This window comes from Triticum aestivum, chromosome 2D, assembly GCF_018294505.1.
Source record: "Triticum aestivum cultivar Chinese Spring chromosome 2D, IWGSC CS RefSeq v2.1, whole genome shotgun sequence".
Taxonomy (NCBI): domain Eukaryota; kingdom Viridiplantae; phylum Streptophyta; class Magnoliopsida; order Poales; family Poaceae; genus Triticum; species Triticum aestivum.
In genome coordinates this window covers 2,808,919-2,873,021 of record NC_057799.1, presented here as the reverse complement: position 1 = coordinate 2,873,021, position 64,103 = coordinate 2,808,919, and the positions used below count along the sequence as shown (strand labels likewise).

Sequence of the window (64,103 nt, the reverse complement as noted above, 5' to 3'; positions counted from 1 at the left end):
CTAAGAAATTAATTTCCTTATTTCTTTTGTAATTTTTTGTTGTTTCTTGAATTTTCAATTTTCTTACCTGCAACTATTCTTTCCGTTTAAACAACATATTCTTTCTTGCAATCTTCAACCCAATTATAATATTTTTCAAATAATTTCCTTTAATATAGCTATTTTCTTATGGCAGGTACCAAGACAGAAGCTTCACACCGTAACTGAAAGATATACAACTTTTTTATTTTCCATTGCTGAAAAACCAAAATCATAGCTCATTTTTTCCATTTTATTTCTCCTTGTTCATTATGTTTAGTTCTTACTTTTAAAACTCTCTCGGCCAAAAGACACCATTTTTCTAAATTTTGCGAATTCTGTTCAGCAACTATAGACACAGAGAAACCTATTCATATGTGTGTTGTGCTACTTCCACGCTGATATATCTTTTGTTCACCAACTATTGTTTTCTGCTTTTGTGTTAAAACCTTAATTTATTGATAAAGTGATAGGTTTACAGGGATAACAAACGGGTCCAGCGGCGGAGCCACCTCCTGGCGACCCTAGGCAGCTGCCCGGGCTCTGCCCAGGAACTCCCATTGGATTATAAAAGGAGATGGAGAATTAATCATGAGTTTTAGTGGGCAAATGCCCATGAACCACACCCCTTTGTATTTTGCCCCGGCTCCATGGACAGTCTAGCTCCAACACTGGGTCTTGTGGAACCCCCAGCCACAAGTTGGCACCCTATCTCTTACGAACTAGAGTATTTAGCTAAATTATGGGCTTCTTGATTCATTGCCCGGCCTTCAAAGATAGACTCACAACTAGCAAACTCACTTTCTTGGGCGACTATTTTTTTCCTTTAAATGAATGAACATAGAAAGAAACAAAGAAGCGGAACGGAAGAAACAGAGAGACGGAAGAAGGAAATAGACGAAATGATCGAACGAAACAAAGAAGCGAAGGAAGAAAACAGTGAAACGTAAATGGGCTTTCAGAAAATAACCTAGATTAATCGCCAGTACGTGCTATAGCGACTTGTGCGCTAAAGAGGAGCTCTCCAAATTCAAACCCGCATCTTCATGTGCCAAAAAAAAACAATGTCCGAAATCACTAACTAAGGGTACCCCTTGCAAAGGTCACTCCCACCTTCCTAGGTTGCGACAAGTGGCGCCACTTGTCGCAACCTAGGAGTTTTCCCCATTTTCTGTAGATTCATTTATTCAAAATGTTTTAATTGTTAACCGTGCATCCAAATCATGGACCATTTTCACCGTTGGATTTTTGCATTGAGATATTCAAAACTAGATTTCATGTTAATAGTTTTTGAGTAGGTTTTTACACGAAAAATCCAGAAGAAAAAAAGGGAAGGAAAAAACAAAGCCGGAAGCATGATTTTTTTCTCACCTTTTCCCTTTCCTGTGTCTCTCGCGGAGTCAAATCTGTGCCTCACGTGAAACAAATCGGTGCCTCTCACGAGAGAAAAAAATGTTCCTTTCCTTTTCGTGAGTCACAGTTGTGCCTCTCGTGAAAGAAAACCTGTGTCTTCACGTGAAGCAAATATGTGCCTCGTGCGGAAGAAAAAACGCCTTTTTTCCTTTCCAAGAGGCACATCCGTGTCTTGCGGAAGCAAACCTATGCCTCGACGAGAAGCAAATGTGTGTCTCTCGCGGTAGGAAAAAAACAGATTTTTTTGCGGTACTTTTTAGATTTTTTTTTCTTTCTACTTGGGAAAATTGGGCAAAAACATAAAAGCCAAAACCCCCCAAAAAAACCCAGAAACGCATACAGAAAAAATAAAATCCTGAGGGTACGCCCAGCATGCGACACGTGGTGGCGGCTGAACGCCAAGTGGCACACTCTCAGCCCACCAAAAGTTACTCTTGAGGGGCTCCTGCAAGGGTTACCTCTCAGTTAGTTGCTCCCAACAATGTCACATCCCACTTGCCCCGCAGGAAAAAAGGAGACATCCACCTCATGCATAGCGGGCAGACCCAATCAGTGATCCTGCAATTTTTTCTGAAGGAATTTGGCTGGGTTTTTATTTATTTCGGAGAAGTGTTATGTTTTATTACAAGTACTTAAATTATATGTCCGAAATTATAAAATGTTTACGAACTTAGGTAAAAAATCTACAAGGTAAAAACATGTAACTGAAATTTTAAAAATGTTCAAAAATAAAATAAAATCATGGATTAAAAAGATGTTTTGTTTTAAAAAAATCACAATTTTTCTTAAAAAAGTTAGAATTTAAAAACTTATCACTAATTTAATTTTTCTATGAACTCTGAAATGATTTTGTTTCAAAAAATATTCACGAATTAAAAATGTTTGCAAGCATCGCCTGAGCTCTACCAAGCCTCAGTTTCTTGCAACTCTCTAACTATGGTATACTTGAAACAAGTAAACTTGACCCCCTAGATCTACATGGTGCGAGGGTGCGGCTGATAAATCCTATATATCTCAATTTTCATTATACTCTACTCTATTCTTAATTATTTCTAAATGGCACTCTAAAAATAGGTCACTAGCTGCTGTAAAAAAGAATAGCTCACTTCTTTATATTTAGAGGCCGGGGAGGAGCTTTGAGGGTGCACTTTATAACTTTCTATGTTGGTGGCAAGAAATTTTTGCCGCCGCCGCCGGAATCTACCGATGTATACGTGTTGTGCTGTGTGCACATGCCGAGTTTGTGCTCGTGTGCATGTGTTTCGTCTTTTGTGCCATGTGCATGTGTGCTATGGGCATGCACGAGCGTGTGTGTGCTCTCTCTGGTGCGTGTTCTCTGTGATCTAGCGCATGGTGCCATCGATGTCGAGGAGAAGGAATTGAGAAGAAGGATTGGACAGCGACAAACGGGCTCCACTTGTCAGTGTGTATCCTCAAAATCATAAACAATCCGTCACATGGAGTCTTGGGTTGATACAAGTGCTCTTAGGCCTCCTGATTGTTTTATTACTCTGCATTGTAAAACAATTATAAAGGCTTGTCTTTTGGTGATTCTGCTAGAGTTGCTCTGACCCATGTATGTCACGCGGTCTTGGTTCTTCCACCTAGCAAAACTCTCTCAACCCGCAGCCGTCCTATATGAATGTCATCCAAACCGGTTGTACTTATGCCATGCTACCACATCTCCCATTGGTTGTATCAAGAGGATATAAGTTGACTCACTTTCGCATGTTTGCAGTAATGACCACATATGGATCTATCATGTAGCATGGAAGATAATCTGCAAAAAAATATGAACTTTCACTCTGTTAAAAAATACAATTGTTACAACAGTTCCAAATAGCCCAAAGCAAAGCACAAACATCCACATGGTTACGTGCTTTAGTTTTTGCTTCAGTCCCCCCCTCAACCAGTTGTCAAACATATTGGTTATACTGGTGGGTGGATGCAAATTGAATGTCATATGAAGCATACGAGTAGCAAATGGGCAAGAAATAGACAAATGATGCACTGTTTCTGCCTCATCACAGAAGCACATTGTAAAATTGAATGTCTTGTATACATTCTATGGCAGACGTTTCCACACAACATTTTCCGCAGAATGTAAGATAAAATGTCAGATGTACAGATCCACTTGCTTGGAGTACGCGGTGTGTACAGATCCACTTGCTTGGAGTACGCGGTGTGTACAGATCCACTTGCTCTCTCTCCTCTCCCTTTCTACGTTGTATGAGAGCAGATATTTTACATAATTAATTCCTTCTAGGACAGAGAACTCGATTGTAAAAAATGCATGTATTCCTATATACGCTGCACATGTTGCCGACACACAGGGCATGAACCGTGGGTAAAGAGCCATTTGTCCACGCAGGGCTGGTGAAAAGCATGGGAGCAATTCGGCAACCTCCTTGCTGTCTCGCCAGCTACCATATCCTACAAGATCAAGAAGCATACTATTAGGATTTCCGAGGTTGAGATAAACAAAAAAAATAGTTTTCTTTTTTTTTTCTTGAAAAGTAAAACATGAAAAACTCACAAAATAAACACCAACCACATTGCATTCAGTAGCAGGCAAAATTTGACACGAACATGGTGGTTGTTGCACATCTCTGCATTCATTACCCAACCATGGTGTTGCAGTTTAGTGTTCAGGTGTACGCTGGCTAGCTATCACTTCTAACGAAAATGTAGAAGTACACGGTTGCTTATTCATGGGAAAACATCAATTTCGAAATGTTTTTTTAACAAAATGCGAAAGCAAATCTGGAGGTTAGCTGCTTCACAATATTCTGTGAAGAAAAGGTTTGGTCTTAGCTGAGTTTTAGTACATAAAGCTCCATGGACCTTAGTCGTTAGCACAATGTTTCGCCCAAGATTCAGTATCAGATCAAGCATCTCTGGCAACCAGCTGGAAAATAGCAGCAATCACCTAGTGGTAAGTACTTTGCTCAGTGACAGGCTCAAGTTTTAGAAATGGGTACTAAAAAATATCATGACCAAAATATAATGTTTAAAGTGGCAAAATCAACAAAGAATGGGTTTTGACACCATGACATGTGAGCCTTGTCCAAAACAAATGAACAAATACGTGTTTAAATTCAATAAATAAACCATACAGATAATTGTTGTAGCTAGCACAATGAAAATTTGCAAATTTGGGCCTTGCTGAAACTAAATTTTGGTCACAAAGACACAATTTTAGCATATATTTGCAATTTCTAATGTCAAAATATCTCATGCTCCTTGGAACACATGATTTTTTTTTTATCTAGACATGTAATAATGATTGAAATATAATGCAAGTGAAAGAAAAGAAATGAGGAACCCAAGTAATAATGTCTCAACCAACTACTCTACAACTTCAGTCCTTTTAATATTAGATGGGAAATTATACTATATGTTAGGCAGAACAATACATATTATTAATTTGCCAAAACTAACGTGTATTCAGCAGAATACCCATAAATTATGGTGGGCCTGCCCCTAACTCTGCTACGGATCTTCGGGGCATTGATCGATGTGCAACCACCTGCTGAAATTACTCAGCTATGGACCTTTAGGACACTGATCAACTTAACACACATTTATGACCCAGGTAGTTTATAACATGTTAGCTAATCTTGACTCCTTGTATGCAATTATGGTAGCGACAGAACTTCAACATAATGTATTTTTTCGGCTCTGTTATTTTTGGTTCTTTTTGTAAATATTCTATGCAGGTTTGTCGGTTTTCACTTCTTAATGAAATAGCCAGAGGACATGCCTTTCTCGTAAATAATACTATATTTGTTCCATAGTAGTTGTCGCTCAAACGGATGTATCCAACACTGAAATACGTCTAGATACATCCATTTCAGCGACAACTAATATTGGATGGAGGGAATACATTTTTGTTGAACCAAAACCAACACTCCTCCAAGCTAGTTGATTGCTACCTTAATGCTCTAAAATAATTAATTATCTAAGTTGACTACAGTTGGTTCTTCTATAATACTCCCTCCGTCCCAAAATCTTGTCATAGATTTGTCTAGATATGGATGTATCTAATACTAAAACATGACTTGATACATCCGTATTTAAACAAATCTAAGACAAGAATTTTGGGACGGAGGGAGTATGTGATAATGTATTTTTGATGTATATACACATTTGAATGTAGTGTAATCAACTTTGTGCATGTTTTCAAGTACTGGAGAGTCCTATAGAGCAGTGACTGCAACTTCAATCAGAATCATGAATGTTCGCTTAAGAATTCCAGGATATTTACATCTGCTCCCGTGGTGCATAGGCAGACTGTTAAATCCACAACTATGTCTATTCACGTAATGTGTTTTCTTGTACTTGATAGTTTCCTGTGTTCTCTTTTGGTTTCTTGTACTTGATAGTTTCCTGTGTTCTGTTTTGGTTTCTTGCTTGAAAGTGTTTTAACATTTGTTGTGAAGCTTTCCGCAAAAAAAAACATTTTTTGTGAAGCACTGGCAAAAGATCTTCTAAATGATGTGTGCTTTAATCATTTTGATTATACACACCTTACCAATATACATTCTGTAACCTGGTGTTTTCCCATCATTTTCTCAATTCACCTCAAGAAACACACCTTTATTCTATACATACACGGTTTTGTCACCTCTATTTTGTGATGCTATTTAATATCCACCTCTTCTTTGGCATCAGGTAACTTATTATTATTTGTTTAGAATAGTTCCTTCAACCCTTTATGATTTTTGAGGATTTAAACGTTGTTTGCTAACCAACTCAAAATTATTGTATTTTGCCTCTTGGTCAAATTCTGGTCATCATAAGTGACTTTGTGTTTGTTAGGTAGCTTTTAATTCAAGTTATTAGAATTAAGTTCCACTTGATAAAGGAATTGCGTACCCATGGATAATAATGTCGCCCCCTGTATATGCTCTACTTGTCAGTTTGGGAGAGCAGTGAATTCATCAACTCTCTTCGCACGTTCTTCTCTAAAGATGGCATTAGCTTGCGGCTCTCCTACCCTTACACTTCCCCTCAAAACGGCAAAGACGAATGACTCATTCGCTCAACCAAAGACATTGTCCGTACGCTCCTCATTCAGGCAAACTTTCCACCGCCATTTTGGGTTGAAGCCCTCCATACCGCCACCTATCTTCTCAATCGCCACTCATCCAGTCCCATTAATTTTCTTAGGCCCTACTATCTTCTCTTTGGTGTCCATCCAACATACGACCATCTCCGCACCTTTGGCTGCTTATGCTCCCCAAACACATATGTCACGTCCCTCATAAATCAGATCACTCACCGACCTACCACCAAATTCACCAGTTATCATACCCCCCTCTCACCTACCTTGTCCGGCCCGAACAAATCAGCTCCCGGTCCAGTCCCCATCTCCCAGCCCGCCATCTCGCCCCGTCCACCACTTCCGCACGCACAAAAACACCAGTGACTCCCAGCCTGCCATGTCACCCCACTTACCTCCTCCCGCGTCACCCACCAGTCCTACAGGTCCCACACTCTCTCCATCGAGTTTTGCATCCCCCGTCTGTGCCGACAACCCCTCTCGATTCGTGCCAGATCCAATGCCTCTCACCCTGATCCCGGTGGCATCCTCCTCCCCTTCCGACCCACCTACCGCCGCTGACTAGCCCAGATCTTCCTCGCATTCCACTCCTCCCTCTCATGCTCCGTCATGTGTTCCTGCACTACCGCGGAAAGCCGCTCCCATAAAACCACCCCACAATGAACACACAATGTGCACTTGAGCCAAAGTTGGTTGTTTTATGCCGAATCAACGAAGTAAAAATTATCCCCTCACCGTTTCTTCCTCCCTTTCACGCCTACCAGCTTCTTACAAATTGGCACTTAAGGACACTAATTAGCACAATGCAATGTTAGATGAACTTAAGGCCCTGATGTCGAATGACACTTAGTCTTTGGTTCCTTGTCCTGCAGGTGTGAATGCGGAGACCGCCAAGTGGATTTTTGCCACAAACTCAATCCGGATGGCTCTTATCTCGTTGTAAAGCGTGTTGGGTTCTTCATGAGTTTATTGAACGTGGATGTGTTGACTACGGCGAGACATTCAGGCATGTGGTCAAGCCGACCACTATCCGCTTCATACGCAGTCACCTCGCAGTCTTGGCAAATGCAGCAGATGGACGTCAAAAATGCATTCTTGCACATTCATCTCCAAGAAATGATATATTGCCAACAACCCTCTGTCTTCGTTGATTCTACTAAATGGTCTTAAGCAAACTCCTTGTACGTGGTTTCAAAATTTCACCGCTTTCCTCCACAAACTTGGTTTTGTTGCCTCCAAGTGTGATTCCTCATTGTTTATCCTACACCATGATACACATGTAGCTTACTTACTTATGTTGACGACGTTATACTCACTACCAACACCGCCACTTTTCTTAACTTCATTATCAACTCTCTTAAGCATGAGTTTTCCATGGGTGGTCGTGGCGATATCCACCACTTTCTTGGCATCAATGTGCACTGCAACAAACATTTGCATTTTCCTGTCTCAACAACAATACGTCCTTGAAATTTAGATCATGCTCACATGCTTAATTGCAATCCCATCTCTACTCCCATTGACACCCGCTCCAAGTTGCCATCCACTGATGGGCCTCCTTATGAGGATCCCTCTCTTTTCCAAATCCTTGCTGGGGCGTTGCAATATCTCACCTTGGCACGCCTAGATTTATCTTATGCGGTACAACAAGTTTGCCTCTTCATGCATGATCCCTGTGACTCACATTTTCAGCTCATACAACACAGTTTGCATTATATCCAGGGCACCACACACCTTGGTTGGCAACTATATCAATCCTCCACTCATGATTTGGATGCATACTCAGATGCCGATTGGGCGGGTTGTCCAGATACTCGCAAATCCACCTCCGGATTTTGTGTATTCTTGGGCAACAATGTCGTGTCTTGGTCTTCGAAACGGCAACATACTGTTTCTCGCTCTAGTGCTGAGGTGGAGTATCATGCATTTGCCAATTGTGTTGCTGAGTCATGTTGGCTTCCCCAACTTCTGACTGAGCTCCATCATCCACTGGATCATGCCACTTTCATCTATTGTGACAACCAGAGCGTGATGTATTTGTCTTCGAACCCGGTACAACATCAGTGGGCGAAGCATGTGGAGATTAATCTTCATTTTTGTTCGGAATCGCATCAAATTGGGTGAGGATCGTGTTATAGATATACCCATAACGCCACAGTCAGTGGCGTACCTAGGGGGTGCACCATGGCGCACCCTGAACTTTGGAAAATGTTTTTTTTACCATGTAATAATTAGCTAATTTTTAAGGCCCATCCAAGTCAACGAAATAAACCTTGACTTTTTTTGAAGTGTGCACACCCTCAATTTTATTTCTGGGTCCGCCACTGGTCACAGTTTGCCGGCATATTCACAAAAGGGCTCCCAACTACTATCTTCACCGAGTTTCACAACTGTCTCAACGCCACGTCCAGCGATGTTGCCACGACGGGGGCGTTGAACAATATGTGTTGCACGTGTTATCCCCTATGTATGTACATGTGTTATGACAGCCGATCCTATTCTCTAGGAATAGCACAAGATACCGGCGTGCATGTAAACAGCCTATGAGGGAATACAGCATATGTGTGAGTGATATTCATCCGGGTGGCCATTGAAAGGGCTTTTGACCTGCCGGTGATAGTCTGTTCTGTAGCCGTGCATGTGCAAATTACGCAAGAAAGATGTTTCCTGACAAAAATGAAGTCTATTCTCATAGTGATAATTGTACCTGTAGACAAATAGTGCAAGGCAGGTTTTCCTGAAATGTGCTATGGACCTGATCAGTTACCACATAGTGTGGCAATTTCCTCAGGGACTCGCCCGAAAGCCCTCTCAACGAAATGTCTCCGAAGATTTCATACACATCATCGTGACCAAAGTCGGATATGCTGACCTGTTGATGAAAATAGTAGTCTAAAATTCAGTATAGATGCATCCACGACACATGACAGGACCTCTATTAATAATTGTGAATCCAACATCTTCCTCTTCGCAGTATGGGCCATTCAGTCTAATTTGATTCTTGCACCAAATGATTTTTTTTAAAGGTTGCACCAAATGAATACACTTGACATGCGACATTCATATACATCACCATTACTATGGTACCAAACATTGTCATGAACAAATGAGATTTTTGTTTTTGCTCTATGTGAGCCTTTTCCCTTGTTTGAGACCTGAAGACTTTGTTTGAACCTTTTGCTTATTAATAATATGGTCGTATGCATCGTTCAGATGCAGAGGCTGGGGGTAACCCCCTTTCGAAAAAAAAGGGAACAAATCGACAGTGGATAATAGTTTTTTTTTTTGAAATGGACGGTGGATAATAGTTAACTAACCTGCGACTGGTGTGATGTATGTGCTGAAAATCCAAGCCGCTGTTGCTCAAACCGGGCATGAAGGAGCTGCTCTATGAAATCTGTCTGAACAACATACCAAGAATTTTGTTAGAGGTGTATATATAGAACATACTGTACCAACTAACAGAAACTACAGCTTCCCCACGAAAAAGGTAAAAGGACGTAGCAATAGGCAATGGTGATAGTGACATCGGGCATTCAGGCTGACAAGCTGATGAACTTATACAGGATCATATATAGTACTCTGTGTCCTCTTGGGAGGGGAAGTTCATTTTGGCTCCCAGGCTCATGTGATGCCGGTCATGTTTGTTGAGATTCGGGACATCATTTGTATTTCTTTCGGTATACTCCCTCCGTATTAAAACTATAAAATATAAGGCGTTTTTTGAAGTGTCAAAAAATGTCTTATATTTTAATACGGAGAGAGTATCATTTTTGCAGAGGCTGCATGTCCCACTTCTGAACACACGAAATTAATGCGGTTGTGAGTTACACGATCTTGATTGAAATAAACAACACCAATTGCCAATCAGGTCATGTCGTCCCGCTGATGACACGTCCTCGCGTCTCCATTGTGATAGGGAAAGCCCCCTGACTTGCCACAGGATCAGGAATCGAAGACTGAGATCGATGTACGTACAGCTCCCAATACTGTTCATAGAAAATCACAGGTTAACCATATTGTAGCGACGGATCGTCATGGCTGCTTGGGCAGCGCCATAGCCGGGGGTGACGGCGGCTGGCAGCCGGCTGGTCTTCGGCAGCGTCAGGGACGCCTGGTGCTGGCTTGGCAGCTTGGATGTTGCTGCTGTTTTGCGCGGGGTGCCGGTTCTGGCTCCCACGACGGTGATGCAATGGCTTCGCCCACAATGATGCAGTGGTGCGGGTGGCGCCGGTGTGATTGTTCTGGCCGGTAGCTCCTGTCTTTGGTGGAGCCACGGGCGGTGGTCGTTGTGAGCCGGTTCGATGGGAGGATCTCCTGTGGCTACTCGCCGGGGGCTGCTTTTGTTTCGCGGTCCTTCCTGAAGGCGTTGTCTTGGAGTGATTTTGGTTTGCCGGACCTGTCGAAGCTTGTTGTGAGGACACTAGGGCGGCGGCCCTGGGTTAGTGTGCCATGCTGTCTTGCTTGGCGACGGTGGTTGCTTCAAGCGGAGTTGGGTTGCGGCTGGGTTTTGGTAGTCGGTTGATCCAACATGTTCGAGGTGCCACCGTGCCTTATGTGGTCTTTCTAAAGTCAGATCTGCTGAGGAGGGGCGTTTGATGATGACACAAGATGGGCGGTCGCTTCTGATGCTTGCTCGGCGTAGCTAGGCTCGGTGCTTTTGTCCTGCAATGCTTTTCGATAGAGTGGGAGCTCACTAGTTGCTGACGCGGGTGGTTAGATTGTTTGGCATAGGATGGCATGTGTTTTGGCGTCTGTTTGTGGCAAGGCTACGCTGGTGGTCATTAATGTTGGAGTCGGAGTCGCTGGCTCGTGGATGAGTGATGACGATGGCACCAGATGCCAACCTGGGTGGGTTTTTCTCCTTGACGGCGTGTGTATATTTGTGTGGATAGCCAGGTCCGTCGGTGTGCCATATCATTCCGAGCATGTTGTGACGGTTTACACCCATTTTGCGCATATTAACCAGACAACTCTATTCTTCTTTCTTAGTGAATCGAGATTGTTTGGGGTCGGCGAAAAAAGGATAAAAGTATTTTTGGATCCAAAAACATGCAAGCGTGTTAGTTGATTGACTGGATGGTGAATATTTGGGTGACTTTTTGGGTATAAATGTTGAATGCGTCTGTTGCTTGTTCGATTTATCTTTCTAAATCGCCTTTGTAGAGACAAATTATCCAATTATTTTATTAATGGTGTCTATTTTTTCTCATGCAAACATTGTTAGTACTAATCTAGCCAGGCATCCAGATCAGCATGTCGGCAAGGTAGTACAAGATCAGGGCATGCCTCCGTGCCTTACTAGGTGAGTAGACGTGTGAAGATCGCATGAGCTGCAAAAGTAAGAGATGCGTTGCAAAGGTGATTGTGCTTTGAGGAAGCTAGGTAGATGTTTTTTCTTTAGGTCGGTTTAGTAAGTCGGTCGTAAAGTCCTATATAATAGACTGGAAATTCATAGAGGCGTGCAGATGCGGAAGCATACACCTGCCTAGCCCTGTCCGGCCATCCAATTGCCTCATGATCCGCAAAGTAGTTGGATCTACATAAGGTCATAAAACGTTTAAGTTTTAATCTTTAAAACTTTGATTTTGCATCAGAAACTTACGACTTTCTCGGTCGCTTGTAACAAGTAACAGAGTAGAAACTTTCAGCTTATGTTTTTGTTAGTTGCAGATACTAAAGTTGTGATATTGTCGGTTGCTCATACTAAGTTTCAAAAGTTGAAACTTAACAAAAAAATTAAAAAAAACTCATCAAAACATATTTAAAATAGATCTTATTTAAAAGCCCTTGTCACGAGAAACACGAATATAAAAACCAAACTTAATTTGCACTTTTCAAAACATATTCAAAAGGGAGAGAGGCACACGGCCTGCGAGTGAGCATGCCCTCGCTGCCCGGCGCATGGCGGGGATCATCTCAGTCCCTCTTCCTCCTCCTCCTCGAATAGCGGCATGACGGACGACGACACCCCGCCCAACGCCAACGCCTACGCCGAGGGCAAGCCCGCTCCCGAGACCCCATGGGGAACCGGCCATGCGAGGAAGTGGTGGACTCCGGTCCACTCACTATGTTTAATTACCTTCTAATCTGAATTTTAGTTAAGTTATGAATTCCGGTGGCTCTTTTGGATTGAGTAGTATAAACTTATCTATGTGGGATTGCCCCATCTATGCCCGATTGTTGTCTTCATAAGTTGTACGTATGTTCTATGTAGCATGGTTTGTATGAATTTGTGTTCAGACATATGGAGGTTGTGGTTGTGGACATGGACAAAAAAGGTGTGTCCGATCATTCATCGCAGACGCACCCGCCGGCATATAGGGCCCCAAATCGGGCAACGAGGTTATACATGATCTAAGTCAAGGACGATTGAGAAGGCCTCTATCAGTTTCGGGCCCACAGTACACAATCTTAGGCCCGAATACATATTTTGTGTCACATAAGGAAAAAGCCTCTAGGCACACATCCAAACACAGTACAAATACTCTGAAGTCTGAACTTTGAGAGCAACAAGGGCACAAAAGAAGCTGTTACTAACCATGGACATGGATGATGCGCCGAGGCCGAGCCGGTCCGAGCACCGGTACGCGCGAGATGCCTGGAGAACCACGATGGAGAGGACGGCCCCGGCGACTGCTCCAGATCTAGCTCCCCGGAGAACGCCGCTATTGGAGGCTCTGCCCGCCAGCGCGCCGGTGACAGCTCCGGTTAGCGCTCCAGCTTCAAACACCGATTCAAAACATATTTATGCATGAGTGTGCCCAGCAAGAAGGACCGACGATAGATTAATTAGTTAATTACCTAGAGCGAAGATGCCAGTGAGCGCGCCCGAGATGAAGCCGGCGATCAGCCTGCGGGAGGGCACGGCATGCACGCCCGCCGGTGCCGGCTCTCCCGCTGCGGCACCCTCCATCGATTGGCAGGTCTCCACGAGGATCGGAGGAGATGCACTAGTTTATCTTTGGCGCCCGCGCCTCGGCCTCGTCGGAGAAGCGTGGCTCACCTTTTTTTTTTTGCGCACAAAGATGTCGAAAGTAGCGCAAAGTAAACCAGATCGATGTTGAAAGAAAACAAAGGAGTGGATACGATAGCAAACAGTCACTTGCAAGGCAGGAACTCATCCAATCGAATCGACAGTGGGTTACGTGTCGGTTGTTGTGTGTTTAAAGGATCCGTGATCAGGGGTGAATTGGCGGTAATGTAACGGCGAGGTGATCGGAGCCGTCCATCTTCACTTAAGTCGCGATCCAAGATCTGAACCGTTCCTCGTGTGAGGCTGTTCTTTTCTTCCTCAGTGTCTCTTCTCTTTCTTCAGTACGGTCAGTTGAGGCTAGGGCTGGGTACTATAGACAGTGACGGACGAGCCAATTAACCATCATGTCACGCTCGCTTTGCTTCAGTTCAGTGGCTCAGAACAGGACTAGATTGTGAATCCAGTCGGTTTGGACTCCCGCCGGCAGCAGAGAGCAGCTAGCCAGTAACAATCCAAGCGGAGGCTTCAAAGTCCTCCTCCTAGCTTGCTACGGATGCCAACCTATATATATATATATCCTGCCTGCTCAGTCCTGTCCAGCGATGCCGACACCTCTAGCTTTGCTTCTAGGCTTCCAAATTAAGTGTCTCAGTCCTGTGAATACGTACGTTGCGTTGGGACCGAGCTCTGGTGAGATGCCGACACCTCTACCTTTGCCTCTAGGCTTCTAGCCCACTCCAACGATCACAATCAACCAATGCGTCTTTCTGTTCCGATTCCAATTCCAATCGGTGAGAGTAATCAACTTTGTTTGTTCGTTTTCTTCCTCCCAAGTTTATTGCACACTCACTCTGGAGCGCGCGGCAGCAGGTCCTCACAGATAGGCTGACCTCCCAAACCCCAGTAGACACCCATCTCCAACTTTCTAAAGGAGCATGGTTTTCTTTTCTCTTTTGTCAAACAAAGCATGTCTATTTGATCAAATTTTGAAACACCGCGCACTGAATTAGTATCTCCAGTTTAGTACTCCCCCCGTCCCGAATTAGTTGTCCGCTTCTAGACAAATCTAAGACAACTAATTTGGAGGGGAGGCAATATTCACTAGTAGAAAACAGGGCTTTGGTCATAGCTTAATATACACGTTAGTCCCGGTTGCTTTACGAACCGGGACTAATGTGAGCATTAGTCCCGGCTCGAGCGGCTAAAGGCATTAGCCTCGGTTCAAATGAGACCTTTAGTCCCGGTTCGAGCGGCTAAAGACTGGAGCTCATCTTCATGTATTTAGGATAAACCCCAACTGCCGTGTCCTGACTGGCCTAAAGGTGTATCCTTAATTGGCCACTTGGTGTAATCTGCACGTGATTTAGTTTTCTCAACTAGTTGAGTCTTGTCACTCATTTGCTGCTGCGTGTTGGTGAAATAAATGGCCAGCTTGTGTTCTTCTAAGCAGAAGAAAGAATGCTGAGCCTTGACCAGAAATCCTATTCCTTGTGCGCCTGCTTACTGGAGCACACGGCGTCCATCATCACCAAGTTAAGGCAGTGAAGTTCCAAGATGCCATCATCACCAGAGACAGAAGGAGAGGAGCAACATTTCTTCCCACTGCAAAAGCCCAGAGAAATTTATAGCTTACTATACGAGTTTGGAATTTACCTCATGATGAATACGAGTTGCAGTACACTGGGCGTGACTGCCTTCCAATTCCTCCATTGCTGCTAAGCCAAAATCTCAAATGTCCTCAACATGGAACCTTGATATGAAAGGAAAGAAACCTGCATTTGAGCAGCCAGGCTGGCTCAAGCTCAAGGTCACTGTTGATGCTGGTTTTAGAGCTGGCGAGTGCGGGTGCCGTGACGCGCGACCGCCATGGACAGACAGAAGAAGCTCTATCATGTGGTTACATCAGCTTTGACATGTTGTGGTTAACTTGTACCATCGGCGTAGCTTGAAGTAACATGCATGAAACTCCATGGGACCGGCGTTACAATGCATAGAAACATCATGCCCCAGTGTTGCACCTTAAGAGAGAAGATGCAACTAGTCCTTGGTGTCCGGGACATCCAGCGGCTAGGGCCATGTCGTGTTGTGGCCGCAGAAGTGCAATGCCAAGACCTCCTGCATTGCATCTTACTTCCTCTGTAAAGAAATATAATTAAGTGTATTTAGATCACTAAAGTAGTAATGATCTAAACGCTCTTATATATATTAACAGAGAAGATGCCACGTGGACCTAATGTTTGTGGCATGCAACACCATATGCTATGGTGTTTGGTCACATAAGTGCAACATCGGGAGATTTGGCATTGCATACATGGGGTCTTGGCAGCACTTGTTTGGGCATTCAAATAATCCACAGAAAAATAATTCAAATAATTCACGGAATAATCCATACATCACTATTTCATCTAGCGCACACCAAGTGCACGATGACTTCATCAAATTAGTTCACAAACAAAATGGTAATAGGCCTCGAAAATACAACTTTGAATGCTAGAAACTATTCCCATCAGGTTACTGAAAAATGTTGTTCTAGTTTATTTTTAACTGGAACCGTTTTAGGCATTGACATGGTGTTCATAAATATTACTGTGGCCACTAGTTCTATCGAATATGTGGCACCACTATAGACATATTCAAAATTTCAAATCAGCATGGAAAGATTTTTTCAATATTCTGTATTACATTAGTATTACAAACATTTGAATTTTTTAAAATAAGTATGTTTAATACAGTGAAATTAACAAAAATAATCATGTTTTGAAAACTTGGGTACTCAAAAAGATTGCGTTGTTATTTTAAGGTTTACAATATGATTGATATCTCAGAATTTTCCAAGTTAGGCAGTACGATCACTTGCAACACTGCATGATCAAGTGTAAGTGGAAGATTCTTAATCAAACTAGTACAGTTATTTTTGCATGAAAATAAATTACCATGTGTTTAAATTAGTTGTTTTTAGCAGAGTGTGTTTTAAATTAGTTTTGTTTGAGCGAAATACGTAGTAACACGGGTTGTGTGCAAATAGAGAAAAAGAGTAGGGGTTTTTTTTTTTGAGACATCGAGAGAAAAGAAGAAGCAGATGGGCCAAAGCGGTCAGGCCCATGTACCTGGTGGCCGTGCAACAATTCATCATCGACCAAGCCTTCCTTCCTTCTCTGCTCTGTTCCCGGCGAGTTCAACGGCAGACGATGGCGGCGCCGGCGAGGGGACGGACGGTGGGCAAGGACGAAGACGCGTGCGTCGTCTTCCAGGCCGGCCTCGCCTCCGCCCCGCTGGAACAGGAACTGGAAGCAAGCCGCCGGGTCGTGTCAGGTCAGCCCTCATCCACCTGCCCGCCCGCCATGTGCTTGTGCTTATGCCACTGCCACCCAGTAGGAGTAGATGTGTGCCCAAGACCACGAGGTAGCCTCCCTCCCTCCCTCCATGGCTTGGGTTGGCATGGCTGGAGTATTTGTTTGTTGCCTTGGCTCTTCCCAAACAAATACTCAGGTCATTCATTGCTCACCAACAAACGCACAAGAGTGCGCAGTCAGTCATAAATAATGCTGGGCGAGAGAGAGGGTAGAAATTAACACGGCGGGCCAACTACTCTACTCGAGAGCAGAGCAGAGCAGGGCAGGGCAGGGCATCCAATGCGTTTCTTCCCTCCATCCCCATCCCTGGTTCATGCATCTTTCATCCAACGTACTCCTACAATTCAATTGTACTGTACGTCAGTATCCCGCAATAACTTGTTTGCTTGCTTCTCACAAAGTGTACTGTGTGTTCTGCCCAAGTTTTCCAACCCCCCCTTCTCCAACAGATTCAAATTTCAAAACAGACAGCCACACCACAATATTTGGGCGACGACCAATTCAAACCAAACTTAGTAGTCGCCGGGGGGTTGTGGATTCATCCATGCTAATCACAAAACAGTATCTGAAATGAGTTTGGTTTATGTTATTATTATCAAGGAAAAAAAATAAAACTAAATATGTCTTCGTCCAATGGGTATATTCTTACACAAATCCTTCATTATTTCTGTGTCATTTTCAGAAGCATTCCATACAACTATCAATTTTTTTAATTGGTTCGAAACAATGTACAAATATAATTCGTAGATTTAACACATTTCAATTATTTTTATATTCAATCAGTTCTAGAAACATTCCACATACATTTCATACATTCCACATACAGTTGGTCGATCTGATAATTGAAGTTACATTTTTATGAAGAAAAATATGAAGGTTTTTCTAAATTTGAAACCATCTTGAATTTTGTAATTGTGGGAAATAAGCATATTTGAAACTATTGTGAGTCGCCGTGTTTAGATAAGAGGTTGCCTGGTAGGCTAGTCGCACAGGTGCGCGACGGTGATGTCAATCTTGGTCGGTAATGCAAGGCACACCATCGTTCGTGGCTGCATGCACTCTTTATCCACGGCAAAATTCCCCCCTCTCCGTTCCATCCTCGATAAAATGTGACCAAGACAAATATTATCATAGAACTGCCTTAGTTTTTCTATTTCAGTTATTTCGTCAATTCAACCACTAATGCTTCATGCTTTTTCTATTTCAGTTATTTAGTCAATTCAACCACTAATTCCTCCTTCATTTCCTTCTTCTTCTTTGAATCGCCTTGCCCGATGCCGCTCGAACCGCCTGCTACTGCAAGGCTAGTCACTTACTCCGTGTTGCCGCCGCTCCCAACCATCTTCATATCCATCGGTACAACCTCCCGGCATCCCTCTTCCGTCCTGAACCTGTCAATTTCCAACTGACCTCTATCGGGCGACGTCGTTGCCGCGTCGTACCTGGCTCCATACCGTGCCTGGATCGACCTCGCTAGTGGCCCCACGCCTCGTTGTCGCTCATCGTGACACTCCGTATCGGCCTCATGGCTTCACACAAAATCAACCGACACAAATGCAATATAAATTATTATCATGCTAGGAGGAGTATATACCGAAAAAGGGTTTCCCCCCGCTTTATATTCCAAAGCACCAACACCGATCACAGAGCAAACGCTGGGGCGAGCAGCACAACAAGCCAAAGAAAAAGAAAAAGAAACAATGCCAACACCGGCAGCTCGACAAAGCGCGGATGACCCACTACCGCTGCGCCCTCCGAAACCTACCCACCACGATCCTAGGCTCCGATCCTCCGCGTACCAAGCAGCACCTCCAGGAAGGAATGCGACGCCGACGACGCTGCTGCCCGGACGTGTCCTAGGGTTTCTCCCGGCACGCGGAGGGTAGAGGGGAATGAAGACCACTGACACCCTCCAGGGAGGACTGGTGGCACCCGCAGGTGTCACCGCATCGGAGTCGGAAGACCCGACAAGGATTTCTCCCAACTCCAAACCCCACCGCCCAACCGGATCGGAGCCAACTAGCCCGCTCGCCGCCCACCAGCATGCGCCACTGCGGGCGCAGCGCCACCCACGCCGTCTCACTGAGATCACCACCACGAGGCCAAGAGAACAAGGAGAGGAGGCGTTGGTCGACGGGAGCAGCAGCGCCGTAGTCGCGCGGGAGGGAACCACCTCCTCCGCCGTCGTGCAGGAGGCTCGTGCCTCCGGCACCGTCGCGGTCGCTGTCCGGACGCAGCAGCAGGGCATACCAGGCCACCCCTGGCCCGACCAGGCCCAAATCAGGCCCGCTAAGCCCCTCCGGCCACGCTGCAGCAGGGCGGCGCCCACCGCCCATCGCCGCTCCCCCGCCTCCTAGAATCCACGCCGCCGACCCGCCCGCCGTCGGCCCGCACAGACCTAGATGGGGCCCGAAGGGCCTAGATCTGGGCGAGCGGGCGCCGCCTAGCCGCGCCGCCGCGCCACCCCGCCGCCAACGGCGACGCCACCGTCCAGCCGATCTCCCGCGCCGCGCCAGGAAGCCCCGCCGCCACGTTGGACTGCCGTCGCCTAGGGAGCACCCACCGGCGCCCTCCGCCCTGCGTCGGAGAGCAACCGTGAGGGGAATGGCAGGGGGCCCCGCCAGCAGCGTCGCCCGGGCCAGGCCCGGCAGCAAACGCCGGCGACGGCGGCGAGGAGGGGGAGAGAGAGGGAGAGCTGGCGAAGGAGGAACCGGGGCGCGGTCGGTCGCCCGCGGGGCGACGCGGTCGCGAGAGGGTAAGGATGAAAAAGAAAACAGTAAGCAAAGACTTTGGCAGGTCAAGTCAAGCAAAATATTGGTAGTCCTACTACTAGACAAATAGTGTGCGTCCAGATCCATTCCAGCACTTATTACACCAATCACTCACTCTCTATTTTCTCACTCTCACTCCACTGCTCCCCTGCTCTGCTCTACTCTCCACTCCCCGGCAACTGCAAGCCCTGCTGCTCCTCATCTCCGCCTCGCCGGCCGGCAGCGCAGCGCAGCCCCCGCCGCCTCCTCCCCTGCCAGAACCGCCGTCGCCTCCCCCCCACTCTCCCATCACCACGGCTCCCGGATCAGGACCAGCCGCACCGTGCTGCCGCCGCGCACAGCAGCAGGTACCCAACACAACCCTCGCCGTCTCTTCTCTCTCTCTCTCTCTCTCTCTCTCTGTGTGTGTGTGTGTGTGTGTGTGTGTGTGTGTGACTCAACCCAACACAACCCTCATTCGCAGGTCGCAGCTAGCTAGGCGTCAGCGGCACCGGTCACCGACGGCAGAGGCAGGCAGCGCACATCACCGGCGGACGACCTGGTGCGCGCGCGTCAACGTACGCAGTACGCACTCATCTCCTTTTTTTTTTCGAGCTAGCTTATACAAGCACCATCTCCTCTAGGATTCACTGTACGTACTATTTACTTCTTTTTATTCGTTCGATCCAACATTAGGGCCTACAAACGAAAAGCAGAGTTCCAACAGCTCTTCTGAATTACAAGTAGTATTTACTCTTGAGTTGTGTTCCTGCAGCCACTCAACCCAAGACCAATCCACAAGGGAAAGTTTTTGCAGCTAGCCAGGACATTAATTTGTGGCTACCAGCAACCAAGATTTATGTACGATCACATTTGACTCATTCCAGACAGCCCGTTTGCAGCTAAGAAGCTAAGCCTGGACCTCATCTGCACGCATCAAGGTACACATTACCTAGTCCTGTCCTTCAGTTTGCAGCTACCAGCACCCAGGATTAATCACAATTGATTGCTGACGGATAATCAATCCCTGATCGATGCAGGTGCAGGCACGCACGCCCATCCGACGATGTACGCCGCCCTCAGCACGGCGCAATGGGTGGTGGGCAAGGCGCTGGCCCCCGTAGCGGATGGTGTGCTCGGGGCTTGGGCAGCCGCCAGGAACTTTGGTCCCACTGTCGAGGCCCTCAGCACGGAATTGTTGCTCGTGAAGGCCACGCTCGAGCAGGCTGCCCTCAAGGAGCTCAGTGGCCCCGCCATGGAGATGCTGCTGCAGAAGCTGCGGAATTTGGCGCACAGTGCCGAAGATTTGCTGGACGAGCTGGACTACTTCCGCATCCACGATGAGCTGCACAGCACATATGATGCAGCAGATCACCATGGCGAGGGTGGCGTCCACGACCTTGCCCTCAATGCTCGCCACACGGCCAAAGCTGTTGGCAAAATGGTCAACTGTTGCCCTTGGCAGCGTGCTAAGCACACACAGAGGACACACGACGATTCCTCTTTGGCCCCAAACACCAATCGGAAGCTCAGCAGATGCATGTCCAACCTCGGTAAACTTCTCCCTTGCTCATCTTCCCCACATACACATGTTAGTCATGAAGATCATGGCAATGCACAAGATACCCCAGACCTTGAGTTTAATAGGGTTGATTTCTCTGAAAAGATGAAGACCATCATAGAAAAACTGCAGCTTATGCGCAATGAGGTTAACAAGATTCTACAGGGTTGTGGCCCTAGAATTGTCCTAGACATTGCCCAGAGTCGTCCCATCACCAGTGCTAAGAGTACAGAGCCAAAACTATATGGAAGGGACATTGTCATGAATAGCATCATACATGATATCACCAAGGGTCAATACTGTAACAAGGGTCTAACAGTGCTTCCAGTTGTTGGTCCAGGGGGAATGGGGAAGACAACTCTGATACAACACATATATCACAACCAACAAGTGCAGAATCATTTTCCAGTCAAGATTTGGATATGTGTGTCATTCAATTTCAATCTGGAGAAGGTGCTAGAACAAGTCAAAAGGTATACCCCTGCAGTTGAAAGTGAAAAACACTGTAGTACAACAGAAGAGCACCATTTACTGCACTTCACGCAATCGAGCAGCCCAAGACGCTCTTCAAATGATGGGAAGATGACCAAAGTGGTAGCGGTGTATGGAATGGCTGCGGAACCATCCAGTTCCAATCTAACTTTTCCATCAGGCCTTCACGCAGTTGGTAAACCTCTGATGTTGTACAAACTGAAGTTTCTCTTTTGAAGTATAAGTACACTCACCAAAAAGCCGGGAGAGGAGAAGATGATTGGTGGTCGGTCACCACATATTAGACATGCTACGTGTATTGTCATTGTCATCATGTGATAATAAAACACTATGTCACACCACATATTAGACAGTCTATGCATATTATCATGAGATCTCATCATCTGATAAAACATTCTACCACATCCTTTTATTTACGTCCTGAGTTATAATAACGGCACACTTTCCCTTCTAGTTACACTGAACATGTTCTCTTATTTACTCTGTTATTCAGCTCTTTGATTTTCCCGATGCCCGGTCACGCTACCTAAAAACGTAGCGAAAAGATTCTCTTCTGTTTTTTTTATGGAAAACATGCATTGTGATATACTCCTAGCTCTAGAAACACTACACAAAGTTACCTCCAAGCATACAACATGTGTAGTTTCGTATCTACTACTACCTCTGTTTTCAAATGTATAAGACATTTTACATTTTGAAATAGACGGTGTACTTAATTTTCAAAAGAGAAGGAAAACTCGTATCTAGCCTTTTTTAACAAACCGCTTATCTACTCGAAATCATGAATAGTTTTTAAGTTCATGAACTTTTTCCAGTCTTGTCAAAAAAAATCAGATCCATGATTTGTTTTTCAAATTCATGAAAATTTTATCAACTTCGCGCACATTTATGAAATTCTTGCACATTTTTTAATTTATGAAAATATTCAAATTCACAAACATTTTATTTAAATTCGTAAACCTTTTTTTGAATTAATGTTTTTCAAAAAGTTAACGGTCGACCTGTCAACTGTTGACCGAGCAAACGGATTGGAGGGAGCGAACAAAGCATGGAGCCGTGACCGAGCGAGTAAAGCGCTGCATGTGTGTTCTTCTCGACATGCACGTAGGAGCCTGCATGTCAAAAGTTCATGATTTTGGAATTGTATGCAAATTCAAAAAAAAAGTTCATGAATTCCAAAAAAGTTTGTGATTCAAAATATGTTTGTGGTGAATTAAAAAAATGTTTGCAAAATAAAAAATTCTTGTTAATTAAAAAACCTTGATGTATTCAAAAACTGTTCTTGGATACAAAATATGTTCATTAATTCAAAAAATGATCCCCAACTACAAATATGTTCACGTACTTGAAATATGATTGGGGCTTACTCAAAAAATGTTCATGAATTCAGAAAATGTTTGTGAATTCAAGAAATGTTTATGAATCCTAAAACAATTCGGTGATTCAAGAATGATTGCAGATTCAAAAAAATTGTGAATCATAAAATGTTTGCTGGGAATTGAAAATATATTTGCGGCAAATTGGAAAACTGTTCACGAACTCAAAATCTGTTTGACGCTAATTTAAAGAAATCTCGAATACAAAATATATTTGTGGGAAATTGAAAAATATTGGAAAATTCCAAATATGTTTGCGGCTAATTCAAAACATATTGAAAAATTAAATATATGTTTGTGGCGAATTCACAAAAATGTTTGCAAATTAAAAATATGATCACAACGAATTCAAAAAATGTTGAATGCAAGAAATGTTCGTGTATTCAGAGAATGTTCATGGAATAAGATAAATGTCCAGGAACTCAAAAAATGTTTGTGAATTCAAAATAAGTTGATAAACTACAAAAATAATCATGAATTGAAAAGTTTTGTACATTTATAAAATGTATAATGAATTTAGAAAATAAAAAATAAAATAAAATAAATAAAAAGAGGAAGAACGGAAGAAAACCGGAGATTTAAAGCCGATCAAGTTAACCAGAAAACCAATTGAGAAAACAGAAAATAAAAGAACAGAAAAAACCATCCAGAAGCATTCCAAAACCAATGGTGGAAGCTTCCCAAGAAAGAATCAGCCGCTCAGAAGCGCTTCAAGCTCTAACGCTTCGATAGAAAGGAAAAACGAGTTATTGAGCCGGCCCAGTCGTGTAAGTGATCAACAGAATATGGCTTGCAACAAGCGATATATATCACTGCGAAATCATTGATTAAGGGGTATCCCTCCACAAAGGCCACTTTTATCCTTTTTAGGTTGCAACAAATGATGCACTAGTTTTTTTTTCTGTAGATTCGTTTATTCAAAACATTTTATTTCTTAAACCGTCGTTCAAATCTAGAACTGTTTTAGAGGGTGTTTGTTTCCAGGGACTTATTGGTTTAGGGACTTAAAAAAGTCCCTATAAGTCCCATCTAAACCAAACAGGAGGGACTTATAGGGACTTAAAGTGGGCATTTGAGACTTATAGGGACTTATAGTTGTAATATGGTCTTTTAGTCCATGTTAAGTCCCAGGAACCAAACAGGTAGGGACTTTTTAGGGACTTTTTAGGGACTTGGGACTAAAAAAGTCCTAGGACTTATGAACCAAATAGGGCCTTAATTATTGGACTTCCCGCTTTGAGATTTTTGTAACTAGATCTCATGTTAAAAGGTTTCGACGAATTTTTTTTCATGAAAAACTGAAAATAAAAATGATCCAGAAGCATGGTTTTTCCCACCTTTTTCCCCTTTTCAAAGGAAAAATGGTGTCTCTCGCGGAAGCAAATTTGTGCCTCTAACGGAAGCAAAAAAAGCATTTTCCCCTTTTCGTGCCTCTCATGGAAGCAATCTTGTGCCTCCACTTCAAGCAAATCTAACTCTCAGAAAAGCAAATATATATATATATATATATATATATATATATATATATATATATATATATATATATATATATATGATTTACCCTTTTCGAGAGGCACGACTATGCCTCCCTCAGAAGCAAACCTATGCCACCATGAGAAATTTGTGCCTCTCGTGAAAAAAATAATTAATTTTCCCTTTCAAAGAGGCACAACTATAGAGGCAAAAAACAAAATCACATTTTTTTTTCCGACAGGCACAACTCTATCTCTTGCGGGAGCAAATATGCGTCTCTCACATAAGCAAAAAAAGTTTGTTTTTCCCTTTTTGAGAGGCACAACTATGCCTCTCACGGAAGCAAATATGTGCCACCACAAGAAGCAAATCTGTCTCTCTCGCTAAAGCAATAAAAACATGTTTTTTCGTGTATAATTTTTGCCCCCTAATTATGAATGATTTTAGAAAGTTTCCATGGTAAATTATGAATTGTCAACCTTTTTGTCATACATCCATGGAAATTTAACTACACCGCCATGGAGAATTCTTCACCTTTTTTGCCATGGAAAAAATTACCTTTTCATTTTGTCATGACAAATTTACATTAGTTACCACAGCAAATTTACCTTTGTTGACATGGCAATTTTATCTGCACCGCCATGGAAATTTTTCACTTTTTTACAATGGAAAAATGTACTTTTTTCTTTTTGCCACGACAGATTTACAATCGTTACCATGGCAAAATTAAATTTTTGCCATGGCAAATTCTCTGTACATACATTGGTCTTTTTTTACACACACGGCAAAATTCTCATACAAACATGTAAATTTTAATTAAAATACCATTGCAAAGAACCTACCATGGCAATTCGTTGTTCATAATTTGTTCTTTTCTTACAGACGCGTCAAATTTCTCATACAAACATGAAATTTTTAATTAAAATACCCTGACACATTTTATTATGAATCTGCCATGGAAATCCTCTGTTCACAATTTGATCTTTTTTTACATGCAATGCAAATTTCTCATACAAACATGGTAGTTCTTATTTTGTCTATGTACCATGCCATTTGTTAGAATAACAACATTTCTAATTGTTTGCCATGGCAACTTCCTAAATTTACCATCTTTTTCAAAAAAAATGACAAAACCCTTAAAATGTTGCCATGTTGTGTAATTTATAAGAGCATAATGGCAGGCATCTGTGTAAACATCATCGTAATTTTATACACTATTGTCATGTTCTTTGTAATTAAACCTTCCATCTGTAAAGAAATATTTTGCATAATGGCACATGAATATTTTGCTTATTCCCAAAGTATTACATGTTGCTACTTACTCCCTCTGTAAAGAAATACAAGAGCATTTAGATCACTACTCGTTCTTATATTTCGTTACACAGAGAGAGTACTATTTGGTAGAGATTATAGTTTATTGCATGGAAGACATTTGTGTGTGTGTGTGTGTGTGTGTAATGGGTAGTCGGCCCCGCAACCAGTCGTGGCCCAACCCAACAACATTCCTTCCTCCTCTGCTCTCTTCTCTGCTCTGCTCCGCTCCCGACGACGGCGACGGCACGGAGGCACCGGATGGCGGGCAAGGGCGAATGCGCGTCGCCTTCAAGTTGGGGCTGCTGTGCTCCACGGCCGGCATGGCCTCTCCTCCGTCGCTGGTGCTGGAACTGGAAGCAAGCGTCGCAGGCTCAGGTCAGGTCAGGTCAGCTTCCACCCACCCGCCTGCCCGCCAGGTGCTTGCGTTTATGCCCATAAGATTCGTTCCGCCTGTACTATAGACAAGGGCCAGCCAAGCACTCAGTTTTGCGAGCCCGCCCTCTCATGTCACGCTCTTGGCTTTGCTTCAGTGGTTTTCGACTCGGGACAGGACTAGTGTGAATGACAGGACTAGATTGTCAATCCAGACATCCAGGTCCAGTCGTCTTGCCTGGTCGGCCGGCGTCCGCCGCTCGTAGCTTCGTCGCGCCGTCGGTTCCAGCAACCACGACAACGATTGTAGCACTGCGGCCCCTGGCTTCATTGCTCGCCGCTCATCGCGCCGTCGGTGCCAACATTGCCGGCAACGGTTGTAACACCGCGGGCGCTGGTTGTAGCATCAATGTCGCTTCGGGAAAACGAGATTTGGCCGGGCCTGCACCACACGCCTTCGCTGCGCCATCCGAGTCGTTGGTACAAGCCACCGAATCACGCCATCGCTGCTGCTGGTCGCGGCAGGGAAGCTGCATGCTCATATATGTCAACACTGGCAACGACGACCACCAGCAATGGGTACGGCGTGGCTTCAAAAATGATGCGGTGACCACGAGCTGCACGTTTGCTGGAACCGGCATCATGGGGTGCTGCAACCATTAGTGGCAGAAGCTTCCACCGGCGATGGAAAAGCTACAATGGCGACTGGACGAAAGCATGCTGTTGATCGCAAATGCTACTACCGGCATGGCAGAAGCTGCGACCGGCAACAAGAAAAGCTACAACCCTCGGCCAAAAAAGTTGCTACTACAAGAGATAAGAGTCGTGTGTGTGGCCGTGTAATTTTCCTCCATCGCGTGGCTCGCGTTTGACCGGCGTAATTTTCGGCCGGTCCTAATTTTATCCAGGAAAGTCTTTTTCTTTAGTCGGTGTGACAGATGCAGTACTGTACGAGGCATTCTCTTTGAGGAATCAAACGGATCTTTTTCTCTCACTCACTCACTCCACTCTCTGTTTCTCGCTCACTCTCACTCACGCTGTCTTCTCCCCGGCCGGCACCCCCTGCTCTCCCTGCCCGGCCCTGCTGCTCTTCTTTCCTGCTTCGCCAGCCGGCGGCGCAGCTCCTGTCGCCTCCTCCCCTGGCCGTCGCGCGGTCGCCTCCGTCACCACGCCACCGCCGCCGCACAGCAGCAGGTACCAAAATCAGATCCCTCTCTCTCTCTCTCAACGACTCAACTCAATCCTACCCCCTTTTGCAGCTAGCCGGCAGACCGGCACCTGGTGCGCATGCGTCAAGGTATGTAATAATACTAACTCCTCACCTTTACAGTAGTTTGCAGCTACCAACAGCCTATTTACCATCGAGTTACTTTTGATTCCTGGATGCAGGTGCCGTTGTCCATCCCTGCATCCAGCCAGGGGATGGCCGACGCGGCCCTCCACGCGGTGCAACGGGTGTTGGGCAAGGCACTAGCCCCCTTTGCGGATGGCGTGCTGGAGGCGTGGGCGGACGGCAGGAACTTTGGGCTCAACATCGGGGCCCTCAGCGCGGAACTGCTGCAGGTGCAGGCCACACTTGAAACAGCTGCCACCAAGGATCTTGCCGGCCGGCCGGCTACGGAGAAGCTGCTGCAGAACCTGCGGGACTCGGTGCATGATGCCGAGGACTTGCTGGACGAGCTGGATTACTTTCGCATCCACGACGAGCTCCATGGCACGTACGATGCTGCCGACCAGCACGGCAATGGTGTCATCCGTGACCTCGCCCGCGATGCTTGCCACACCATCAAAGCTCTTGGCAAACTGGTCAATTGTTTCCCTTGGCAGCGCGCTGAGCTCCAGCAGAGGTCACTCGGTGATTCGTTCTCGGCGCCAGACGCCAACCGGGAGGTCAGTGGATGCATGCCCAACCTCGGTAAACTTCTCCTGTCCTCATGTTCCCCACATCCACGTGTCGGTGGTGGTGATGAAGATAGTGCCAATGCGCAAGAAACACCAATGCCTGAGTTTAATAGGGTTGATTTCTCTCGAAGGATGAAGCAAACTGTAGAGCAACTAAAGCTGGGGAGTGAGAAGGTTGACAAGATTCTGATACATTGTTGCCCTAGAGCTGCCCTAGACATTGCCCAGCATCGTCTCCTCACCACACCTCAGAGTGCAGAACCAAAATTGTATGGGAGGGACCGTGTCATGAATAGCATCATACATGATATCACTGAGGGTCAATACTGTGACAAGGGTCTAACTGTGCTTCCGGTTATTGGTCCGGGGGGAATTGGGAAGACAACTCTGATACAGCACATATATAACAACCAGCAAGTGCGGAACCATTTTCCGGTCAGGATTTGGATATGTGTGTCGTTCAATTTCAACCTGGGTAAGGTGCTAGAAGAGATTGAAAAATATACCACTCCAGTTGAAGGTGAAAAAAAGCATGTTCGACCAGAAGAGCTGATTGAACAAAGATTAAAAACCAAAAGATTCTTACTTGTATTGGATGATATCTGGAAGATTAGTAATGGAGATGAGTGGAAAAATCTTTTGTCGACAGTAGGTCAATCAGAAGAAAAGGGTTCCATGATTCTAGTCACAACTCGGCAAAAAGAAATAGCAGACCAGGTTAAGAAATCTGAAGAGCCAAAAGAACTGAACGGTTTAGAACCTGAAGAGTTTAGGAAGTTATTCCTTGTATATGTCTTTGATGCAGAGCAATATCCAAGGGATAAACTTCATTTGTGTGAGATTGGAGATAAGATCATGGAAAAACTGAAGTGCTCCCCTCTTGCAGCAAAGACTGTTGGTAGATTACTCAGGACAAACCTTAGTTTGCCTCATTGGATAAGTGTCCTAGAAAGTAAAGAATGGTTGAAGCAGACCAATGACAATTGGATTATGCCTGCCTTGGAGCTTAGCTATGTCTTTCTCCCTTTCCACCTGCAACAATGTTTTTCCTATTCTGCATTATTTCCTGAAGATTACCCATTCAGAAGCCGTGAGCTCATCAGCCTGTGGATCGGACTAGATATTTTGATACCTGATAGTCAAAATCAAACACTTGAAGACATAGGTTTCAGAAATTTAAAGGAGTTAGTCATCCATGGATTTTTCAGAGAAGAGAAAATTGATGGTGATCCGTGTTATGTTATGCATGACCTACTGCATGATTTGGCAGTGAAGGTTGCATCTCATGATTGTCTTAGTTTACGTCTCCCTAATGTTGCATCAGTAGAAATTCAGCCAACCACCCGCCACTTGTCTATAAGCACAGAGGACTTAGGTGAATATGATGTAGTGTCTGGTGAAAAATTAAAGAGTGAATTGGAAGAAATGAAGACAATATTGACAATTGGACATTTACAAACATTGATGTTATTTGGAGAAATGGATGAAAGTTTTGCCAAGATATTTGGTGATTTTTTTGGGGAAACAAATGCTCTTCGTGTTCTTTATTTGCCCCACCTGATGTACCCCATGGAGTCTGTTTTACATAACTTTTCAAGACTTGTCCACCTACGATGCCTATGTCTAGGAACATGGAAGAGACAGATGCAATTACCACCTAACATCTCTAAATTTTATCATTTAAGGGTTCTAGATCTTAAGAGGTGGGGTGGCAGTGGTGATTCTCCCGAAGACATGTGCAACCTTGCAAAATTGTGCCACTATTATACCCCAAGAGATGCTGGGCTTCATTATGATATTTATAATGTGGGAAAACTTAAACTCTTAGAAAAGTTGAAGGTATTTCATGTCAATAAAAAGAATGAAGGATTTGAACCAAAGCAGCTAGAGCATTTGACCAAGCTATGGGAGCTTAGCATCTACAACCTTGAGAAAATACATACAGAAGACGAGGCAGCTCAAGCAAAGCTAATTGAGAAAAAAATGCTTGAGGAGGCTAACATTGGACTGGGATAGTGAGCAATCTAGTGTTGAGCCTGGTATGGAAGCAATGGTTCTTGAGAGCCTTCAACCACATCGAGATCTTCAAGTGTTGTGCATTAGAGGTAACAGAGGTCCTTCTTGTCCAACATGGCTGCGTGATTTGTGGGATCTTCGTGAACTAAGGTTGGAGGATATGGCCAGACTGAAGGAGCTTATTATAGGGAAAAGTTTTTGCGTGCTAATGAAGCTTGAACTCCTTGGCCTAGGAAGTTTTGAAAAATGCGTTTACACAACTGAACTAGAGTCTTCCCTGGGTGGAGATGTGTCGCCAAGGGATGCTCATATCTTCCCTGCTTTGCAAGTGCTGATTATCAAATGGTGCCCGAAAATCTTGGAGTTTCCAGTTTTAAACCACATTCTTTACCCAGATTGGTTTCCGAAACTACAAGAGCTTGAGATACGGTACTGTCCAGAATTCTCATTAGTGATTCCAATATCCTGGATTAAAAGTCTGCGTCATGTCACGATAAAAAATGTGAAGCTACTAGAAGAGTTTGAGTACTCAAAATCATCTGATGGAGCAGAATTGGAAATCATTGGACAGGGCGATCTGCATAGCTTAGACCAAGTGTTAGTTTTCGATGAAAAAACAAGTCTTGAGAAGCTGACACTCCAGAGGTGCCCACCTCTAGAGTTAAAGCACCTTCTGATGCTAAACTCGAAGAAATTGATTGTAAAATGTTCAGTTAGTCTGGTTGGACCACTAGGAGGTCAGAGTAATGGGGAATGTCAGCTCCCTGTTGAGTATATGAGGATCGAGTGGTTAAAAAGTATTAGTGGAAAGGAATTGACAGAGCTCCTCCCCCACTTCCCAATGCTCTCCAAACTCGAAATAATTCCTCATCTAAGCAGGGAAATGATGTTTTCGCGGCGGTATCAGCAACCAATGGGGATGGAGGAAGATGAAGTAACAGCAGCAGAAGGGGACGATGATGATGGGACACTGCTCTTCCCAGCTCATCTCTTTGACTCACTACAAGATGCTCATATGTTCCCTCTTTTGCAAGGTCTAATTATTGGAGATTGGCCGAAGCTCTTGGGGTTGCCTTTCTCAAACCACATTGTTTCCCCAGATTGTTTCCCCAGACTACAAGAGCTTCAGATACAGGGCTGTCCAGAATTCTCATCGGCGATTCCCATCTCCTGGATTAACAGTCTGCGTCGTGCCACGATAAAAAATGTAAAGTTACTACAGGAGTTTGTGTACTCAAAATCATCTGGTAGAGCAGAATTGGATCTCGTTGGACGGGGTGATCTGCATAGCTTAGACCAAGTGTTAGTTTTCGATAAAGAAACATGTCTTGAGAAGCTGACACTGCTGAGGTGCCCACCTCTGGAGTTGAAGCACCTTCTGAAGCTAAAATCGCTGAAGACATTGATTGTACACCTTTCAGATGGTCTGGTTGGACCACTAGTAGGTCAGGGTGATGTGGAATGGCAGCTTCCTATTGAGCATATTGAGATCTACAACATAAATGGTATCATTGGCAAGGATTTGACAGAGCTCCTCCCCCACCTCCCGGAGCTCTCCAAATTGGAAATAAAATGGTGTAAAAACATAAAACAACTGGTAGTGGGGGTGGATCTGCATCAAACAACATCAGCAGCAATATCGGAGATAGAGGAAGATGATGACGGGGTGCTGCTCTTCCCAGCTCGTCTCTGTCGCTCACTACGGGAGTTGGAGTTCAGTCACTGCCCAGAGCTAGTCCTGGTGGACCCGCCAACTCTTGTTCCTGGAAGAGGAGGGCTCCAAGCCTTGCAAACTCTCCAGAGATTAAGCATAGTGCCTTCCCCTAGGTTTCTATCCAGATTGGAAATAGTGCCTTCCCGTCACATTTTCCCTTCGTCCCTGCACTTCCTGGAGCTTATGAGTGTGAAAGGCATGGGGACACTGGAGCCCCTCTCAAACCTCTCCTCTCTTGTCACATTAAAACTGTGGAGTTGTGGAGAGAATCTGACATGTCAGGGCTTGCGGTCTCTCCTTACCACTGGGGCCCAGCTCAAAGAATTAAGAGTCTCTTGGAGCCCTAGATTCTTTGATGGTTGGGAGGACGCTAAAGGAGGAGAAAAGCAGCAGACACTGCGGGTGCTCGAGACGGATGATGCAGCGGGGCTCCTTTCTGCACCCATCTGCAGCTTCCTCTCGTCCTCCCTTACCACGCTGAAACTTTGTGGGGACGGGTCTGAAGGGATGGAGCGCTTCAGCGAGGAGCAAGAGGACGCCCTTCAGCTCCTCTCCTCCCTCCAGGAACTAGAGTTTTGGCAATTTCACAATCTTCAGCAACTCCCCGCAGGACTGCGCAACCTTACCGGCCTCAAGGAATTAGCAATCCACTCTGCAACCGTCTCTTCCTTGCCCAACGGTGGCCTCCCTGAATCACTGCAAAAGCTAATTGTTATATATGGGTGCAATGAAAAGCTAAGACAGCACTGCAGGGGGTTAGAGGGAACCATCCCAGAACTCAGAATACAATGATCCAAGGCAACACAAACATACTTTCTTGTGTTTTCCACTTTGCCCTTTTCCTGCAATACTGCTTAATAATACCGTGTTTGTTCCCATCCACTGTGCAGGACCGTGCCTTGGAGTTTCCATGTATATTCTTCTAGCCTTGTAGTGTTCTACTCTTTCCATACGTACACACTTGCCTCTGTCTTGTGGCCGCTGTCTTCCTTCCTGTACATAAATCTGGTAGGCACATATAAATTGGAGATTTACTAATGCTGTATCATATCAATTATATCCACTTCCACTTATACTCGCTGCAAAAAAAATATATATATATATCCACTTATGCTCCTGTTATGTTAGATTTCCATTTTCTTCAAAATGGCAGTGAAAGTATTTAAGATTTTGTCTTTCCACAAATGAGAAAACCAACATCATTATCAGCCAATGCCTTCGATCTGCAAGTCTCTCTTCTTTTCTTCCTAGAAACCTGTGATAAACATTTGTTTTGGTTCTTTCTGCAGGTGTTTTTTTCAATGTAACGGGTTTCTTCCTATTTGCACTTAATTTGGGTTATTGCCATCCCTTCATTAAGACGTGTCAGACTACTTTCCTATTTTGAGTGTCACGATCAAGATAGCAGTACGACATCAGTATGGAATAAATGAGACTTCGGGTCAGTCTACTGATATTAAGGTGACATTTTTTTTTCCATATACTTCTACGTTGCGATCAGTACCGGGTGTTCTTGCATTTCTAATTTCTGTTGGCTTGTTGTTCAGGTGTTCTTATGCTTGTTTGGTGGGCTTTCTAGCCACTTGTGTTTACATTTTGTCCAAAAACTCATCAAGACTGAAGGTGTACCTGGAAAATGTTCAGTTTTAGGGATCAAAGACTGAAGGTGTATCTTGGCATAATTATGGGAGACAATGAGTTGTCAGTGTTTTGCTACTGATAAGGTTTGTAGTTTTTCAATTCAGTTGACATTCTACTGATACCAAGCATTCTTGTATTCGTCACAACTGTTGTTGTTTAATGATATTTATTGGCATATAGGATCTTCACAAGAATAGCCTGTATACCATAGCAGTGCACGTGTGGAGCCAATTCAGATCATGGGGAGTAGTAGCAGTCTGGATGTGAATTTGTGCAAGTGTTACAGTGGAGGTAATGCATTGCAGGCCCTTTGCAATTTTGAAATTGCAAAACCCCATTAAGGCACTAAGATGCATGATCGCAACATATTAATGATTAACACTAGTTTATTATGTTGTTCCATCTCGTCTTGGTATAAAATTAATATGTAAATTACCTTTATTAATTTTTTATTTTCTTTCCTCACTAAGTCAGTATAGTAAACACTCGTCAAAAATGGATATATTCAATCTCAAAAGAATGCTTTGTCCCCCAGCCCAGGACATGGTCTTCTTACTTCTTTGAGTTCAGAAGATCTCCCCTTTCGAAGCACTACTCATCACCAACAGACTGGCAGAGCTGCACAGTAAGTTTATGAATTGACCATAATTTGTCTCTGTCTACTCTTTGAACTTGCAGTTTTGAATTGTCTGAGACTTAAATTTATGAATTTGGCACCGAAAGGAGCACCCTACTCATGGCTCCTGCCAAGAACAGCACGCAAGGAACTGCAGATGTTCATTCATGCGATCGAGGTAAATAGGCTTCACTGAAGTGGAAATCTGCAAGATAGCTACATGTTCAGAACCAGCTGCCGAGGAGGTGACGAATTTACTTGCAACCAGTCCGCAGAGCCATGCTAAGGAAGAAGCAGCAATACTGCATAGGCTAGCAGAAGCATAGCCTGCAGCTAGGTGGTATTATATCTGAAGCCTGTGAGCCTTATTCACGTTCATACCGTGTAGTACAGAATTATTCTAAACCCTGACCGGTAGAACCATGCCATTTACTTGCACATCTCCCTACTTGTCAGGAACCAGACTGCGTCTTCTGAAGAAATCGACACTTGCATGTTGTTAACTGAAGAAATGGACACTTGTCATGCTGTTAACTGAAGAAATCGACACCCAGCAGTCGTTTGGCGCCAAACGGGACGGGCTCAACGTCGACCGTCAGATCTTCATCTAACAGCAACTTACAGCTTCGCCTAGGTCTAGGTGCTTGGTGGTGTGATGTGTGAGTGGTTTAGTTTTCTGAACAATATATGCATGATCACGTTTTTGCTCCCCAACCATTTTCCGAGCACTACTTTGTTCTACCTTTATTAAGAGTTCTATGATTACTCTTTTTATGTTCCCGTCACCGTCCAGTACAAAAGTGAACAATGAATCAGGATGTCGATTATGCGAGGGATTTACTTGCTGCTCAAGTGGTTACATGCGATACTTGAGTAACTAGTGATGGGGCTGTAAGTGTCTCCCTCGCTCTGATCGATCTTTTATCTACTTCTGTCAGATATGCATGCACTGTTGGTAGCTAATTTCAGTTATGATGTTGCCTTGTTTTGTAGATCAATCTCCTTGGAAGCAAGAATGGCCGTGGTTACTGCGGCAGTCTTCTGCTACTGCAACAGCCACACAGGAATGACCAATCGGTGGGTTTGGTTTCAACTGTTCCTCGTGATGCCTCACACAGTGTACTTAAGAATGACCAATCTCATTTGGTTCTTCCACTTCCTCGGATGAAGTATACTTAGCATTGACATCCTGGTACGCCTTCACACTGTGCGCTCTACATGATGGTTAGTATTGTGCCCGTTCCGTATCAGTGTACCGCGAAGTATTTTTACCCTGTCCGCAGAACCATGCCGGTACTTACACATGTTTCTCTCGCTGTTGTTTGCCAGCAGATGTAACATGGAATGGAGTACCTGCCTGAAAGTACCAGCACATGTTTCTCTCTAGCTATGTATGCTATGGAATATATGTGTCTGCTTGCCTGCCCTGAGCTGCTTTTGTTTATGCCAACATGGTTTTCCCTGGTCACCGACACCCCAGCGCCAGTCCACAGTGTCTGCCTATTAGATTTGTGGAAGGGTCTCAACCCCCAACATTTTGCTGAGTTTGTTTGGTGGAGGTTCGGTTTACAGTTTTTTTTCCAGAGTTTTTTTTAGTTTTCATTTCCTTTTATAATTCTTTTTCTTTGTTTTTGTTTTATTTCAACTTTTATTTTAAAAAATATTTATGATTTTTGAAAAAAATTCTCAAGTTTGAAATAATTGTTCACTCTTTTTTTTAAATTGCAAAATTCAAAAAAGTGTTCAAAAATTATTCATTATGTTCATAAAAAAATAGAGAAAAGAATAAAAACCAAAAGAAAAGAAAGAAACCCGCAGAGAAAATCAGCAAAGCTCCTGTAGCGAGCACAGACGCTGAACTGCCCTGGCCCACCTAGGCAATTCGTCGACACTTTGACACAGTGAGCGTCGTCCAGACCTTCTCCATGAAGCCATCCAGACTGCACCTAAAAACGCAAGGCTATGGACCTTTTGGGCAAAACCTAACTTTTATAATTTTAGAAAATGTTAATCAACTTTTAAAAAAACTGTATGCATTTTCTTAAAACTATCATATTTTTCTTAATGTTCACAAAAGTTTTGCAAAATGCTCATATCTTGTCAAACTTGTTAACATTTTTTAGAAAAATATTCACACATCTTAAATTTGTTCATAATTGACAAAAAAAAAGTTTTACAGCGCATCCAAATACTACTACATACTACATCGATGTACAGCAAAAAAACATTGGGGTGGGGGGGTGCAGTTAGACAGTGTCTGTACATTATTGGCCCTGCAACACAGATACAACACCGGAGTGGCCCCCACCATTGATGCAATCCACCATTTCTTGCCAGGGATGTAAATGACAAATAAACGACGCCCGGAAATCCCGTTCAGTTAGCTTTAGCTAGCTCAATAGTTTATTTTTCTAAAGAAAAACTTTATTGAACTGTTAGACAATAGCACCCTACTCATGGCTCCTGCCAAGAACAACATGCAAGGAACTGCAGATGTTCATTCATGCGATCGGGGTAAATAGGCTCCACTGAAGTGCAACTCTGCAAGATAGCTACATGTTCTTACCCATTTAACCGGCTTGAAAACATTTCAGAACCGGCTGCCGAGGAGGTGACAAATTGACTTGCGACCAGTTCGCGGAGCCATGCTAAGGAAGACGCAGCAACACTGCATAGGCTAGCAGAAGCACTAGCCTGCAGCTGGGTGATATATCTAAAGCCTGTTAGCCTTGTCATGTCACTCAGAAATTTCTGCGATGACTAGGTACATCCACTGAGGACTTGTTCACGTTCATACCGTGTAGTACAAAATATTATGAACCCTGACCGGCAGAAGCATGCCATTTACTTACACATATCCCTCCTTGTCAGGAACTAGACTGCATCATCTTGTGAAGAACTCGAAACTTGTATGTTGTTAACTGAGGAAATGGACACTTGTCATGCTGTTAACTGAAGAAATGGACACTTGTCATGCTGTTAACTGAAGAAATCGACACCCAGCAGTTGATTGGCGCCAAACCGGGCGGGCTCAATGTCGACAGTCTGATCTTCATCTAACGGCAACTTACAGCTTTGCTCAGATTTACGGCAGACCACCACCCTTGGTCGCGCATCCAGCCTGACAGATGCTGCTTAATTTGCCTGACAGATGTGAACATGGAACCAAGGGTACCTTGCCTGCCTGCCTGTTGGTGAAATAAATGGCCAGAAGAATGCTGCTCATCTCATGTTGCTTGCTTGAGGTCCTGGCCTTTAGTTGTATCCCGGCTCCTGCAGGGGCTTACTGGAGCACCTGCCCGACCAACATTGGCATTTATCCCACCAGAGTTCCCTATTTGACTGTTACGATGTCAAATTGTTCGGCAAATACATAGGGGTCATGTGCCAGGCCACAATATGAGGAGAGGACGATCTATTTTCTTTCGACTTGATTTTTTCCCCACAAGTTTCATAGCGGTTTGTCTAGTTAGTTACTTTTTCTTTCTTATATTTTGCACAGGTTTTCTTCCAGCTTCTTTTTCTTTTATACCTTTTCCAATATTGTTTTTCTTCTTTTTTGGAGTTTCAACTCTTTAAAAAATGTTTATATTTTTTCTCAATTTTTTTTATTTTTAAAAATCAGAATTTAAAAAACATTCATAAACATTATAAAAGCTTCTGCTTTTGAAAGACGATTGCGTTTTTTTAATGTACACATGTCTTTTAAAAATATTCAAGGCGTTATGTATAAAAAAATTCCACACACTTTTTCTACATAATGTTCATGCAATTAAATAAGTGTTCACATTTTTTTAAAACATAGTTTTATGCTAAAAACAGAAAGGCCTATTAAAAGCAAAGTAAACCATAAACAATCGCAAATGCCTAACTGCATTGATGATCCTGTAACACAACGGTAGAATGTGGGACACCTCTCTGCAGCAATTTGCTGTTGTTTCGCATAGGTGGGCCCCTGACTGTGTCGGCCCATTGCAATGCAATGTAGCGAGACGGCACTTGGGACCATACCCAAACAAACCAATGGGCACAGTAGCGACTCGGTTTTGCCTAAAAGAACATAGCTACTCGGTTCGAGCTGGCACTGTAGCAGCTTGGTTATAGTAGTGGTCGATTTTTTCTTCTTCTAGTTTTCCATTCATTTTTTTCGACAAACGCACAATTTTTTTAAATGGACATCTTTTAAAGCGCTAACATTTTTTGAAATATTGTTTTAGGAAAAGTGAACAATTGCTGCGAATGCAATCACTTTTTTCAAAAAAGTGCTCGCAGCCTCCCCCCCCCCCCCACCCACTCCAACACCCCTCCCATCCCGGCGCGTGGCCTGCCTCGACTGGCCACAACTCTAGCAATGTCCTGCGGGCCTGCCACATGATCGGCCTTTGCATGCATCTCGTAAGGGGAAGAGGGTGAGTTGAATGAGTGTGTTCTTTGCGTCTATTCGTAGATTGAAGGAAGCAATTCCTAAGGTGGCACGTGTACCAGGGTTCAAGTCCTGGTGCTCGCATTTATCCTGGATTTATTTCAGGATTTCTGACGATGTGCATTTCGTGGGAGGAGACGTTCCCATCGACTACGAGACGCCTACGGTGACTTTGAAAAATCTCAAGATGATATGCCGGCTCAGTCTCTCGGAGGTGCTCATAAGGGTAGGGTGAGCGTGTGTGCGTTCATAGGGATGAGTGTATGCGCGTATATATGAGCACTTGCGTCTGTACTGCATTAAAAAAAAACCACCACGCGTCGCACATGTGAACAAAACAAAATACGGAGGCTAGCTTATACTCCCTCTGTCCTGAATTATTTGTCGCGAAAATGAATGTATGCATAACTAAAAATACATCTAGATATATTCATTTATACGACAAGTAATTCGGGATGGTGGGAGTAATTTGAAACGGAGGAGATGAAGGGTTCATCCAGACCGTTGAGTCATCATAAAATACATCGGATCGGACTAGCTACCAACTACGTGATGTAAAAAGAGAAAAAACCCTAGCAAGCAGGTAGCTACCCGGGTGATTCTTCCCTTCCCTTATAAAGAAAAAAAAAGAAGGTAAACTCGATCGGGTGTGATCGATGGCCGAGACAGAGCAGCAGCAGCTGCTGGCGGCGGCGGAGCCCGAGGAGTGCAGCCGGTCGGCGATGATCTTCCTTGTGGGCTGCACCGTCCCGGCGCTCTTCTCCATCGCCATCTTCCTCGTGATTATGTGGGACTCCAACGACGACTGCATCGTTAACGACCTCAAGGTCCTCGCACTCACGCTCCTCATTATTTTCATCCCCGTCCTGACCTCTCCCATCGTCGGCCTCGTCATCCGTATGCTCATTCAGCGGCACCATGGAAACCCGGAAGGAGAGCGGCTCGTCGACGAATTGCTCCTGCTCTGGTGATCCATCAAATCGTTTTGGCTGGAAGGTCATTAGACTAGGTTTATCCATCATCGTAATCTGAGATTTGTGCTACCTAGCTAGTACCTGCGGTTTATTATCAGGTTAGGAGAGTTTATGCGTCATGTTTAATAAGCTTATAGTTAAGATGATTAAACGCCATTGGAGATGACTTCTATTGGTAGTTTATTTGTAAGTACATACTCGGTTTGGGGTCGCTGAACTATATTGTGCAAAACGTATATATATTGTACGGTGATGTGAAATATCCGACATCAGATTTTTAACCATGAGAAATCAAATGTTTTTCATGCAAATTATGATGCCGCTACGAGGCAATTTCCTTTACCAAGCAATGGCAAATCCTGGCTAAAAACTGGACATGACAAGGATTTGTCATGCTAGCTACAGGAAGTTGCCATCCCCGTGACAATCTAATTTACCATAAAATATGTTTGATTTGTCATGCTAGCTACAGGAAGTTGCCATCCCCGTGACAATCTAATTTACCATAAAATATGTTTGATTTGTCATGCTAAAAAAACCGAAGCTTAATTTGTAGCGAAATCCATATAATTAAGATGATAGGACGCCATTGGAGATGACTTCTATTTTCGGTTTATTTGCAAATATATACTCGGTACGGGGTCACTGGACTATATTGTGTGCAACTTATATATTGTACCATGGTGATAAAAATCTGATGTCAGATTATTAATCATGGCAAACCAAAAAAATTATGGCAAATTATGATGTTGGAACGATGACAATTTTTCTTAACAAGCATGGTAAATCCTTGATGCTTGCTAAAGAAGTTCTCGTCCCCGCGACAACATAATTTATCATAAAAACATTTGATTTATCATGCTTATAAATCCGGCATTTTATTTGTAGCGAAATTCATATTGTAAGGTTGCCTAAACAAACGACAAAAGCACACACGACAGGCGTGCTTACAAGATGGTCTTGATAAGGCGGATTCATTATAACATCGTAATGAAATAAAGTATAAGACAATGGATTCCATTGTTAGGCTCCATGCCTGAGGCAACCCTTCAAATTTATCGCTCTCATATGTCTTCTTGATTTACATTTGTCTTCACCGATCCCTTTTCACTATCAGAATCTGAACCCTTGCCGAGTGCCCGGGTGTTTGTCGATTTGATTTTAAGGGGGCACTCGGCAAAGTAAATGAAACTGAGTGGGAGAGAAAAAATCAGCAAAACGGGTGCACTTGGCAAAGATAGTACTCTTTACTGTGTTCGGCCTACGTGGCACTATGCAATACATATTTTTATTTATTTTTCTTCTTTCTTTTTTTTTCTTTTCTTTGTACATTATTTGTTTTCTCATGTCATGTGTGATCATTATGTTCTGGAAACAAGAGATAATCTGTTTTCCCCGTGTGACGTTGCTGCCACTTGTTGGAGGTACATTTGTCCCACCTGGTCGCCCCTAGTAGCTGGCATCCATGCTTGATCCACCTTTTGCTATGGATATAATAATTCTAGTCTGTTAGGTCATTTGAAATACTAGAAAGGAGTTCATTTTCAGAGTTCCTCCAAGTCTGTATGTTTTTTTTATTTTGAAAAGGAGGATGATCCCCGGCCTTTGCATCAGGGCGATGCATGCAACCATTTTATTAATTATTCATCAAGACCTTACAAAGAAATATATCAATAAGTCTGAAGACATCGTCTTGACAACAACTATCATTATTCCTATCAACTTGATGAAAGGTGTAGATTGTCGGGGCCACATACCCAGGCCTCGCACCAAAGTGCAACATCTAACCGAAGGCCCTAGACAATCTAAATTGCTGGGTTTGGGTCACACACCGGTCCGGCTCACTCTCAGCGGGCACCACATGTGCACGCTGTAGAGGCCATCACAGGTACCATAGAAAATAGAAAAGAATACTAGAAAGGTTCCGCACCTTTTTTTAGAGCAGGTACCATAATCTTTCCGCACCTTTGTTTAGCAAAGAAAGGTTCCGCACCTGACACTCCCGAGCAATTGGTTCCCAGTGGGTCGGCCCATGTTGGGGCACTAGTGGGCGACCAGAGCTGATGTGTATTACAAAACTTATATCTCTTAAAGTGAGTGAACCTTTCGTCTAGCCTAAAGCTTTCTTTGTCCCCTCGTTGTAACTGGGCCGGCCCGTTTGATCGTTTCTTTTCAATCGTTGGCTAAGTTCGACGATTGCTGGTTGTAGTCTTCGTGTGGTCCATGAACCTATCTAGAAGTAAGACGTGTGTGGGGTGGATAAAAGAAATGCCTTTCAATATGGGATCACCTTGCAATAAAGAGTACTTTGATGATAAAAAAATAGGGTTGATATTTTTTCTTTTCTTTTCTTTTTTCTTTTCAAATTTCTCTGTTTCTTCATCAGTTTTCTTTTTTCTATTTTTCATTGGTTTTCTTCATTTATTCATGGGTTTCTTTGTTTTTTTATTTTCTTTCTTCATTTTTCTTTGTATATTTCATGGTTTTCCTTATTTTCTATCTTTTTTCTCCTATCTTTGTTTCCATTATTTTGCAATGGTTTTCTTTGATTTTCCTTTTTCAAATTTCCATGTTTTCCTTTTGGTTTTTATTGGATTTATTCGATTTTTTTCTTTGATTATTGTTGTATTTTTTTATTTGATTTCCTTTTTGTTCAACACATATCAACTTGTTAAGTACATATTCAACATCTTTTGTGTATATCTGAAACATATTTTATATACACGTTTAACATTTTGATATACATGAATTTTTTTGAAAACTTATATTTTTATATCAATTTTTCCATACACACTGTACTTGGTATATATATAATAGTTTTTAATACATGTTTATGATTTTTCAAGTACAAGATTAACATTCTATGAATACATGGTCCACATTCTTCAATAAACAGCGATCATTCTTTTAATGGCAATAAGGTTTTTCACACATAATGTACATTTTTGGATCCATCAGGAACATTGGTATATACATGTTTAACACTTTTAAATACTGCATAAATGTTTTATAAACATAAGTTTTTATGACTACTTTTACTTAATGGACGACGTACATTTTTTTTATAATCTAGGGAAATTTTTATATACACGTTTTGACATTTTTTATATACATGATGAACAATTTTGTATACACATTGTAGTTTTTTCTGTATACACGACAATTTTTTTTCTATACACATTAAATCTTTTTCAAATTCTTGATTACCATATTTCAAATACATGATTAAAAAATTTCAAATGCTTGATTAACATTTTAAAAATACACTATCAATTTTGTTTCCATACACATTCTATATATTTTTGTATGCATTTTTCGTACACAAGAGAAATCTTTTCTATACACATTTAACATTTTTCAAATGCTTTGTTAAGATGAGTGTACTCTGATATACAGGCACATTAAGGATGTTAGCACATGCAATATTTGCCAAGCGACAGACGAAGATTTAGAGCATGCTCTTATCCACTATTCACATGCACAGAGATTTTGGGAGGAGGCGCTTCTCTTGCTGGACAAAAAATTACTGCGCCTCCATTTGTGCACTTGGGCGAGGGATATCTCATGTAATCAAATGTTCTTTAACCAAGAATGAGCGACTATCATCCTGATGATGTGGCCCATATGGCATTCTCGGAATCGTTGGACTCATGATCAGGGGAAGATTGATCCAACGTGTTTAGTCATAATGATAAGAGAAACTCTAGCCCTTGTGGATATTCCTAGACAGGATGCGTTCGTGTTGCCGGGCCATGAGTGGCACCCACCTGAACCAATGTTTTGCAAAATAAACACGAATTCAACAATAGACATAGATGTGGTTTTGGGTTGCGCGTGGTGAGTCGTGAGGTCCCCTAGTTCATTTATGGGGTCATAGAGAAAGTCGTTACCAGGTATCATTGATTCCTTGATCGTCGAAGGATCTTCTGTTCGTGAAGGTGTTATCTTTGCAAGATTTTGGGGATTGAAGAATGTGGTGGTAGAGACCGACTGCCTAGAGGTAACCTTTGGAACACTCGCCGCAACTCATGTTCGGTTGTTACACCCATTTTTTCATCAATCGGAGAGCTAGCTAATAATTTTGATTCATTTGTAATTCAACATGTATCGCGGTCAGCTAATGGTCGAGCGCATTTTTGTGCCAAACATGCTTGCACCTCGTCTGTATCTGAAAGCTGGCTACTCGAGACTCCTAGCTTCCTAATCAGCAGCCTTCTGACTGACTGCTCAACGAATTACTTCGTTTGAGTAAAGCTCTTAATATTCCTTGGAAAAAATACGCTTAGTAGCACAGTGGTCGAATCCAGGCCCAGCAGATTGACCCGTCGCTTAGGCCGGCTACACACTATTGGACTGCGCCTCTTGGCCCAACATGTACTAGTAGTAAGAACCATTGCACCCAGGTCTAATAGAACATATAGTACTGTAAAAGAAATCTTTGTTTCTTTCATGGTTTTCCTTATTTTTCTGTATTTGTCTTTCCCCTTTCTCTTTTTCCATTATTTTACAATGGTTTTCTTTGTTTTTCTTTTCCTTTTTCCTTTTTCTTTGTTTTATTTTTTGCTTCTATTCGGTTTCTTCATTTTTCATTGTTTCTTGTTGTATTTTATTGATTTTTTTGTTCAACACATATAAACTTTTCAAGTAAATATTCAACATTTTTTCGTATAAGTCTGAAACATATTTTATATGCACGTTTAACATTTTGATATACATGACCTTTTTGAAAACTTATATATTTATATCAATTTTTTCCATACACACTGTATATTTTGTGTGTGTGTGTATGTATGTATGTATCTATATATATATATATATATATATATATATATATATATATATATATATATATATAGTTTTTAATACATATTTAAGATATTTCAAATACAAGATTTCTTTTCTATGAATATATGGTCAACATTTTTCAACTCATGGCAAACATTTTTTAATGATAATAAACATTTTTCACACATAATGTACAGTTTTGTATCCATCAGGAACATTGGTATATACATGTTTAACATTTTTTCTAAACTGTATATAAATGCTTGATTAACATTTTAAAAACACATGATCAATTTTCTTTTCATACACATTGTATATACTTTTGTATACATTTTTCGTGTACAAGAGAAATATTTTCTATACACATTTAACATTTTTTAAATGCTTGGTTAAGATGAGTGCACTCTGAGATACAGGCACATTAAGGATGTTAGCACATGCAATGTTTGCCAAGCGACAGACGAGGATCTAGAGCATGCTCTTAACCACCACTAGTAGAAAAAGGGCCTATTGTCCCGGTTCATAAGGCCCATTTTGTCCCGGTTTTTGAACCGGGACTACATGGTCGTTACTAATGCCCAAGGCCTTTAGTCCCGGTTCTTGAATAAACCGGGACAGATGGGCCTCCACGTGGCCGGTGCAGCGAGCCCATGCAGGAGGGCCTTTAGTCCCGGTTGGTGGCACCAACCGGGACCAATAGGCATCCGCGTTAGCAGCTGGTAGGAGCTGAGGTTTTTGTTTTTTTCTGAAAGGGGGTGGTTTAGGGGGTAATTTAGGGTGTGTAAGCTAGCTAACAGAGAGAAGTGTCCTCTCTTATTTCCATGCTTGGTTTGCCAACGCTACTGCTATTCCTAAACATGGATTGAATTGAAGTGAAGGCAACAAGCATGTGGTGCATGTCGAAAGTAATATTAATCCTAACTTGATCAAGTTTGGATTAGTACTACTTTCGACATGCACCACATGCTTGTTGCCTTCACTTCAATCCAATCCGTGGTCATTTCACCCGCTGATATATAATAACTCTTCATGCCCGCATCATACATCATCGTAATAATAAGTCCTACTAATCATCATCATACAACTTCTACTCGTTATTAATAACAAGTCATACGATCATCATCCTCATTGTCATCGAACCAACCCTACTTAATTGTTCTAGGCACATGATCATCAGTATTAGGTAGGACCTAAATACCCTCTTTAAGGTAAAATAGCATAAAACAATATAGACCCTGACTCTCCATTATGGAGAATGGAGATCATCATGTCTTCAATTATTGCGCTTTGATTCCTTTTGCTTCCAAGAACCTCCTTACGACTATCCATACATTTTTTCCATTCTTTGATTGTCATGTCTCCACTTTTTTTAGAAATCCGGTATGGACAGTTGAGATTCGTAGGATGACCTGGCAGTATGTTCAAAACATCAAGGCGACCACCATGCCGATACATCAGATGAGGCACACAATCATTCGGGATTATCTGTTGAAAAACATAGTAATAACTTCGTAGTTAACAATGATGTACTAGTTTGATAAGTATGCAAGGATGTCGTAATAGTAAAACATCTTACCAGGGTATCTCCATGGAAGTTACTGTTGTTCAACACGTGTACTAGTGGCACGTATTGACCATAATGTTGAGGAGTTTGATTGTAGATATTGTAATTCTCAAGATCAGTACAAAATGCGATCAGATGATTTTTCTCCTGATAAGTTAATTCGCAGTCATTGTAGTGGGTTTTGTGTACCATCTTCCGCACATTCTTTGAAGAATGAAAAATAAGCTGTCAACTATTTTGAAATAAACAATATAAATTAGTTAATAACTATGTTTGAGAAACTCACATAACGATAGAATTGGAGGCGTATCAATAAGGACCCAAATGTCCAGATTATTTTGCTCGATTTCAGGATCACCAAGATCCATGGTGACAAGCATATCCTCATGAAAACCATACATCTTGCAAAGTGCTTCCCAATTTTTGCAACCAAAATAGGTTACGCTCTCAGAATTGTACAGTTTTACTTCGGAATCCATACCATGATGGGTCCTTAGGTGAATTTTCTTTGTTTGCATACTTTCATGGTCTTCAAAACCCATCCTCTCCAAGACATAGCGTCTTGCATAGCATGGGATAAGCTAGTCGAATTGTAAAAGATGATAAGTACACGTTGAAATATATAGTTGAAGTCGTGCTTAATTACGAAAAAACACTTGTCGTCGTTGCGTACCGTTTCAACATCAAAGATCTCCTCGAGCTTAATGCTGAAGCGTCGATCTTCGTCCAGCTCAATGAACCTGTCGCACTGACCTCGGTCGTCGTGGCACCAGTCGCACTCCCCCGGGAGACTTTCGTCGTCCGAGTACGACATTTCCTATGTTTATAATTCAAATATTAAACGTCTACAACTAAATATATGTACTAAAAAACCTAAGTTAGATCATTATTATTCATCATGGGTTGACTATCGGTCTGTCGAGTCTTTTCTTGAAAACTCTCAGCTCACGTGGTGTATACATTCGACCGTTGATGATGGTCGCTCCTCCTTTCATCCCCGAGTGCATTACACCAAAATGTCTAGCACACGGGAATGAAGGAGAAGCGACCCCCACGACAACAGTCGGGATTCTTCGTCCTCTCATATATATATGGTGGAACTCTCCCTCACTGATTCCTCTCTGACATTTGCGACCGTCGGTGATGGTAGCTCCTCCTTTCGTTCCCGAGTGCATTACACCAAATTGTCTAGCACACGGGAACGAAGGAGAACTACCCCCACGACAACAGTCGGGATTCTTCGTCCTCTCATATATGGTGAAGACTCAACAGACTTAAAGTCAACCCGAAATATCGTTTAATTATCTTTCTAAAACCGGTTCGTGGCTGGTCTCACCTCGAGGTCGGAGGGGGTCGGTGACGGGGACGACGGCGGGGATGATGGAGGGGGGCTCCTGATTTCTGCGAAAACAAAAACCCTATAAGCTATCAACTAATGATATGCATACGCCTTGCATAGTGCTCTCCAATTTTAGCATTCAAAGTAGGAGTAGTTTTCCAATTTGAGCATTCAATAAGCAAAATCAAATCACAAAATAAAGTAGTATTCAAATTAGGATGCATTCAATTATAAGCAAACCTACATCATCTCCATGCGTCGGTACATCGTCGAATATTATCACTAATACACCTCGAATACTATCATACATATAGCATCGCTAGTACAGCTAGAACCGTAGCGCCCGACGGGTATCGGCGCGGGTGGTGGACACCCAAAGAGAAGGAACCATCACAGGATCATAGCTCCAGTGAGATCCCTGAAGAACCTGCCAGGTATTGTCGAACCTGCCCTCCAACGCAACCATGTAGCGACGGACGTGCTCGTCCTCCTCGCTGACACGGTGACGTACCACCTCCGCGGTGTCTGGAAGCCTCGGCACCGTCACTGGCCCACGCGACCGCCACCAAACAAGGATCGGGTCAACGACGGGTTGGCTCCTCACCAACCTACGCCCCCCAGAAGGTAGCACCTCCCAAAACCAGCCCAGCGGAGCCCAGTCCCGGACATGGCCCCTCTGATCAAGCCGGCCTCCTCCGCCGAGTTGACGACGAGGAAGCGGGCTTGGCATCATCAACGTCGATGTGGGAATAATTGCTTTAACTAAAACAATAAACTAGTTCTATTAATTTTCTTGCTAAAAATAAACTACTTCTATAGTAAAATAAACTAGTTTTATTAAATCAACTAGTTCAACTACTAAGCACACTTACTATAAATAGAATAAAGTAGTACTTACTAAAAATAAACTAGTTTAACTAGTTCTATTATTTTTCTAACTAATTCTATTAAACACTTTCTCTTCTTATTCTATGAACAAAATTACAACAGAAAAAAATCATAAAAATTCTATGAACAAAAAAAATTCTATGAACAAAATTACAACAGAAAAAAAATCATAAAAATTCTATGAAAAATATTGACATATTCTTTGCATATATATGAACACACAAACATTTGCATATTCAACAATAAGATCACAAAAAAAATCTATGAACAGAAAAAAATTCTAACTTTTGCATATTCATTTATGAACAAATTACAACAACTCAATTAACTACACATCTAAACTACACATCTAAATTAACTACACATCTAAATTAGGAAAATTCATATGAGCTCACTAAGGGGGTGGCGATCGACGAGGAGGCAGGGCACGGGGGGCGACGGTGAGGCGCGCGGCGAGGAGGCAGGGGGCGGTGACGGCGATGGTGAGGGGCGCGGCGACGGGCGACGAGGAGGCATGGGGCGACGACGGCGACGGTGAGGGGCGCGGCGACGGGTGACGAGGAGGCAGGGGGCGCGGGGCAGCGATGGTGTCTGGGCGGCGCGGGACGGCGTCGGAGGCAGGGGCGACGACGGCGACGGCGAGGCGCAGAGGGGCAGCCTGGCGGCGTCGTCGGGGCGGAGAAGACGAACTGAATGAAAATTTTCACAAGTGCTAGTTATATAGACTAAGCATTGGTTCCGGTTCGTGGCACCAACCGGGACCAATGCCCCCTTTAGTATCGGTTGGTGCCACCAACCGGGACCAAAGGCCTCTTTTCAGCAGCCCAAAGGGCGGGAAGCGGCGGCCTTTGGTCCCGGTTGGTGGCACCAACCGGGACTAAAGGGTGGCATTGGTACCAATGCACACCTGTAGTCTCGGTTGGTGCCACGAACCGGGACCAAAGGCCTTGTGCTGCTGCGCCCGCGTCGAAAGTTTAGTCCCACCTCGCTAGTTGAGAGGGGCGCGCAGTGGTTTATAAGCCCCACTTCTGCACCCCTCTCGAGCTCCTCTCCATTGCAGGCTTACGGGCCTAATTGTCACTGCTATGCCTGATGGGCCTATTGGGCCTTCCGCGGGCCTGAATCCTGGCCCATCGATGGGTTTCTAGTCGTATTCAGGCCGTGGTGGCCTAGTAGGTGGCATATTTTTTATTTTTTGACTGTTTTTTGTTTTCTTTTTTGCTTTCTTTATAAATACTTTGTTAATTTTAGTTTCATAAATGTTATTGCTACCTCTTGAGCACTGCGTTGGTTTTTCCTTGAAGAGGAAAGGGTGATGCAGCAAAGCAGCGTAAGTATTTCCCTCAGTTTTTGAGAACCAAGGTATCAATCCAGTAGGAGGCTACGCACGAGTCCCTCGTACCTACACAAAACAAATAGCTCCTAGCAACCAACGCGATAAGGGGTTGTCAATCCCTTCACGGTCACTTACGAGAGTGAGATCTGATAGATATGATAGGATAATATCTTTGGTATTTTTGTAAAATAAAGATAAAGATGCAAAGTAAAATAAAAGCAAAGTAAAAAGCAAAGGAAATAACTAAGTGTTGGAAGATTAATATGATGAAGATAGACCCGGGGGCCATAGGTTTCACTAGTGGCTTCTCTCAAGAGCATAAATATTTTATGGTGGGTGAACGAATTACTGTTGAGCAATTGACAGAATTGAGCATAGTTATGAGAATATCTAGGTATGATCATGTATATAGGCATCACGTCGGAGACAAGTAGACCGACTCCTGCCTGCATCTACTACTATTACTCCACTCATCAACCGCTATCCAGCATGCATCTAGAGTATTAAGTTCATGAAAACAGAGTAACGCCTTAAGCAAGATGACATGATGTAGAGGGATAAATTCATGCAATATGATAAAAACCCCATCTTGTTATCCTCGATGGCAACAATACAATACGTGCCTTGCTGCCCCTACTGTCACTGGGAAAGGACAATGCAAGATTGAACCCAAAGCTAAGCACTTCTCCCATTGCAAGAAAGATCAATCTAGTAGGCCAAACCAAATTGATAATTCGAAGAGACTTGCAAAGATAATCAATCATACATAAAAGAATTCGGAGAAGATTCAAATATTGTTCATAGATAATCTTGATCATAAACCCACAATGCATCGGTCTCAACAAACACACCGCAAAAAGAAGATTACATCGAATAGATCTCCACGAGAGAGGGGGAGAACATTGTATTGAGATCCAAAAAGAGAGAAGAAGCCATCTAGCTACTAACTATGGACCTGAAGGTCTGAGGTAAACTACTCACACTTCATCGGAGAGGCTATGGTGTTGATGTAGAAGCCCTCCATGATGGATGCCCCCTCCGGCGGAGCTCCGGAACAGGCCCCAAGATGGGATCGCGTGGGTACAGAAGGTTGCGGCGGTGGAATTAGGTTTTTGTCTCTGTATCTGATCGTTTGGGGGTACGTAGGTATATATAGGAGGAAGGAGTACGTCGGTGGAGCAACAGGGGGCCCACGAGGGTGGACGGCGCGCCCTGGGGGGGGTGGGCGCGCCCCCTACCTCGTGGCCTCCTCTTTTGTTTCTTGACGTAGGGTCCAAGTCTCCCGGATCATATTCTTCCTAAAAATCACGTTCCCGAAGGTTTCATTCTGTTTGGACTCCGTTTATATTCCTTTTCTGCGAAACTCTGAAATAGGCAAAAAACATCAATTCTGGGCTGGGCCTCCGGTTAATAGGTTAGTCCCAAAAATAATAAAAGTGAATAATAAAGCCCAATAATGTCCAAAACAGAACATAATATAGCATGGAGCAATCAAAAATTATAGATACATTAGAGACGTATCAAGCATCCCCAAGCTTAATTCCTGCTCGTCCTCGAGTAGGTAAATGATAAAAACAGAATTTTTGATGCGGAGTGCTACTTGGCATAATTTCAATGTAATTCTTCTTAATTGTGGTATGAATATTCAGATCCAAAAGATTCAAGACAAAAGTTTAATATTGACATAAAAAATAATAATACTTCAAGCATACTAACAAAGCAATTATGTCTTCTCGAAATAACATGGCCAAAGAAAGTTATCCCTACAAAATCATATAGTCTGGCTATGCTCTATCTTCATCACACAAAATATTTAAATCATGCACAACCCCGGTTTCAGCCAAGCAATTGTTTCATACTTTAGAATTTTCAAACTTTTCAACTTTCATGCAATACATGAGCGTGAGCCATGGAAATAGCACTATATGTGGAATAGAATATGGTGGTTGTGGAGAAGACAAAAAGGAGAAGATAGTCTCACATCAACTAGGCGTATCAACGGGCTATGGAGATGCCCATCAATATATATCAATGTGAGTGAGTAGGGATTGCCATGCAACGGATGCACTAGAGTTATAAGTATATGAAAGCTCAACAAAAGAAACTAAGTGGGTGTGCATCCAACTCGCTTGCTCACGAAGACCTAGGGCATTTTGAGGAAGCCCGTCATTGGAATATACAAGCCAAGTTCTATAATGAAAAATTCCCACTAGTATATGGAAGTGACAAAATGAGAGACTCTCTATCATGAAGATCATGGTGCTACTTTGAAGCACAAGTGTGGTAAAAGGATAGTAACATTGTCCCTTCTCTCTTTTTCTCTCATTTTTTTGGGCCTTTTCTCTTTTTTTATGGCCTTTTTTTTCTTTTCGTCCGGAGTCTCATCCCGACTTGTGGGGGAATCATAGTCTCCATCATCCTTTTCCTCACTTGGGACAATGCTCTAAAAATGAAGATCATCACACTTTTATTTTCTTACAACTCAACAATTACAACTCGATACTTAGAACAAAATAGGACTCTATATGAATGCCTCCGGCGGTGTACCGGGATATGCAATGAATCAAGAGTGACATGTATGAAAGAATTATGAATGGTGGCTTTGCCACAAATACGATGTCAACTACATGATCATGCTAAGCAATATGACAAGGATGGAGCGTGTCATAATAAACGGAACGGTGGAAAGTTGCATGGCAATATATCTCGGAATGGCTATGGAAATGCCATGATAGGTAGGTATGGTGGCTGTTTTGAGGAAGGTATATGGTGGGTGTATGATACCGGCGAAAAGTGCGCGGTATTAGAGAGGCTAGCAATGGTGGAAGGAAGAAAAGTGCGTATAATCCATGGACTCAACATTAGTCATAAAGAACTCATATACTTATTGCAAAAATCTACAAGTTATCAAAGCAAAGTATTACGCACAGCTCCTAGGGGAAGGGTTGGTAGGAGTTAACCATTGCGCGATCCCGACCTCCACACATAAGGAAGACAATCAATAAATATATCGTGCTCCAACTTCATCACATAACGGTTCACTATACGTGCATGCTACGGGAATCACAAACTTTAACACAAGTATCTCTCAAATTCACAACTACTCAACTAGCATGACTCTAATATCACCATCTTTATATCTCAAAACAATTATCAAGCATCAAACTTCTCATAGTATTCAACACACTCATAAGAAAGTTTTTACTATTCTTGAATACCAAGCATATTAGGATTATTTAAGCAAATTACCATGCTATTTAAGACTCTCAAAATAATCTAAATGAAGCATGAGAGATCAATAGTTTCTATAAAACAAATCCACCACCGTGCTCTAAAAGATATAAGTGAAGTACTAGAGCAAAACTATATAACTCAAAAGATATAAGTGAAGCACATAGAGTATTCTAACAAATTCCAAATCATGTATGGATCTCTCAAAAGGTGTGTACAGCAAGGATGATTGTGGTAAACTAAAAAGCAAAGACTCAAATCATACAAGATGCTCCAAGCAAAACACATATCATGTGGTGAATAAAAATATAGCTCCAAGTAAAGTTACCGATGGAAGTAGACGAAAGAAGGGATGCCTTCCGGGGCATCCCAAGCTTTGGCTTTATGGTGTCCTTAGATTATCTTGGGGGTGCCATGGGCATCCCCAAGCTTAGGCTCTTGCCACTCCTTGTTCCATAATCCATCAAAAATTTCACCCAAAACTTGAAAACTTCACAACACAAAACTCAACAGAAATCTCGTGAGCTCCGTTAGCGAAAGAAAACAAAAGACCACTTCAAGGTACTGTAATGAACTCATTCTTTATTTATATTGGTGTTAAACCTACTGTATTCCAACTTCTCTATGGTTTATAAACTATTTTACTAGCCATAGATTCATCAAAATAAGCAAACAACACACGAAAAACAGAATCTGTCAAAAACAGAACAGTCTGTAGTAATCATCAGCCAAAATAGGAAGACCTAGGAAATTTGTTTATTGATCAGCAGAAATTGGAATCAGTATTTTATCACGTTCTGGTGATTTTTAACAATTGTTTTCGTGAACAGAAAGTTTCTGGAAATTACAGCAAGATCAAATAACTATCATCCAAGAAGATCCTATAGGTTTAACTTGGCACAAACACTAATTAAAACATAAAAACACATCTAACCAGAGGCTAGAACAAATATTTATTCCTAAACAGAAGCAAAAAGCAAAAAACTAAAAATAAAATTGGGTTGCCTCCCAACAAGCGCTATCGTTTAACGCCCCTAGCTAGGCATAAAAGCAAGGATAGATCTAGGTATTGCCATCTTTGGTAGGCAATCCATAAGTGGCTCTCATGATAGATTCATATGGTAATTTTATTTTCTTCCTAGGGAAGTGTTCCATGCCTTTCTTTAATGGAAATTGGAATCTAATATTCCCTTCCTTCATATCAATAATTGCACCAACCGTTCTAAGGAAAGGTCTACCAAGAATAATAGGACATGAAGGATTGCAATCTATATCAAGAACGATAAAATCTACGGGCACATAGTTCCTATTTGCAACAATAAGAACATCATTAATTCTTCCCATAGGTTTCTTAATAGTGGAATCCGCAAGGTGCAAGTTTAGAGAGCAATCATCAAAATCACGGAAATCTAGCAAATCGCACAAAGTTTTGGGAATAGTGGAAACACTAGCACCCAAATCACATAAAGCATAGAATTCATGATCCTTAATCTTAATTTTAATAGTTGGTTCCCACTCATCATAAAGTTTTCTAGGGATAGAAACTTCCAACTCAAGCTTTTCTTCATAAGATTGCATCAAGGCATCAACGATATGTTTAGTAAACGCTTTATTTTGACTATAAGCATGAGGAGAATTTAGCACGGATTGCAACAAGGAAATACAATCAATCAAAGAACAATTTTCATAATTAAATTCCTTGAAATCCAAAATAGTGGGTTTATTAACATCTAGGGTTTTGATTTCTTCAATCCCACTTTTATCAATTTTAGCATCAAGATCTAAAAACTCCGAATTTTTGGAATGCCTTCTAGGTAAACGTGGATCATATTCAGTCCCATCATTATCAAGATTCATATTGCAAAAAAGAGATTTAATAGGAGACACATCAATAATTTTTAGATCTTCATCTTTATTTTCATAGAAATTGGAAGAACACGCTTTTATAAAGCAATCTTTCTTAGCACGCATCCTAGCGGTTCTTTCTTTGCACTCATCAATGGAAATTCTCATGGATTTGAGGGACTCATTGATATCATTCTTAGGAGGAATAGATCTAAGCTTTAAAGAATCAACATCAAGAGAAATTCTATCAACGTTCCTAGCCAATTCATCAACTTTAAGCAATTTCTCTTCAAGCAAAGCATTGAAATTCTTTTGCGAATTCATAAACTCTTTAAAACTAGTCTCAAATTCAGAGGGCATCTTATTAAAATTTCCATAAGAGTTGTTGTAGGAATTTCCATAATTATTAGAGGAATTACTGGGATAAGGCCTAGGATTAAAGTTTCCTCTATACGCATTGTTACCAAAATTATTCCTACCAACAAAATTCACATCCATAGATTCATTATTATTCTCAATGAAAGTAGACAAAGGCATATCATTAGGATCAGAAGAAACACTCTTAGTAGCAAATAATTTCTTAAGTTCATCCATCTTTCCACTCAAAACATTAATTTCTTCTATCGCATGCAATTTTTTATTAGTAGATCTTTCAGTGTGCCATTGAGAATAATTAACCGTAATATTATCTAGGAGTTTAGTAGCTTCTCCTAAAGTGATTTCCATAAAAGTGCCTCCCGCGGCCGAATCTAAAAGATTTCTAGAAGCAAAATTCAATCCGGCATAAAATTTTGTATAATCATCCACAAATTCAAACCATGAGTAGGGCAATTACGTATCATTAATTTCATCCTCTCCCAAGCTTGTGCAACATGTTCATGATCAAGTTGCTTAAAATTCATAATATCGTTTCTAAGAGAGATGATCTTAGCGGGAGGAAAATACTTAGAGATAAAAGCATCTTTGCACTTGTTCCAAGAATCAATACTATTTTTAGGCAAAGACGAAAACCAAGCTTTAGCACGATCTCTAAGCGAAAAAGGAAATAGCTTCAATTTAACAATATCATTATCAATATCTTTCTTCTTTTGCATATCACACAAATCAACGAAGCTATTTAGATGAGTAGCGACATCTTCACTAGGAAGGCCGGCGAATTGATCTTTCATGACAAGATTCAACAAAGCAGCATTGATTTCACAAGATTCAGTATCGGTAAGAGGAGCAATCGGAGTGCTAAGGAAATCATTATTGTTGGTATTGGTAAAGTCACACAATTTGGTATTATCTTGAGCCATCGTGACAAACAAGCAATCCAGCACACGAGCAAAAAGCAAGCGAAAAAGAGGCAAACAGAAAAGAGAGTGCGAATAAAACGGCAATGGTGAAGTGGGGGAGAGGAAAACGAGAGGCAAATGGCAAATACTGTAATGCGGGAGATAAGGGATTGTGATGGGTACTTGGTATGTTGACTTTTGCGTAGACTCCCCGGCAACGGCGCCAGAAATCTTCTTGCTACCTCTTGAGCACTGCGTTGGTTTTTCCTTGAAGAGGAAAGGGTGATGTAGCAAAGCAGCGTAAGTATTTCCCTCAGGTTTTGAGAACCAAGGTATCAATCCAGTAGGAGGCTACGCGTGAGTCCCTCGTACCTACACAAAACAAATAGCTCCTCGCAACCAACGCGATAAGGGGTTGTCAATCCCTTCACGATCACTTACGAGAGTGAGATCTGATAGATATGATAGGATAATATTTTTGGTATTTTTGTGATAAAGATGCAAAGTAAAATAAAAGCAAAGTAAAAAAGCAAAGGAAATAACTAAGTGTTGGAAGATTAATATGATGAAGATAGACCCGGGGGCCATAGGTTTCACTAGTGGCTTCTCTCAAGAGCATAAATATTTTACGGTGGGTGAACGAATTACTATTGAGCAATTGACAGAATTGAGCATAGTTATGAGAATATCTAGGTATGATCATGTATATAGGCATCATGTCCGAGACAAGTAGACCGACTCCTGCCTGCATCTACTACTATTACTCCACTCATCGACCGCTATCCAGCATGCATCTAGAGTATTAAGTTCATGAAAACGGAGTAACGCCTTAAGCAAGATGACATGATGTAGAGGGATAAATTCATGCAATATGATAAAAACCCCATCTTGTTATCCTCGATGGCAACAATACAATACGTGCCTTGCTGCCCCTACTGTCACTGGGAAAGGACACCGCAAGATTGAACCCAAAGCTAAGCACTTCTCCCATTGCAAGAAAGATCAATCTTGTAGGCCAAACCAAACTGATAATTCGAAGAGACTTGCAAAGATAACCAATCATACATAAAAGAATTCAGAGAAGATTCAAATATTGTTCATAGATAATCTTGATCATAAACCCACAATTCATCGGTCTCAACAAACACACCGCAAAAAGAATATTACATCGAATAGATCTCCACGAGAGAGGGGGAGAACATTGTATTGAGATCCAAAAAGAGAGAAGAAGCCATCTAGCTACTAACTATGGACCCGAAGGTCTGAGGTAAACTACTCACACTTCATCGGAGAGGCTATGGTGTTGATGTAGAAGCCCTCCGTGATGGATGCCCCCTCCGGCGGAGCTCCGGAACAGGCCCCAAGATGGGATCTCGTGGGTACAGAAGGTTGCGGCGGTGAAATTAGGTTTTTGGCTTCGTATCTGATCGTTTGGGGGTGCGTAGGTATATATAGGAGGAAGGAGTATGTCGGTGGAGCAACAGGGGGCCCACGAGGGTGGAGGGCGCGCCCCCCTACCTCGTGGCCTCCTCTTTTGTTTCTTGACGTAGGGTCCAAGTCTCCCGGATCATATTCTTCCTAAAAATCACGTTCCTGAAGGTTTCATTCCGTTTGGACTCCGTTTGATATTCCTTTTCTGCGAAACTCTGAAATAGGCAAAAAACAGCAATTCTGGGCTGGGCCTCCGGCTAATAGGTTAGTCCCAGAAATAATAAAGTGAATAATAAAGCCCAATAATGTCCAAAACAGAAAATAATATAGCATGGAGCAATCAAAAATTATAGATACATTGGAGACGTATCAGTTATTAAAGTTTACTTTATTTTGTTTCTATTTATATATTTTATTAAAGTTTATATTATTTTGTTCTAATTACTTATTTATTTATTTTGAGCTATAAGACCCTAAAACTGAAAAGCATTTCAAATGAACTCTGAAAAGGTTGAAAGTTGGCATGGTATCATCATTTCATCCACATAGCATGTGCAAGAAAGTTGAGAGGGTTACGGCAAAAAATGGATGCACTTCGTGTACAAACGGACAATCTCTTTCGAAGTATCAGGATGTCATACGGAAACTCGTCTGTTACAAAGGGATTTTATTTTTTAAAACTTATTTGAACTCCTCACTTTTTGTGTGTTCAAAATGCACCATTCAAAGCCACATCATCAATTTTCAACCCTTTCTGACTTCATTTGTTATTTTTCATGCATTTACTGATTATTTTGAGCTATAAGACCCTAAAATTGAAAAGCATTTCAAATGAACTCTGAAAAGGTTGAAAGTTGGCATGGTATCATCATTTCATCCACAAAGCATGTGCAAGAAAGTTGAGAGGGTTACGGCAAAAACTGGATGCACTTCGTGTACAAAACGGACAATCTATTTCGAAGTATCAGGATTTCATACGGAAACTCGTCTGTTACAAAGGGATTTCAAATGAACTACGAAAAGGTTGAAAGTTGGCATGGTATCATCATAATAGTTGTGGAGAGAAAGTCTTCAGTTTTTCTTCGCTTGTGTCCTTTCCTTATTGCGCCGTAACCATGGATAATCTTCATCATTTATCAGGATGCTTGGGTCAGCCTTGACTTTGAAGGGAGGAATTTCATGAAACTTTTCATAATCTTCGGACATGTCTGACTTGCCCTCCCCTCCCACGATATCCCTTTTTCCTGAAAGAACTATGTGGCGCTTTGGCTCATCGTATGATGTCTTCGCTTCCTTATCTTTTCTTTTTCTTGGTTTGGTAGACATGTCCTTCACATAGATAACATGTGCCACATCATTGGCTAGGACGAACGGTTCGTCAGTGTACCCAAGATTGTTCAGATCCACTATTGTCATTCCGTACTGTGGGTCTACCTGTACCCCGCCTCCTGACAGATTGACCCATTTGCACTTAAACAAAGTTACCTTAAAATCATGTCCGTAGTCAAGTTCCCATATGTCCACTATGTAACCATAATATGTGTCCTTTCCCCTCTCGGTTACTGCATCAAAGCGGACACTGCTGTTTTGGTTGGTGCTCTTTTGATCTTGGGCGATCGTGTAAAATGTATTCCCATTTATCTCGTATCCTTTGTAAGTCAATACAGTCGAAGATGGTCCCCTGGACAACGAGTACAACTCATCACAAACAGTGTTGTCACCTCTGAGACGTGTTTCCAACCAACTGCTGAAAGTCCTGATGTGTTCACATGTAATCCAGTCGTCGCACTGCTCCGGGTGTTTGGAGCGCAGACTGTTCTTGTGTTCATCAACATACGGGGTCACCAAACCAAGGTAGAGTTCTGTAGAACTGTGTAGTGTGCTTGAGACCAAGAATATCCGTCCCTGCATATTATTGCGTCCCCTTCAAGCGTGCCTTTTCTAGTCAGTCTTCCCTCATACCGCGATTTAGGGAGACCTATCTTCTTAAGGCCAGGAATGAAGTCAACACAAAATCCAATGACATCCTCTGTTTGATGGCCCATGGAGATGCTTCCTTCTGGCCTAGCGCGGTTACGGACATATTTCTTTAGGACTCCCACGAACCTCTCAAAGGGGTACATATTGTGTTCAAATACGGGGCCCAGAATGACATTCTCGTCAACTAGATGAACTAGGACGTGCGTCATGATATTGAAGAAGGATGGTGGGAACACCAGCTCGAAACTGACAAGACATTGCACCATATCACTCCTTAGACTTGGTATGATTTCTGGATCAATCACCTTCTTAGAGTTTGCATTGAGGAATGCACATAACTTCACAATGGTAATCGGACGTTTTCCGGTAGAAGCCCCCTCAATGCAACCGGAAGCAGTTGCGTCATAATCACGTGGCAGTCATGAGACTTTAGGTTCTGGAACTTTTTCTCTGGCATATTTATTATTCCTTTTATATTCGACGAGAAGCCAGTCGGGGCCTTCATACTAAGCAGGCATTCAAAGAAGATTTCCTTCTCTTCTTTGGTAAGAGCGTAGCTGGCAGGACCTTCATACTGCTTTGGAGGCATGCCGTCTTTTTCGTGCAAATGTTGCAGGTCCTCCCGTGCCTCAGTTGTATCTTTTGTCTTCCCATACACGCCCAAGAAGCCTAGCAGGTTCACGCAAAGGTTCTTCGTCACGTGCATCACGTCGATCGAAGAGCGGACCTCTAGGTCTTTCCAGTAGGTAGGTACCAAAATATAGATTTCTTCTTCCACATGGGTGCGCGTCCCTCAGCGTCATTCGGAACAACTAGTCCGCCGGGACCCTTTCCAAAGATTACGTGTAAATCATTGACCATAGCAAGTACGTGATCACCGGTACGCATGGCGGGCTTCTTCCGGTGATCTGCCTCGCCTTTGAAATGCTTGCCTTTCTTTCGACATTGATGGTTGGTCGGAAGAAATCGACGATGGCCCAGGTACACATTCTTCCTGCATTTGTCCAGGTATATACTTTCGGTGTCAGCTAAACAGTGCGTGCATGCGTGGTATCCCTTGTTTGTCTATCCTGAAAGGTTACTGAGAGCGGCCAATCGTTGATGGTTACAAACAGCAACGCGTGCAGGTTAAATTCCTCTTGTTTGTGCTCATCCCACACACGTACACCGTTTTCATTCCACAGCTGTAAAAGTTCTTCAACTAATGGCCTTAGGTACACATCAATGTCGTTGTCGGGTTGCTTAGGGCCTTGGATGAGAACTGGCATCATAATGAACTTCCGCTTCATGCACATCCAAGGAGGAAGGTTATACATACATAGAGTCACGGGCCAGGTGCTGTGATTGCTGCTCTGCTCCCCGAAAGGATTAATGCCATCCGCGCTTAAAGCAAACCATACGTTCCGTGGGTCACCTGCAAACTCAGCCCAGTACTTTCTCTCGATTTTTCTCCACTGCGACTCGTCAGCGGGTGCTCTCAACTTCCCGTCTTTCTTACGGTTGTCACTGTGCCATCGCATCAACTTGGCATGCTCTTTGTTTCTGAACAGTCGTCGTTTCAACCGTGGTATTATAGGAGCATACCACATCACCTTCGCAGGAACCCTCTTCCTGCGGGGCTCGCCGTCAACATCACCAGGGTCATCTCGTCTGATCTTATACCGCAATGCACCACATACCGGGCATGCGTTCAAATCCTTGTACGTACCGCGGTAGAGGATGCAGTCATTAGGGCATGCATGTATCTTCTGCACCTCCAATCCTAGAGGGCATACGACCTTCTTTGCTGCGTATGTACTGTCGGGCAATTCGTTATCCTTTGGAAGCTTCTTCTTCAATATTTTCAGTAGCTTCTCAAATCCTTTGTCAGGCACAGCATTCTCTGCCTTCCACTGCAGCAATTCCAGTAAGGTGCCGAGCTTTGTGTTGCCATCTTCGCAATTGGGGTATAACCCTTTTTTGTGATCCTCTAACATGCGATCGAACTTCAGCTTCTCCTTTTGACTTTCGCATTGCGTCCTTGCATCGACAATGACCCGGCGGAGATCATCATCATGGGGCACATCGTCTGGTTCCTCTTGCTCTTCAGCAGCTTCCCCCGTTGCAGCATCATCGGGCACATCATCTGGTTCCTCTTGATCTTCAGCAGCTTCCCCCGTTGCAGCATCACCGTATTCAGGGGGCACATAGTTGTCATCGTCCTCTTCTTCTTCGCCATCTTCCATCATAACCCCTATTTCTCCGTGCCTCGTCCAAACATTATAGTGTGGCATGAAACCCTTGTAAAGCAGGTGGGTGTGAAGGATTTTCCGGTCAGAGTAAGACTTCGTACTCCCACATTTAGGGCATGGACAACACATAAAACCATTATGCTTGTTTGCGTCAGCCACTTCGAGAAAATCATGCACGCCCTTAATGTACTCGGAGGTGTGTCTGTCACCGTACATCCATTGCCGGTTCATCTGCGTGCATTATATATAATTATGTGTGTCAAAAGTAAGAAAATTAGACAAGTATCTACGTAAAGTAAGAAATTTTTTTCTTTCAGAAAGAAGATAAGAACAAGAGGCTCACCACGGTGGTGCCGGCGACGAGATCGGCGCGGGCATCGACGGCGGTGAAGACGGGGACGGGCGTGACGGACCGCTAATATAAACCTAGACAAATCTTGTGAAAATGGAGCTCGGAGGTCGAGCTTCGAGAGGAGAAAGCTTAACTAGTGTGGCTCGGGCATTTCATCGAACACCTCATGTGCATAGGAGGTGAGCTAGAGCACCCAATGCCCTCCCCCTCGCCGGCCAGCAAAAAACAGAGCACTGTGGAGTGCTCTGCCGCGGCAATAGGGTATATATAGGCAACTCATTTGTCCCGGTTCGTGGCTGGAACCGGGACTAAAGACACCCCTTCTGTCCCGGTTCGTGCCACGAACCGGGACCAAAGTATGTGGGCCAGAAGCGAGGCCTATTGGTCCCGGTTCGTGACAGGAACCGGGACAAATGGGTGCAGACGAATCGGGACCAATGCCCACGAGGCCCCGGCCGGCCCCCTGGGCTCACGAACCGGGACTAATGCACCCCATGGGTCCCGGTTCGTGCCGAACCGGGACTAATGGGCTGGCCAGGCCCGAACGAAAGGCATGTTTTCTACTAATGCACTGTTCACATGCACGGAGATTTTGGGAGGGGGCGCTTCTCTTGGTGGACAAAAAATTACTGCGCCTCCTTCTGAGCACTTGGGCAAGGGATATCTCACGTAATCAAATGTTCTTTTTTTTGCGGGAGTAATCAAATGTTCTTTAACCAGGAACGTGCGACTATCATCATGATGATGTGGTCCATTTGCCCTTCCCGGAATCGTTGGACTCATGATCCGGAGAAGATCGATCCAGCGTGTTCAGTCAGAATGATAAGAGAAACTCTAGCCCTTGTGGATATTCCTAGGCAGGATGCATTCGTGTTGTCGGGCCATGAGTGGCGCCCACCTGAACCAATGTTGTCTAAATAAACATGGATGCAACAATTGACAGAGATGTGGGTTCGGGCTGCGCGGGGTGTCATCCCCTAGTTCATTTATGGGGTCGTAGAGCAAGTCGTTACCAGGTATCATTGATTCCTCGATCGCTGAAGCATCTTCTGTTCATGAAGGTGTTATCTTTGCAAGATTCTGGGGATTGAAGAATGTGGTGACAGAGACCGATTGCCTAGAGGTGTTTAACCTTTGGAACACTCGCCGCAACTCACGTTCGGTTGTTACACCCATTTTTTCATCAATCGGAGAGCTAGCTGATACTAGTTTTGATTCTTTTGTAATTCAACATGTATCGTGTTGGCGCCGCCTCCTCGAACGCCTCCTCGCAGCGCGGCTTCTTCCTCTCACAACTCTCTTGGGATTTCTCTCAAAAACACACACCATGGAGAAACTCACACAAGACACACACATGCACACGCATATACCAGGGACGAACACATAGCTTTGCCAAATGATTCTCCCTTGGCTACCACGAAGGCTACATTCTGCCACTGCCCTCACTAATTCCATGCACTAACTAATCACCTACATGCACTACATCCACGTCCACGTCCAGACTACATGGCCAAGCCGTTCAACTAACCGACTGCATGCAACCTGACCAATTCTCTTGGCCCAACTTATCTATCCAGCCAGCCGGTTTGGCTTCATCCTTCACGCGTCTCGCCGCTTCCCACGGCTATGCCACATCACGCAGCACCCCGGCATCAAGCCTTGCGCCGTATCACACAGCACCACGCCTTCACACCGTCATCGGCATCTCGCCGTGCTCATCGTATCACACGGCGGCTTGACATCTCATCTTCTTCGCACACCTTTACTGAAGCTTCACCGAACAAGCTACTCCCTAGACTATGCTACATGCATAAAGAAAAGCAAACTATCCAGATACATGAATCAAGATTAAATCTAACATATTGCAGTCAGCTAATGGTCGAGCGCATTTTTGTGCCAAACATGCTTGCACCTCATCTGTATCCGAAAGCTAGCTACTCGAGACTCCTAGCTTCTTAATCAGCAGCCTTCTGGCTGACTGCTCAACGAATTCCTTCGTTTGAGTAAAGCTCTTAATATTCCTTGGAAAAAAAAATACGTTTAGTAGCACAGTGGTCGAACCCAGGCCCAACGGATTGACCCGTCGCTTAGGCCGGCTACACACTATTGGACTGTGCCTGTATGGCCCAACATATGTACTAGTAAGAACCATTGCACCCATGTCGAACAGAGCACAGTACTGTAAAAGAAAAGACCGAGTAGAACCGCAGTACACTTGTCGACCAGCCAGTCATTTTTGAACCGCTGGAGCACGCCCGCCCTCTCAGCAAAGCCAACCTGATCAAACTGACTGGCCAGTGTGGCTGCGCCAAGAACAACCGGAAGGTTTCGTGCAATATGGCCAAGCTCATTTTGATCCAGACACGCTTGCTTCAGCGCGCAGTTTAATTCGCTG

The 64,103-nt window shown here is 43.1% G+C and overlaps 3 protein-coding genes across 6 annotated transcripts; 2 read left to right on the top strand and 1 right to left on the bottom strand.

Moving 5' to 3' along the window:
- Positions 1 to 3,440: 3,440 nt before the first annotated feature.
- LOC123050946 (NEP1-interacting protein-like 2) lies at positions 3,441 to 17,095 on the bottom strand. Its single transcript, XM_044473668.1, has 6 exons — positions 16,580 to 17,095; positions 13,301 to 15,608; positions 13,038 to 13,219; positions 9,814 to 9,897; positions 9,204 to 9,368; positions 3,441 to 3,864 (listed from the first exon to the last, which is right to left on the bottom strand). The coding sequence occupies exons 2-6, from the start codon at positions 13,410 to 13,412 to the stop codon at positions 3,733 to 3,735; spliced, it is 675 nt and encodes a 224-aa protein (XP_044329603.1). The 5' UTR covers positions 13,413 to 15,608; positions 16,580 to 17,095; the 3' UTR covers positions 3,441 to 3,732.
- A 6-nt stretch (positions 17,096 to 17,101) lies between these two features.
- On the top strand, positions 17,102 to 22,081 carry LOC123050945 (disease resistance protein RGA2). Of its 4 annotated transcripts, XM_044473667.1 has the most exons (5): positions 17,102 to 19,943; positions 20,060 to 20,160; positions 20,351 to 20,516; positions 20,616 to 21,128; positions 21,477 to 22,081. In XM_044473667.1, the coding sequence occupies exons 4-5, from the start codon at positions 20,642 to 20,644 to the stop codon at positions 21,842 to 21,844; spliced, it is 855 nt and encodes a 284-aa protein (XP_044329602.1). In that variant the 5' UTR covers positions 17,102 to 19,943; positions 20,060 to 20,160; positions 20,351 to 20,516; positions 20,616 to 20,641; the 3' UTR covers positions 21,845 to 22,081. The 4 variants fall into 4 exon arrangements, with proteins under 4 accessions (XP_044329602.1, XP_044329600.1, XP_044329599.1 ...); XM_044473665.1 differs by having other exon boundaries at positions 19,413 to 19,943; positions 20,060 to 20,153; positions 20,616 to 22,081; XM_044473664.1 differs by having other exon boundaries at positions 19,413 to 19,943; positions 20,616 to 22,081.
- Positions 22,082 to 27,146: 5,065 nt separating this feature from the next.
- Positions 27,147 to 32,649, top strand: LOC123050947 (putative disease resistance protein RGA3). The gene is made up of 5 exons (XM_044473669.1): positions 27,147 to 27,357; positions 27,423 to 27,460; positions 27,553 to 29,913; positions 30,128 to 30,154; positions 31,205 to 32,649. Exons 3-5 carry the CDS (start codon positions 27,586 to 27,588, stop codon positions 32,585 to 32,587), a joined length of 3,738 nt encoding a protein of 1,245 aa, XP_044329604.1. The 5' UTR covers positions 27,147 to 27,357; positions 27,423 to 27,460; positions 27,553 to 27,585; the 3' UTR covers positions 32,588 to 32,649.
- Positions 32,650 to 64,103: the final 31,454 nt, after the last annotated feature.

Bases quoted from the DNA above. Each gene is read 5' to 3' on its own strand.
- LOC123050945 (XM_044473665.1), top strand. From the start codon at position 20,642: ATGTACGCCGCCCTCAGCACGGCGCAATGGGTGGTGGGCAAGGCGCTG.
- LOC123050947 (XM_044473669.1), top strand. From the start codon at position 27,586: ATGGCCGACGCGGCCCTCCACGCGGTGCAACGGGTGTTGGGCAAGGCA. The intron at 29,914-30,127 runs GTCAATAAAAAG...ATGGTTCTTGAG, and splicing joins AAAAGTTGAAGGTATTTCAT to AGCCTTCAACCACATCGAGA. The intron at 30,155-31,204 runs GTGTTGTGCATT...AGACTACAAGAG, and splicing joins AACCACATCGAGATCTTCAA to CTTCAGATACAGGGCTGTCC.
- LOC123050946 (XM_044473668.1), bottom strand. From the start codon at position 13,412: ATGGAGGGTGCCGCAGCGGGAGAGCCGGCACCGGCGGGCGTGCATGCC. The intron at 13,220-13,300 runs GTAATTAACTAA...CGGTGTTTGAAG, and splicing joins CACTGGCATCTTCGCTCTAG to CTGGAGCGCTAACCGGAGCT. The intron at 9,369-9,813 runs GTTAGTTAACTA...TTTCATCAACAG, and splicing joins ATACATCACACCAGTCGCAG to GTCAGCATATCCGACTTTGG.